The following is a 72089-nucleotide window of genomic DNA, read 5'->3' on the forward strand; positions in this document are numbered from 1 at the left end:
CAGGGGGCTTGTGTGGAGGAGGCCCGTGGTCATGGCGGAAGCCAGGTGCCTGGGTGAGTGGCGCCACTCTGGCACACTCGTTGGTCTTCCCAGAAGAGAACCATACCTAGGACCTGGCCTATTTATTCATACTCCTACGCTGGAGTTGTGAACGTTGGATCAGACCACTCTGCTTCTGCTTCCAGGGGGGACAACACAGCTACATGACTGAGATCTTCCCCACTGCCTGAGGTAACGTTGTTGTGTCCACTGTGCAGTACACTACAAGTATCAATAGTATAACTCCACGTGGAGAGGTTTGTGGTTTGCATAGTGAGGTCTGTGCAGCCCATCAAATTTACACTTGGCATTGTGTGCATTATTACTGATGGGTGACTTGCTTTCTTCATATATAGTTTGTTGCCACATCTCCCAACATTCAGCTATTGTGCGGCTGAGGGGCAATGGTATTTTGGGAAGGTCATTGTCCTGTTTTGCGCTGCCTCAGTGGTAGTAGTTGGGGTGGTCTGCTGGGGAGGTTCTGGTAATGGTGGCGCTGGGTGTTGTGGTCTTGTTGGGTGTTGGAGCTGCATGATCAGTAGCTGTATCACGTGTTGGTCTTTAGATGTGGCTGTGAGTTGCATCTAATTCACGCAGTAGATAGTCGACCTCCTTACACCAGTTAAAGGTTGATGTTAATTTGTTACTGGTAAGTCGGCTTATTGTCTGCTTTTTGGATCGCATTGTAGATTTGGCTGGTTGTTTAAAATATGGGGAAGTGGTGTTTTCGTGTTTTTTTGCATGGGAACGCCTACTTTGCATATCATTAGCGTTAGTTGTGGCTCTCATTTGTGGCAATTTTGTTGGCGGAAGGTATGGATGGAAGAGTGGTGAGATTTGCAGTTTTCACCAGGTTGAGAATGGGTGATAAATAAAAAACACAGAAAAAAGATATGTTTAATGAACATTATAATTAGAAATTAGCATTTACAAAACCTTTGAAATTCACTGAAAAACGCATAGGTTTCAGGAACGTTATAGTTAGAAATTAGCATTTAAAAAACCTTTGAAATTCACTGACAAAAACATAGGTTTTACAGACGTTATAGTTAGGAATTAGCATTTAAAAAACCCTAGAAATTCACAGAAAAAAACATAGGTTTCAGGGACATTATAGGTAGTTTTACATGTCCCTCATACAAAACGATAGAAATTCCGCTGTTATAGTTGGTTGAGCTAACTATTACTCGCGCCCCCGCAATGCACTGCTGATGACAGTCATTCATACATACAGTCAGCCATCAATACAGCATTATCATATCCAGTCACATATCTATACAGACACTAAGCACAGCTTCTCATTCATAGAGTTATTTACACACCTAGTCAGTAATGGAAATAATTAATGATACTTTTATTTACTCACCTGTACAGTTATTCACATACCACCTCATTTATCTAAACATATACTAACACATTTTTTAACTCGAATACAATAACTAATACAAGCACACACTGATTAATACAGGCACTCTCACAATCACTCACTCTCACATATAGTCATTTATACAGTCCAACACTCATATATACTGCCTTTCACATATACAGTTACTCACATATGTACCACTGAGGTATCCATTCACTCACTAAGACACTCATACACACACTCATCCAGCCATACAGCCCTTCACAGTTACAGTCCTGAACACATATACCCAGTGAATTATCCCCACACCCCTCACCAACCCACAGAGACACTCAGGCACCCATACAGATACTCAGACAAGCAATCAACAGCCATATGGATCTTCATTTAGCTGCTAATCAAACCATGCAACCACTTACACACCTTCTGACAACCTACACTGTGTGAATGTCTGTATCAATCGCTAACACATGCATTAAGCAAGACACAATTAATTACTTACTTATACAGTCAGTCACGCACCTACTTAATCATCCATCCTGACTCTTATACACCCATTCATTCATCAACACACATTGGTATATATATATATATATATATATATATATATATATATATATATATATATATATATATATATATATATATATATATATATATATATATATATATATATATATATATATATTAACTTTGGAAAAAACTGACCCCCACCGAAGGGGAGTAATTGGGACTACAGCTACTAGCATGCATTACACTGGAGAGAGCATGCTGTATGAAAATAAGCTGCAGTCTGTTTCTGATTTTCCAAACCACCCACCCTATGATTAAGATGCCAGGAGGCATTGAAACGCGTCAGGGACACTTATTAATTAGGCTTTAATTGCTGCCTTATGTGAATAAAAGTTCGGTTGAACTCTTCTTCGTGGTGTGCGTCTCTAAAGCTCGGGGCTTTTTTGGATGGATAGCCCGAACTGCTGAACGGAATTACACCAAATTTTACATAAAGGTAGAGTTTGATTTGCAGATAACGCTTTTTGTTAAATGGTGTAAATCCGTTCAGTAGTTCCTTAGAAAATCAAAAGTAAAATAATAGATATATATCCGCAGTTGTAACGTACACGTACCGTCCGAGGACAGTTCACGTACCATTACGAGCACGAGCTGCATGCTAATTGGCTAAAAACTGTCTGTCAACACTCCAAACCAGGAAGTGTTGGCAGCCATCTTGTGCCTCGGTTCTACCGAGGCACAAGATGGTCGGAGTTTCCATCCAACTAGTTTAAAGAAAAGTATTCCTTACGGAGAATTACTAAGGATGAAGAGAAACTGCTCTGAAGAGAGCGAAATGGAGCACAAATTCAAAGAAACTAAAATTCGCTTCCGACAAAGAGGATATAAAACAACAGACATAACAAGAGGGGAGGCAGCGGCAAGAAACAGGAATAGACATGAATTGTTAACCTCAAATAAATAATCCCTACTTGACAAGAGAAGAAACACGAATGAACAAAACACAAATGAAATGGAAGAAACAACAATGGGGGAACAACCAAGAATGATAATCAGATACACTAAAGAGAGTTTTAAAATACAAAAAATCATGACAAAATACTGGCATGTCCTGAAGAAAGACATTGATATTGGCAATGAGATAGGGGAAAGACCTTTGATTACATACAAAAGAGCTCCCAATCTATCAGACCATCTGGTACATAGCCACTTTGAACTACGCAAAGAACAACCATGGCTAGCAACAAAACAATCAGGCTTTATCAAATGCCTAGTATGTAAGGCGTGTAAAATTGGAAAGAACTTAAAACAACTAATGGATCCCTCGAAAAATAAATTTGAAATAAAGCAGCAAATAACGTGTGAAACTCCATTTGTTGTATATCTACTCCAATGCCAGTGTGGCAAAAGATACATTGGCAGCACAACATGCCCTTTAAAAAAACGTATTTTAGAGCACACACGGGCAATACAGAAGAAAGACTTCTCTTACGCCATGGCTAAACATATGTCAAGGTATCCAGGATATACATGGACAAACATGTCGTACTCCGGTCTAGCTGCAATACCTCAACATGAACGTGGAGGGGACAGAAGATTGAAATTGAGGCGACTCGAATCTAAATTAATTATGAGATTTAGGACCATACAACCTATGGGACTGAATGCAGATGCTGAACTACATGTGCATCTCTAATTGACATGACCGGAATGTTTGTAAAAATCGAGATAATCAACTGAATGTCTGATTGATTTGATAAATACACAGCGCTAGACTTCCATAATATGTGGTAACGATTAGCGGTGGCAAGGGCACTCAGCCCAGGAAACACGGAGTCACACCCACATTGCAACACTGCACTAGTTGGTTCAAATTAGTGAATTCATTCACAGGACAACACTGCACATAGAAATCAGCATATAGGGCACACTCTACACCGCTATACCACTACTATATTTGGAAGTAATCACTCACATAGAACATACTATAGCTATACAGACACCTCAACCATGGTAACAATGGGCACTTAGTCCACACAATGTTTAATGGTTATTACTTTGACTTTATTTTCAATATGATGTACTATACTCAGAATATGAAGTCATTTGCTACACTAATTGTTTGTGTATAATGGTTGAATGACGCTAATTCAACTACAATGCCCATAATGCATTGCGTGTCACATGTATGTATATAAAGCAAAAGTGAAAAGGGACTCACTGTTTGAATAGATACCGTGATCAAGAACGACACGTTCGAAACGCGTAGGTAATCGCAGCTGTGAAAATAAACGCTGTTGAAAAGTTTCCCGAAGTTGAGTGCTGTCATTTTCGATTTTTTCGAACTTGAGATAATATATATATATATATATACATATATATATATATATATATATATATATATATATATATATATATATATATATATATATATATATACATATATATATATATATATATATATATATATATATATATATATATATATATATTACCTACTGGCGGTCGCCAGTAGGTATATATAGTTAGGATTTTTTCTCTATGGGATTTTTGAAAATTCTATGTCTAATAACTTTGGCGTTTGTGGACGGAATTGGCTGAAATTTTCAGGAAAATGGCACATTTTGTTTCTGAGCAGCCCGTGAAAATTTGGGGGGGTTCGTCAAGGGGGGGCCGAGAAAAAAGGGGGGTCCCAAAACGTGTTTTTAACATTGAGTTTTCCATAGGGCGGTTGGCCTCACTTTTAGCCCGAACGGCTGAATGGATTTGCACGAAACTTGGCAAAATTGTAGGGACTGGTAGCCCGATGTGCCTTTTGTAGGTCTCAATATATGTGCTACAGTGGATTTTGAGAAATTAACGTTAAAAAAAAGATATATGTCTGTAACAGCGGACCGGGCAGCGCTCCAGTACGCGTACTTTTCGCGCAACGGAGCTTTGTGAAGCGAAGCTGATTGGTTCTCCGGCGTCTGTAAACATTCCAAACAGTCCGTAGCGGCCGCCATCTTGTCTCTCGGTAGGATCGAGAGACAAGAGGAGGCCAAAGCGAAGGGGCAAATGACCATAAGGGGGCATAGTAGATCCTCGCTGACCCCCTAGGTTTGATGTGGAGGTTTTAAAAGGGCCCCGCGGGGCAAAAAAATAAATAATAATAATAATCGAACGGCTGAATGGATTTGCACGAAACTTGGTAAAATATTAGGGACTGGTAGCCCGATGTGCCTTTGCTAGGTCTCAATATATGTGCTCCAGTGGATTTTGAGAAATTAACGTTCAAAAAAAGATATATATCTGTAACAGCGCTCCGCTTCGCGTAACGGAGGTTTGCGAAGCTGATTGGTTCTCCGGCGTCTGTAAACATTCCAAACAGTCCGTAGCGGCGGCCATCTTGTCTCTCGGTAGGATCGAGAGACAAGAGGAGGCCAAAGCGAAGGGGCAAATGACCATAAGGGGGCATAGTAGATCCTCCTTGACCTCTTAGGTTTGATGTGGAGGTTTTAAAAGGGCCCCGCGAGGCAAAAAAAAAAAATAATAATAATCGAACGGCTGAATGGATTTGCACGAAACTTGGCAAAATTGTAGGGACTGGTAGTCCGATGTGCCTTTGCTAGGTCTCAATATATGTGCTCCAGTGGATTTTGAGAAATTAACGTTCAAAAAAGATATATATCTGTAACAGCGGACCGGGCAGCGCTCCAGTACGCGTACTTTTCGCGCAACGGAGCTTTGTGAAGCGAAGCTGATTGGTACTCCGGCGTCTGTAAACATTCCAAACAGTCTGTAGCGGCCGCCATCTTGTCTCTCGGTAGGATCGAGAGACAAGAGGAGGCCAAAGCGAAGGGGCAAATGACCATAAGGGGGCATAGTAGATCCTCGCTGACCCCCTAGGTTTGATGTGGAGGTTTTAAAAGGGCCCCGCGGGGCAAAAAAAATGAATATTAATAATAATCGAACGGCTGAATGGATTTGCACGAAACTTGGTAAAATATTAGGGACTGGTAGCCCGATGTGCCTTTGCTAGGTCTCAATATATGTGCTCCAGTGGATTTTGAGAAATTAACGTTCAAAAAAAGATATATATCTGTAACAGCGCTCCGCTTCGCGTAACGGAGGTTTGCGAAGCTGATTGGTTCTCCGGCGTCTGTAAACATTCCAAACAGTCCGTAGCGGCCGCCATCTTGTCTCTCGGTAGGATCGAGAGACAAGAGGAGGCCAAAGCGAAGGGGCAAATGACCATAAGGGGGCATAGTAGATCCTCCTTGACCTCTTAGGTTTGATGTGGAGGTTTTAAAAGGGCCCCGCGAGGCAAAAAAAAAAATAATAATAATAATCGAACGGCTGAATGGATTTGCACGAAACTTGGCAAAATTGTAGGGACTGGTAGTCCGATGTGCCTTTGCTAGGTCTCAATATATGTGCTCCAGTGGATTTTGAGAAATTAACGTTCAAAAAAAGATATATATCTGTAACAGCGCTCCGCTTCGCGGAGATAAAATTATATCTGTATTACCTAGCTGTTGCTAACACCAGTTAGCGACGGCTAGTAGGAGATAGCGACCATCTTGGGCCCCACTTTGCATGTGAGTGATATTTATCACTAATGACATGCAAAGTGGGCATGCCAAGATGTTAGCGACTGAAAACAGTCGCTAACATCGCTATCTCCTATTATCAACTTTTGGAAATATTCGCGATAAGCGCGAATATCTCCAAAAGCTAGCACCTGCCCTGAGCAGTTCTAAGGCATGTTATCCAATGGGAGGTGCATAACATGGCTAAGAGCATTAGCTCGGTAATGCATGAATATCGCTGAGTTTTCAGCGATATTAATGCATTGCGGTCGTTTTTTATCGTATTTGCGATAAACCTTGATAATAGCAAGGTTTATCTGCGATAATTTCTGACGATGCTTAGCGGTAAAAAAATCGTTGCTAAGCATCGTTAGGGATAAATATCGCTTAACTTTGGTAATATGCCCCAACGTCTGTTAACGTTCGATTCGAAGGAAATCAGGAAGTGTTGAAAAACATTGTCTGCGCCATCTTGCCTTTTTTCAAATGCCACACTTTTGTCGTGCACGGCAGTCATTTTAGATGCCTTGACCAGACCCACTCTGTGCACGCTGTCGATCCTTAGCATGACTCTCCACCCTCGCAAGCATCTCCCCCAGGCAGTGGTCACCCCCGCTCTCTGTCTTATGCATGGGTAATAAACCACCCCCCATCTGCGCTGCTCTTCCCTGAGAATCACACCCTGTGCCCGCCCGACACCTCCCTTTCGCCCTATTCACTACCGCACCCTCTGACACTCCTTTTCCTCTGTGTCCAGGCCGGTCCTAGGGTATCAGCTAGCCCTGCAGATGTAGTTTATGGCCCCAGCTGTAAAGAATCACCCCTCTTCAAAGGAGTTATAGTAGATCAAGGCCCACACTCGATGAGATCCGTCACAGCAGACGCGTTCCTATTATCTGAAAACCATCCTGTATTGTGATTGGGGAGGGGACCGAGCCTGAAGCGGAAGATTCCAGGGATGACTCTTTGTACATCAAAGTTTTTACAATTATGTGTCACATTAAAAATATATAGCACTCCAACAAAGTAGTAAGAATATAAAACTTTAATAACTTATAAATATATACAAGAAAACAAAAACAGTAATAACATATAAACATTTTTAGGGAAAAACAACGAAGTAGCGGTCGGCTGTGCGAATAGTCCCAACGCAGCACAACGTCCAGATTTCTGGCGTGGGGCGTCGCGGGGGGTGGGTCATCAGTAGCAAACTGTTGTGCGAATAGTTCCAAGGCAGCAGAACGATGGCACCAAGGTGATGTCCAGTAAGTTGCCGCACTGGTTTTGGTATCCTACAATGCTGCTCCGAATAACGGCGTGGGGCGCCCCGGGGGAGGCGGCGTGAACGGGCCTCTCCAGGTGGAGTGTCATCTGTTGTAGTGGGGCGCCCCTTTACCGTTTCAGTTGCCATTCCGTCCGTTTTTGGTCCACTGTGTCAAAAGCCGCAATTCAGCTGAGTTGCGCCCACTCTTGCGGTGCAGCGATAGGCGGCTGTCACAGGACTCTCAAAATGGTGGCAGGCTCTTTCCTTTTTGGGCCTGGTCCACTGAAATGGCCCTGGGACACCTTGGAAATCCGACGCTTGTCTGCTAGGTCTTGGACCCCATTCTCGAAAGCGTCCCCTCCGCCTTGAGGATTTATCAAAAGTTTTGGGGGCCCCCGACTCCTGTAGGCTTCTGGTGGGGAGCGGTTGCCATGATTGCTCGCGGAATGACCACGACGGAGCTACGAGATGGTGGTGCTCTCATGCTGAAGCCAGCTTCAGTCTGAAACATCCAGAAACAAGGTGGGGCTTTCATCATTTGTGAAAAAAAAAAAGTTTTCATCCAATGAAAAGTGTTGTTTTTAGGTCATATGATCAAGCCTTCCATCATTAGGAAACCAAAAGTAAAATGAACCAATGAAAAGTTTTATAAACAAGTCACATGACCTGTTATGCGGCATAAGGTATAAAATGCGGAGAAAATACGTTGGCACGTGAGGCGGCGGCAGTAGCGGACCGATGTGCGAATAGGCCGAAGGCAATACAACGCGCCAAGATCCGGATGGCACCGAGGTGGTGTCCAGCAAGTTGCAGCACTGGTGTGGCCATCCTACAATGCTGAAAGTCGGCGTGGGGCGCCCCGTTGGCCTGTGAGTTTGCGTCAGTAGCGGACCGATGTGCGAATAGGCCGAAGGCAGCACAACGCGCCAAGATCCGGATGGCACCGAGGTGGTGTCCAGCAAGTTGTCGCACTGGTGTGGCCATCCTACAATGTTGAAAGTCGGCGTGGGGCGCCCCGTTGGCCTGTGAGATGGCGGCAGTAGCGGACCGATGTGCAAATGGGGCAAAAGGCAGCGCAACAATATTTTCGGAATAGAAGACACCACAAGGCGCTGAGATGCCAAGATCCGGATGGCACCGAGGTGGTGTCTAGCAAGTTGTGGCACTGGTGTGGCCATCCTACAATGGTAAAAGTCGGCGTGGGGCGCCCTGTTGGCCTGTGAGATGGTGTCAGTAGCGGACTGATGTGCGAATGGGGCCAAAGGCAGCGCAACAATATTTTCTGACTGACACCACAAGGCGCTGAGATGCCAAGATCCGGATGGCACCGAGGTGATGTCTAAGTTGCGGACCGATGTGCGAATGGGGTCAAAGGCAGCGCAACAATATTTTCTGTATGGAAGATACCACTAGGCGTTGAGATGCCAAGATCCGGATGGCACCGAGGTGATGTCTAGCAAGGTAGGGTGTTGAAATATCGATTACAAAAATATCGTTGACAAAAATATCGTTGGAAAAATATCGTTTACAAAAATATCGACACCCTATACCTAAACAGGTAAGTACATAAATATCGACTCAAAAATATCGTTGTAATAAATATCGTTGTAAAAAATATCGAATGTTTAAATTAATTAAAATTACATTCAATATTAAATAAATATAAGTACTATTAACAAAATAAATTACATTACTTTTATTTTTTGACTATTGAAAACAAATTAAATACACTTTTTCATTATAAACTTAATAAATGTGTACATATACATATATTTAACACATTACTTTACATAACAACAATAATACATACATATAATTAAAATATAAAATATATTATTAATTAAAACATTTGATAGTGAAGGGGTAAAAATTACTATTCCCACTCCAGAGGGTGCAACAGTAGGGAAAGCGTTGGATAGCGTAGGGGTTTAAATTACTATTCCCACTCCAGAGGGTGCAACAGTAGGGAAAGCGTTGGATAGCGTAGGGGTTTAAATTACTATTTCCACTCCAGAGGGGATGTATGACGTTACAACGCATACTTTTACCACGCCTACCATTACCACACATTTTTTACAACGCAGGATCCATGACAACGCATACCATTACCACGCATGTATTTACAACGCATATACCTTTACAACGCATACAATTACAACGTAAGTATTGGTAAGTATATAATATTTTTTAATATTTAATTTAATTAAAATTAATATAATGTAATTTAATGTAATTTAGTTTAATTAATTTAATTTAATTTAATTTAATTTAATTTAATTTAATTAATTTAATTTAATTTAATCAATTTAATGTAATGTAATTTAAATTTAATTATATTTAATTTTTACACTGTACCCTTTTCCCAAAAACCCAAAACTGACCCTGAACCCAAAAAATACCCCTTTTACCCAAAAACCCAAAACTGACCCTGAACCCTAAAAATACCCCTTTACCCAAAAACTAAAAACTGACCCTGAACCCTAAAAATACCCCTTTACCCAAAAACTGAAAACTGACCCTGAACCCTAAAAATACCCCTTTACCCAAAAACTGAAAACTGACCCTGAACCCTAAAAATACCCCTTTACCCAAAAACTGAAAACTGACCCTGAACCCTAAAAATACCCCTTTACCCAAAAACTGAAAACTGACCCTGAACCCTAAAAATACCCCTTTACCCAAAAACCCAAAACTGACCCTGAACCCAAAAAATACCCCTTTACAAAAAAAAACAAATAATATTTTTAATAAAATAATATACTTACCAATACTTACGTTGTAATGGTATGCGTTGTAAAAGTACCTGCGTTGTAAATACATGCGTGGTAATGGTATGCGTTGTAATGGATCCTGCGTTGTAAAACATGCGTGGTAATGGTAGGTCGTGGTAAAAGTTGCGTTGTAAAGGTTGTATACCCTCCAGAGGGTGCAACAGTAGGGAAAGCGTTGGATAGCGTAGGGGTTTAAATTACTATTCCCACTCCAGAGGGTGCAACAGTAGGGAAAGCGTTGGATAGCGTAGGGGTCAAAATTACTATTCCCACTCCAGAGGGTGCAACAGTAGGGAAAGCGTTGGATAGTGTAGGGGTTAAGATTACTAAATGTATTTACAATGTTTAAAAATTAACAAATCTTTATTTTTATTTAATTAATCATTAATTAAAAAATTATTCAATTAAAATGTAATTAATTCACTACTTTTTCACTTAAAAATGCAACTACACACACCTAAAATTAATTAAACAATTAACATAACTAATTTACATAATTATTAATCAATTAACAAATTGAAATTAATTAACTATTATTTATTACACTATTTATATTCAATTAACACATTCATTAATCAATTATTTTATTATATTTACAATGTTTAAAAATTAACAAATCTTTATTTTTATTTAATTAATCATTAATTAAATATTTATTCAAATAAAATGTAATTAATTCACTACTTTTTCACTTAAAAATTCAACTACACACACCTAAAATTAATTAAACAATTAACATAATTAATTTACATAATTATTAATCAATTAACTAATTGAAATTAATTAACTATTATTTATTACACTATTTATATTCAATTAACACATTAATCAATTATTTTATTATATTTAAATTACTTCCCACCCTACTCCCCTATAAACCCACAACCCGCTACGGAACTATTAACACTAAATTCAACATAAAATACGGTATTAACTAATAAAATACTACAAAAAATACTACTTTGACAACCAATCCTCATTAAAAACACTTAATTACTTATTATTATTTAAAAAACGATATTTTTGTAAACGATGTTTTTGTAAACGATATTTATTACAACTATATTAATGTTAACGATATTACTTACCTGTCTGTCGATATTCTTGTCAAACTATATTTTTGTCATCGATATTTCTTCTTGTCGATATTTCTGTGACGATATTAATGTTAGTCGATATTTTTACGACGATATTCCCGCTCTGTACCGTCTAGCAAGTTGCTGTACTGGTGTGGTCATCCTACAATGCTGAAAGTCGGCGTGGGGCGCCCCATTAGCCTGTGAGATGGCGTCAGTAGCGGACCGATGTGCGAATAGGCCGAAGGCAGCACAACGCGCCAAGATCCGGATGTCACCGTGGTGGTTTCATAGTTGAGAGGCACTTCATCTGCAGTGGGGCGCCGAGATCCGGATGGCACCGAGGTGATGTCTAGCAAGTTGCTGTACTGGTGTGGTCATCCTACAATGCTGAAAGTCGGCGTGGGGCACCCCATTAGCCTGTGAGATGGCGTCAGTAGCGGACCGATGTGCGAATGGGGCCAAAGGCAGCGCAACAATATTTTCTGAAGAGAAGACACCAAAAGGCGCTGAGATTCCAAGATCCGGATGGCACCGAGGTGGTGTCTAGCAAGCTATGCAGTTGAGTTGTGTGCGCACTTGCGGCGAATAGGTCGAAGGCAGCATAACAATGTTTTCTGAATAGAAGACACCACAAGGCGTTGAGATTCGGTTACCACCGAGGTGATGACTAGCAAGTTGCCGCACTGGTGTGGCCATCCCACAATACTGCTCCGAATAACGGCGTGGGGTGCCCGAAGGGGGGGGGGCGGCGTGAACGGGCCTTCCTAGGTGGAGGCTCGTCTGCTGTAGTGGGGCGCCCCTTTACCGTTTCAGTTGCCATTCAGCTGAGTTTCGGCTGCTCTTGATGCTACAGCGACAGGCGGCTGCAACAGGACTCTCAAAATGGCGGCCTGTTCTTTGGATTTGGGCCTGGTCCACTAAAATGGCCTTGGGACACCTTAGAACTCGGACGCTCGATTTTTTTTTTCCTTTCCTGTACATGCAAAAAAAGGTAAATGCCCGGTACGTTACACGCTTCATCTGCCACGATGAACTCTCCAGAGGAACCGAAAAAAAATATAGTTATGGTAACTATACCATGCATCGTCATATGGAGAGGTGGCACCAATTAATTATAGTGCTGCATAAAAGAGAGATTTGGAGGAGAACCCCTGACCTGCTAGTACATTTATCAAAGAAGTGGCACTGACAGCATCAGAGGCAAGGGAAACGGTCCCAAATATTTAGAAGAACTTTGGAAAGATTAAAATGACATGTTTAGATTGTGGCAAATTAATTTCATGTGGACAGATGAGTGTTACTCTAATAAATACAGCATATGAACATCATCATAGTCGATGGTTGGTAGAGACATTTTGACTATATCCTGGACCTGCCCGTCCTCGCCCAAAATGGCGCCGGAATAAATGGGACTCGTAACTCCTTGTTGTGTACTGGTTGCAGAACCTTGAAATCACGAGATACGTATGCAGTTTTGAAGCACATGGCGGGCGGGGACGAGAATTGATTGAATATTTCGACATCCCTATTGATATTAAGTTCTGATGTGTTATTGATTACTGTACTATTGAAAGTTCGAATTAACGTCACCCATGGTACTTGCCCGCAAATGTATATCTAGATAATTTTATTGTAACTGGCCCTGTCGTATTTTAATTATAAAATGTACGTCCACCGATTCCGTAACTGTTAGACACCTTAGTTCTTGCAACCTAATGGCCCGCCCGTTACGTTCCTCTACAGTGTAAATGTCTACTCATCATATACGATTACAGTTTGCTCCGTGGCCGGCCCACGTGGTTATAGGCTCGTATTTGTATAATGAAATTTTCACAATAAAGGTTTTTAAAAGAAAACATGGTAGTAGTATATACATTGGTAAAGTTTTTAATAATAGTCACTGTTTTAGAATCAGTAAAAGGCAAGTGAAATAAAGCAGACCAATTACATGAAGGGTAAAAGGTATAATTCGAAGGAACGCAGTAAAGATAAATGGTCAAGGGCTGTTGTGTTTTCTACTCCTGCAACATAAAGTGATCGATAAGAATCTCATATTCAGGCGTATCGGCGACTAAGACAGCAGGTCGACCCTCTTTTGCTCAACGGCTCCGTCATGGGACGAAGAAACGCTCTTTTTCTCGAAAAAAGAATATATTTTACTTGCAGGACAGTTGTAAATTTTCCGGGAAAGTACATTAGCCTGGAACATTATAACATATATTTAAGAAAAAATAATGTTCGGAAGTAATAAAAAGCGTAATTTTTAGGTCATATGACCAAGCCTTTCATCATTAGAATAAGAAAAGTAAAATGAACCAATGAAAAGTTTTATTAACAAGTCACATGACTTGTTATGCTTACGTTACGCGCTGCGCGCCCCGGATGACTTCCGGATGCGCTAACGCGGCGCGACATATGACGCATTACGCGACAACGCAGGTCCAGAATATAGTCAAAATGTCTCCACCAACCAGCGGTTGGAACACAACCCCTTTCAGCAGGCTAAATAGTTCTGTTAAATGACAACAGAAGGGACAGGCAACAAGAACCATCAGTCAAAGAGGGGAGGGCTAGTTCTTCTCTACCGGGTTACATTGGGGCGCTACCGGAACTGATCGAATTGGTAGTCTACAGTGTTTCTGGATATTCAGACTGAAGCTGGGGTTAGCATGAGAGCAGCACCATTTCGTAGCTCCGTCGTGGCCATTCCGCAACCAATCATGGCAGCCGCTCTTTATCGTTATTTTGGGCGGGGTGGGTGGCGGAGCCAAGCTGTTTTGCAGCCATCATTGTGTGGAGTTCAGTTCATCTCACTAGTTTTGTATTTGTCATGAGGGGTTGTTCCTAATGTTTCTATTTTAGCGAGGTCAAAAAGAGATCCCATTAGTGGCCTACTGAATTTGCCCGATTCCTTTTTTTTACACGATTTTTCGTTATCTGCGAAGACTAAACAGAGTATTGCGACTCTGTGTTTGTTTGTAAATAGAGAATGAACCAAAGAGAACCAATTCTAAAACAGTAAATACTTGGATAACAATCAATCAAATGGAGAGAGAAGCAGGCACGACGTATTACAACGGGGGCAAAGGCCTGCGTTAACTACCCTTCACTATGTGCAAAGAGAGAGTACTCCTAATAGAAATGAGGGGGGGGGCACCATTCAAAGCAGATCAGTGTGCATAAACACGAAAATGTTTTCACTTACCACGTACTTGACATTCGACAGCTTATGATATTTGCTATTAAAAAACCATTGAAATTCACTGAAAAAACCATAGGTTATAGACCATATATAGTTAGGAATTAGCATTTACAAAACCTTGAAAATTCACTGAAAAAACCATAGGTTATAGACCATATATAGTTAGGAATTAGCATTTAAAAAACCTTATTTTACTCACACAAAACCATTGAAATTCCATATATAGTTAGTTGCACTAACTATATATCGCGCACCCGCAATCCACTGCTGATGATGTCACATATTACATCATTCATGACACGTCATTTGAGATGTCATCAGTGATGTCACTGACCATGTCATGAATGATCTAATATGTGACATCATCAGCAGTGGATTGCGGGTGCGCGAAATATAGTTAGTACAACTAACTATATAGGAGCAATTTCATTGGTTTTGTATGAGTAAAATGTCCAGCTAACTATAACACCACTAAAACTTATAGTTTTTTGAGTGAATTTCAAAGGTTTTTTAAAAACTAATTCCTAACTATATAACTCCTGAAACCTATGGTTTTTTCAGTGAATATATATATATATATATATATATATATATATATATATATATATATATATATATATATATATATATATTACCTACTGGCGGTCGCCAGTAGGTAATTATAGTTAGGACCGAGCTACCATAGGAAATTCGCAACATTCTATTGGGAATAACTTTGGCGCCGGTTGAGGAATTTGCGTGTAATTACAAAATGTTGGCCAGCTCCGCTCCGCTCCTTCCTTGAAAGTTTCGGGGGGATTCGTGAAGTGGGGGCTGAGAAAAAAGGGGGGTCCCAAAACGTGTTTTCCCAATTTTAATTTCCATAGGACGGTCTGACAAGTCTACAGCCCGAATCGCTGAATGGAATTACGCCAAACTTGGCAAAATTGTAGGGACTGGTACGCAGATGTGCCTTTGCTATATTTGGTGAAAATTGCTCCAGTGTTTTTTTTTTAAATTAACATCAAAACCACATATATATCTATAGGCGCGCTCCGAGCGCTCACCGGTAGGCGTACCTTGGAGCGCACCAGGTGCGCTATGGGAGTGCGTGAGCGGAAAGCTGATTGGCTGTCGGATGTCTGTCAACATTCTAAACAGTCCGGAGAGTCCGCCATCTTCAGTCTCGGTAGAATCGAGACACAAGAGGTGAAAAAAAAGGGGGAAATAATTAAAAGGGGGCAGGGTAGACACCCCTTGACCCCCTAGGTTTTTTTGAGGGGGGACTAGAAGGACCCTGAAGGGCAAAATAACTATTTTTTATTTTTTTTTATTTTCACGGGGTAAGCGCTGGGTGCGTTCTCAGGTGCGCTCTCCGGTATGCACACCCTGAGCGCACCACGGGGAAAAATAGATCAAGAAAATAGAGTAAACAAATAATTTAGAGTGCTTACAAGTAGTGTAGCTCTGAAAAGAGCTGTTGTGTTATGTGGGTGTTTTTTGTACCTACAAGTAGGTACCAATGGAGAGTCTCATTTTCAAGAGGAAAACTCTATTCCCCTCATCTGTAAAATTAACACCATCTCTCCTATAGATGCCTTGCATGTTGTAACGCAAGTTGTTGTGGTAAATGGAACCCATGCCATAGTCTCTGAGGAAAGCAGAAACAAATGTATTTACATGTTTCCTTGCTTTCTCAATCTGTTGACAAAATTGGTTGGACCAGTTCCATTTTTGCCTTTGGCATATATTAGAAAATACCAAGGCAGGTTTTGGAAAAAGTGACATCAATTGCCTAAAGATGTCCTTTAAAAGCATTTCAGACCTACCACAGTCAAAGTGCCTAGGTAATTTCCACCACAGTTCACAATTATAAGGTCAGGGTGTGGAATATCCATAAAGGATTTTATCAATGGTATCAGTTGGTGACTTCTTAATCCTCTCTGTCCAATCCACACAATGTCCACATTTGGTAAATCAAGGTTGTAAATTCCTCTGTTGCTTGCACATTTTTCACTCCAGAAGACATAGCTATGACCCACAAACCAGACTTTAGGCATCTTGAAGGTAGATGTGCTTCTAGTCAGATGAGTTGGGGAAATGAAATGGCAGTTTGAAAGCAGGAACTTTGAAAAAAAGTGGTTGAGATTCAGTGCAATTGAAAAACAAGAAATGATTGGTGCTTTCTTAATATTCACCACTGAAAATTAGGGTGCATGCTTTTTTTTTTAAAGAAGTAATTTCAATGGTTGAGAAAAAGTAATTGAAAGAAACATTGCGCATGATTAGCTAGTACATTGAGAGGTTAAACACCCTTGCTTTATTCTTTTGCAACATAGTATGATGAACTTGTGAACTGTGTGCTGGGTTAGGAGGGAGTTACCATGGTTACATGGTGAATGGGCACTGGGGGGATGGGTGAATGTTATGTGAGTTTCAAAGTCTTGAAATGTACAACCAATTAAAATGTGCAGTTTGGTTTTGAATTTGTGTGGGAACAATTTTGATTAGTTATGTACAAGAATATGGGTCTGAAATGAGAAAGAATCTGTGCCATTATTCTGAGGCTCAAGTGAAAGAAGCATTATTCAGAGATTCTGCTTAAGTAAATCTGTTGAGTGTGACTGACACTGTTCTATATCTTCCAAAACATTTTTAAAGGTGAGTAATGATTCTTTTAAAAAAGATAGAGTGCTGTATGCACTATGGGGAAGATTAAGAAGCATATTGTGCTTCTTTATTCTTGCATTTTGTGTCATGTTTTTTTGTAATGTTGTTTAAAAATAGAAGGGTGCATATTGGAAATGTATTTTGAAAATGAGTTAGGTTTCTGCTTTGTTTCTGTAGTGGTCATTTAAATGAGCTGTGCTTTGTGTCAAAAACGATTTTGTATGGAAAATATTTTCTGGAAAAAAGTCTGCTTTTTAAATTTTGGTGAACTATCACACTGCCTTTCTGTTTCAAATAAGCGAAAACATTTTCAAATTTTTCAATAATGTCACCTGTGCCTTGTAACAGTTTGCCTCAATCAGCTTAAAGAGTATTCTTTGCTTGTGTCTCACTTTACTCTGTGCCTGTGTGTTATCTGATATATGATTCATTTAATGAAGATGCACTGCTGTATGCAGTATAGGGAAGATTAAGAAGCATATTGTACTTCTTTATTCTTGCATTGTGTGTTATGTATTTTTGTAATGCTGTTTAAAAATTGTATACTGCATATTGGAAATGTATTTTGGAAGTGAGTTAGGTTTCTGCTTTGCTTTGTAGTGGTCATTTAAAAGGGCTGTGCTTTGTGTGAAAAACAATTTACTATAGAAAATGTTTTCTGGTAAAAAGGTATGCTTAGTTGATGTCTTTAAAAATATGGAAGTACATGTTCTTTAAAGACATGGTATATTACATGTAACATCCTTCACTCTTTTCTCTTCCCTTACTCTCCTTACTCCACTTCATTAACTCCTTCTCTTTCTCCCTCTGCCCTCTTACTGCTACACTCCCCTTCCCTCATTCTCTCTCTGTTAGCCTCATTCTCTCCGTCCCTTTAGTCTCTCACTCCTCTTCTATCACGCTCACTCCCTATAACATAGCCATACTCCCACACTCACCTTCTTTCAACCCTACTCCTTTATTTTCCTTCCTGTTTCTTCCCTTCTTTTGCTCCTTCACTCTTTTCCCTTCCCTTACTCTGCTTACTCCGCTTCATTAACTCCTTCTCTTACTCCCTCTGTCCTCTTACTTCTACACTCCCCTTCCCTCATTCTCTCTCTGTTAGCCTCATTCTCTCCGTCCCCTTAGTCTCCCACTCCTCTTCCATCACGCTCACTCCGTTTAACTTAGCCATACTCCCACACTCACCTTTTTTCAAACCTTCTCCTTTACTTTCCTTCCTGTCTCTTTCCTTCTTTCGCTCCTTCACACATTTCCCTTCCCTTACTCTCTTTACTCCACTTCACTAACTCCTTTTCTTACTCCCTCTGTCCTCTTACTTCGGCACTCCCCTTCCCTCATTCTTTCTCTGTTAGCCTCATTCTCTCCGACCCCTTAGTCTGTCACTCCTCTTCTATCACGCTCACTCCCAAATAACTCAGCCACACTCCTTCACTTATGTTTCTTTTCTCCCTCACTCAGTCCTCTACTCTCACTTTTTCCTTCACTTTCTCTGTCTCTTCACTCCCTTACTCCTCTTGTCTCACACTCACTTGCCTTTATCCAGTCTGTATCACCACTCTTTCCTCAACATCACTGCTCTTTTCTTACCCTTCCACACCCCTGTTCGTTTACTACATTGTCTTCACTTATACTTATTCCCCTTGTTCACTCCCCTTCTCCTCACTCACCTCCCACACTCACCTTCTTTAAGTCCCCCTACTTCACTTCCCTTCCCCTCTCGTCCCTTTCTTTGCTTTCTCACTCATTTTCCTTTCCGCTCTCACTGCACTCCACTTCAGTTACTCCTTTTGAATTTGTTAAGAATACAGCTCTCTTTTGAGAATTGGAGGTAGTTCTAAAAATAACTTTTTTTCTTCTTTTTTAGGTTTTTTCACAACAAAAACAAAAACAGGGAATGCAAAACTGCTTAACAGGAGCTGGGGAGGGCAGCGGTGTTCTTGCCTCCTGCGTGTAATGAGCTTGATGCTCTGCTCACCATAGCAAAGCATTTCCTCGCATTGCTTGCACTTTATAGTAATGTCACTAAAAACAGGCTGAATGTTCGGAATCATCTCCAATTCCGCTGCACGTCCTCTCCCTGATGTTGTGGCTCCTCCAGTCGATGTAGAGGCACCATCCCTTGGGGGATTGCGTGCCAGGTCTCGGACACTCTCCCAGGCATAGTTCTGGGGCTGCCTCCGTTGGACATGGCGAATCATTGTGGAGTTGCCAAAACTGTACTTCCTTCTTGGGTCTCCTCAGGAAAGCACAGTTTTGCAGATTTTGCATTCCACTGTAGGAGCATTGACCTTTTTTAATCCTGCAGGTATTGAAAAAAACTTCCAAATAAAATGCTCCTTGACCTTGGGCTGAGGAGGCTCTTCCTGAATGAAGTCTTCTGACTCTTCACTGCTGCTGGCTGCTCTGGCAGCCATTCTTTACACAAAATGGTACAACAGCAAAGAACAGGTCTTGCTGTCTCCAAAGTGAAAGAAGAAGTGAAGGAAATGGGTGGGGTTTCATTAGTTGTAAAAAAAACTGTTAACAACCAATGAAAAGAGTTATTTTAAGGTCACATGACTTGACACGCTTACGCTGCGCGCACCGGAGCGCTGCCGGGGTGCTTACGCGACGCGAACGTAGGCGCTTCCGGGGGCGCTTACGCTTCTCGCCTAAATGACGTTTTGCTAGCTTTTTTTTTTACGCACGCGGAAATAGCACTCTAGCTGCACTCTCGGGTGAGCTTACCGGTGCGGGCACCCTGAGCACTCCAAGACAAAATGATTAACAAAACATGAAAAATAGTTTGTAAAAAAAAATTTGGGAAAAAAAAATAATAATAGTTATAAAAAACAGCTAATAAAAAAACAGTTTAAAAATCGTAGGCTTCAAACTCGATATATAAAGGAATTAGCTTTTAAAAAACCTTTGAAATTCACTAAAAAAACATAGGCTTCACAATCGTTATAGTTAGGAATTAGCATTTAAAAAACCTTTGAAATTCACAAAAAAACATAGGTTTCACAATCGTTATGGTTAGGAATTAGCATTTAAAAAACCTTTGAAATTCACTGAAAAAACCATAGGTTTCACACCAGTTATAGTTAGCTGAACATTTTACTCATACAAAACCATTGAAATTCCCACGTTATAGTTAGTTGGACTCACTATAACTCGCGCGCCCGCAATCCACTGCTGATGATGTCACATATTACATCATTCATGACATGGTCAGTGACATCAATGATGACATCACTGATGACATCTCAAATGACATCGCTGATGACATCACTGATGACATCTCAAATGACATCACTGATGACATCACTGATGATATCATCCATGTGATAATACAATACACTTCCTCACACTGTATTCTAACCTATGATACACCCAGTGTAAAATACAAACTACCATTCCTGAAATCATTGACACAGTAAAACCACTTACCACATACGCAATCACTGATTTCTAGGTCTACACACACATCCACTCATTCACCCATACAATCTTTCATACATACAGTCACTCATCAATACAAGACCAACATATGCACTCATACACCTATACAGAGACTCACACACTGCCACTCATCCATGGAGTTACTCACACACCTAGTCAGTCATGTAAAGAATCAATCACACTCCCATTTCCACAACTATACAGTTATACACACAAAACCTTGCTTATTTAAACATAGACTAACACATACTTACTATCTTTTACAATCACTGATACAAGTACAAATACAGTCACTTATGCAATCACAGGCTGTTATATATCGTCATTTATATATGACAACTCTCACATGCACTGTGTTTTACATATATACTTACTTGGAAATGTTGCACTGAGATATCCATTCAGTCACCAACACACCCATGCACACAGTAAACCGCCTATACAGCTGTTTCCTCATGCACTCTTGAACCCATACACCAAGTGAATCAACTGCTCACACATCTATGCAGAGTCACACACCTCCCAGTCACCTCCACTCACCCTCACATACAAATACTTGGGTTACCAATCATTAACCCATATAGCCAGTCATATAGCTACTAATCAACACATGCAGCAGCTTACACAACAACAGACATAATGATGCACACATTCAGACAGTTTAGTCACTAAGCCATGTATTTAGTAAGACACATTTTATCTCCCACTCATACAGTCAGTCACGCACCTACTAAATCCATTATCCAAACACTCATACATACACTCATTCTACAATATGTTAAACACATTTTTAATTTACAGGAACACACATTCACTGGACGATGTCATCAGTGATGTCATCAGTGATGTCATTTGAGATGTCATCAGTGATGTCATCAGTGATGTCACTGACCATGTCATGAATGATGTAATATGTGACATCATCAGCAGTGGATTGCGGGCGGGCGAATTATAGTGAGTCCAACTAACTATAACGTGGGATGTATATATTCACTGAAAAAAACATAGGTTTAACACTCGTTATAGTTAGGAATTAGCATTTAAAAAACTTTTGAAATTCACTGAAAAAACCATAGGTTTCACACTCATACAAAACCATTGAAATTCCCACGTTATAGTTAGTTGGACTCACTATAACTCGCGCGCCCGCAATCCACTGCTGATTACATCATTCATGACATGGTCAGTGACATGACTGATGACATCACTGATGACATCTCAAAGAAGGGGGACTGAAAGAAAGTGAGTGTGGGAGGGGAGGGAGGGGAAGGGGAGTAAACATGGGGAATGAGGATAAGTGAGGGAAGCGGAGTAAGAGAACGGGGCTGAGGGAGGGTGAGAGAAGAGCAATGAGGTTGAGGAAAGAGTGGTGGATAAAGGCAAGTGAGCGTGAGACAAGGGGAATGAGGGAGTGAGGAGACAGAGGGAATGAAGAAAAGAGTGAGAGAAGGGGACTGACTGAGGGAGCAAAGAAAGGTAAGTGAGGGAGTGTGGGTGAGTTAAAGGAAGAGAACGTGACGGAAGAGGAGTCAGAGAGAGAGGGGACGGAGAGAGTGAGGCTAAGAGAGAGGGAGTGAGGAAAGGGGAGTGAAGAAGTGAGAGGACAGAGGGAGTGAGAGAACGAGTGAGTGAAGTGGAGTAAGGTAAGTGAGGGAAGGGGAATAAGTGAGTGAGAGAAGGAAGGGAAAAGAGTGGAAGGGAAGTAAAGCAGGGGGACTGAAAAAAGTTGTGTGTGGGAGGGGAGTAAGGGAAAGGGGAGTAAACATGGGGAATGAGAATAAATGAGGGACGTGGAGTGTTGCCTTGACCCATCCAACTCCGCCCAATACTGCAGAGGCGATGATGAACCCTATCCCCTTTCCGGACTCTGGACGGGTGCTCCGCAATTATACACAGAGCACTACCACCCAGAACGCAGGAAGAGGGAGGGAAAAGAAAAGGGGAGGACGAATATGAGTGCTGGAACACTCAAAACACAGATCCTGTCAGCTGGAGGTGTATACCTGCAGCAAAAGACAAAAAAGAAAGAACAAAGGGCTCACTAACAACAAGTATGCTGATACAAGCTTTACCAAATCGTTCTATGGCCAAGTACAACATGCACCCCCCTGATACAATACCCCTCTTACCGAGATACAGGAACTTGAAGCAGAGTACATATATATACTTAACAAGGATTAGAGAGCAAAGGGATTTAGTCCACAAAAGTGGATGGAAGGGTACTCCCACTCCCCTGGTTAGGTAACTGTATAACAAAATTAAGGAGTATCACCAAAGATGAGGCTGACAGCCAATATTGGTGGAATGAGATATTGGTATGAAAGAAGAAGTCCTTCTTTGTTTCTAAAGAACCCCTCACTCACCGACCTGGTCGGTGACATGCTTCATCATCGGGGCCACCTTGACAGCCGAGTGCCATCAAGGTGTGCTGCAACACCTGGAATACAGTGGAGCGGGTATGTGGGTGATGAATGTAAAAAAAGGGTCAGTGAGTTAAAAATTGTCCTGGTATGACTTATCCAAACATTATTTATTCTAAGACTACTGGACAATATTAAAAACAGTGTATGTTGATACAATAAAGGCTTTAATAAGACCTAGTGTATCTGTGGTATGTGTTAGGTCTACATGTTTCAAACCAAACGGGAGTTGCCGGTTTTTCTTCAGGACCAAAAATGATGTAAAAGGAGTTGGGTGGTCAGGGTACACTAACACCCTGCCATACCTGCAACCCTTTCAGAACCCTAAATAGCAAATTGCTAGGTGGGTAAAAGAAAAGAAAATGCAATCCAAAAGTGGTTACACTCAAAAATGCAAAAACTCCTCAATGGGGAAATGCTTGCTGCACGGGCATTGAGGGGAGAGGCTACAGAGCTCAAACGTATTAGTTTCTCTGCGTGGGAATCGCCTGATAACCTAATTCGCCCCTCCGCGCACCCGTACATATAACCACAGCGGTCCCAGTATAGAATACTCCAAAACCAGGCAGGAAATGTTGAGACTGCAGGGTAGTAATAACGTCCACTCCCACGAAGATCCAGGCACTTTAAAGGGGAAAAAGTCTCATGACACAAAAACCCCCTTTATATTAAAAATTAGGGCATTGGACCACTGTGCCAACCAAAAATCAAGAAAAACGAAGTTCCCAACCCGTCCTAACTAACTAAAGATCAATCCACTCGGGTCGCCGAAACAGCGTTCGTAAAATGACCCAAAAAGGACACAAGAAAGTAAAGCGGCTACAAAACACCCCGAAAGGCGCCGCTTATCAACCAACACGCAGCCGCGTAATTGATCAGAAATCCTACTGAAGTCCTTTGCGGGGCTCCGAGAGTCCCTGTAAACAAAGCGCTTTCCGAAGGAAGTCCGGGGAAAGGCAAGAGGCACCCTCTATGGATACCAACAGGAGCCAGGGAGGAAAGACAAATTCCAATGGGGGAGACAAACATAAACCAGCAGCCGCTGATTCACAGGAAACGAAGCAGGAAATCCCACGAAGATCAGGAAACAACAAGGGTCAGATCCAGACGGGGCCAGGTCCAAACAACAGGATACTAAACCAAGCAATGACCCACAGGTAGGAAACCCTTATGCACAACATACCACTCCCTCTATCCATCAGGTGACCTGCTTGTACATGGCCATAGAAAGAAGACTACAATGCTGGTTGAATCCTAACATGGAGTAAGGGAACGGGGGTGAGGGAGGGTGAGAGAAGAGTAGTGAAGTTAAGGAAAAGAGGGAAGTGGGAGTGAGTGAGGGTGCATTCACGACAATGAGGGATGGAAGTTGAATGAGGGTGAGTGAAGGGGCATGAGAGAGTGAGGAGACAGAGGGAGTGAGGGTAACAGAGAGGGAGTGAGGGAAGAGGAGTGAGGAAGTGAGAGGACAGAGGGAGTGAGAGAAGGAGTGAGTAAAGTGGAGTAAGGTGAGTGAGAGAAGGGGAATTACTGAGGGAGCAAAGGAAGGAAAAAAGGGGAAGGGGAATGAAGCAGAGGAACTGGGAAAGGGTGACTGTAGGAGGACAGTGAGGGTAAGGGGCGTTAAGGATGGGGAATGAGGATAAGTGAGGAAAGCGGAGTAAGGGAACGGTGGTGAGGGAGGGTGAGAGAAGAGCAGTGAGGTTGAGGAAAGAGGGGTGATAGAGGGTGGATAAAGGCAAGTGAGTGTGAGATAAGGGGAGTGAGGGAGTGAGGAGACAGAGGGAGTGAAGGAAAGAGTGAGAGAAGGGGACTGAGTGAGGGAGCCTAGAAAGGTAAGTGAGAGAGTGTGGGAGAGTTAAAGGGAGTAAGCATGAGGGAAGGGGACTGAGAGAGTGAGGGGACGGATTTAGTAAGGCTAAGAGAGAGGAAGTGAAGGAAAGAGAATGAGGATGTGACAGGACAGAGGGAGTGAGAGAAGGACTGAGTGAAGTGGATTAAGGTAAGTGAGCGAAGGAAGGGAAATAGAGGGGAAGAGGACTGAAGCATAGGTACTGAGAGAAGGTGAATGGGGGATGAAAGTAAAGGGAAGGGGAGAGAAGGATGGTAAATGAGGGGTAGTGAGGGAACCGGAGTAAGGGAACGGGGTGAGGGAAGGTGAGAGAAGGGCAGAGAGCATGAGTAAAGATGGGTGAAAGAGCGTGGATAAAAGTGAGTGAGGGTAAGACAAGGGGACTGAGGGAGTGAGGACATAGAGGTAGTGAAGGAAAGAGTGACAGAAAGGGACTGAGTGAGGGAGCAAAGAAAGGTAAGTGAGGGAGTATGGATGAGTTATAAGGAGTGAGTGTGACGGAAGAGGAGTGAGAGAGTGAAGGGACAGAGAGAGTAAGGCTAAGAGAGAGGGAGTGAGGGAAGGGGAGTAAGGAAGTGAGAGGACAGAAGGAGTGACAAAAGGAGTGAGAGAATTGGAGTAAGGTGAGTAAGGGAAGGGGAATGAGTGAGGGAGCGAAGGAAGGAAAGAGAGGGGAAGGGGAGTGAAGAAGGGGGACTGAAAGAAGTTGAGTGTGGGAGGGGAGTGAGGGAAAGGGGAGTAAACATGGAGAATGAGAATAAGTGAGGGAAGTGGAGTAAGGGAACGGGGTAAGGGAGGGTGAGAGAACAGTAGTGAGGTTAAGGAAAAGAGTGATGAGAAACTAAATTTTCTTTGTCAAACTTACCTTATAAGTAATGTAAACTAAATTACATATTTTTACAAAATTTAATATCTGTGGAAGAGGAAAAAATAAGTTATAATTTTTATAATATATATTTCAAAATACAAGAAACAAGGCAGGAGATTAAAAGTCAAAAAAGGGTACTAAGAGATAAAGTAGAAGTGAAGGACACAGAAAGGGAAACAAAGGAATGGTGAAGGACAAAGAGAGGGAACAAGAAATAGAGGGTGAGCAAATTACTAAGAGGATAATGAGGCAGATAGATTCAGTGACAGAGAGGAAGAGAGGGAGAGAGAAATGAACTGAAGGTGAGTAAGATGCTAAAGGAATGTGAGTTAGCAAAACTAAATGAGGAAAGGGGAGTAAGGGAAGGGGAATGAGTGAGAGGGAAGGGGGAGTGAGTGAGGATGCATTCACGACAATGAGGGATGGAAGGTGAGTGAGGGTGACTGAAGGGGCATGAGAGAGTGAGGAGACAGAGGTAGTGAGGGTAACACAGAGGGAGTGAGGGAAGAGGAGTGAGGAAGTGAGAGGACAGAGGGAGTGAGAGAAGGAGTGAGTAAAGTGGAGTAAGTTGAGTAAGGGAAAGAGAATGATTGAGGGAGCAAAGGAAGGAAAGAAGGGAAGGGGAGTAAAGCAGAGGGACTGTGAAAAGGTGACTGCGGGAGCAGAGTGAGAGGAAGGGCAGTTAAGGATGGGGAATGACAATAAGTGAGGGAAGTGGAGTAAGGGAACAGGGGTGAGGGAGGGTGGGAGAAGGGCAGTGAGGCTGAGGAAAGAGGAGTGATAGAGGGTGGATAAAGGCGAGTGATTGTAGGACAAGGGGACTGAGGGAGTGAGGACATACAGGTAGTGAAGGAAAGAGTGAGAGAAAAGGACTGAGTAAGGGAGCAAAGAAAAGTAAGTGAAGGAGTGTGGGTGAGTTATAGGGAGTGAGCGTTGCGGAAGAGGAGTGAGAGAGTGAGTGGACGGAGAGAGTGAGGCTAAGAGTGAGAGACTGAGAGAGTGAGGGATGAGGAGTGAGGATGTGAGAGGACAGAAGGAGTGAGAGAAGGAGTGAGTGAAGTGGAGTAAGGTGAGTAAGGGAAGGGGAATTACTGAGGGAGCAAAGAAAGGAAAGAAGGGGAAGGGTAGTGAAGTAGAGTGACTGACAGCTGGAAAGTGGTGGATGGGAGAGAGGGAAAGGGCAGTGAAGGAATGGGGAATGAGGATAAGTGAGGGAAGTGGAATAAGGGAAGGGAGGTGAGGGAGGGTGAGAGAAGGGCAGTGCGAGTGAGTTAAGAGGAGTGATAGAGGGTGGAAAAAGGTGAGTGAGCGTGAGACAAGGGGAGTATAATATATATTTCCTAATACAAAATATAATTTAACTTGTACAACATGTTATATGGTTTATTTTTGCTGTTTTCAGAACATATTGAATTTCACTTAAAACAGTGAGTTCAATACTACTCATCATATGACAGCGGGCAAAAAAAACACAATCAAAAAGATTGTGTTTAAAAAACCCATACAACGTTTCAATAAATAATGTAAAATTTCGAAAAAACATCTCTTAACTCACTTTTGATCCACATACTTCCACAAGGACAAATAGTATATGGAAAGTCTTTTCTTTGGAAATCACTCAATAGTATTCTTAAACTTCCATTTACCCGAGTTTCTGAAAGAAAAGCTCCAACATCTTTTACATCATGAAACAATTGTTATATTTCCACCTCTGGCGTACTCATGATTAACATTTCCTATAATACTCATATCACTCACTATGTGATACACTTACACTACCTCTATGACAACTCCAAGTTTTTTATTATCTTGATCACTCTCACTCACAAATTAATTTTGAACAGCAGACTAAGTTTTATTAACTGCTCCAATCTTCATAGGCCAATTACCTTTCCTACAATTTCGGTTGTAAGAACACTAGGTAAGAATTTGGTAAGTCAAAAGGCAAACGTTGTTTGTAAGTCAATTGAGTATCAATACAATTAGTCCAGCCTTTTTGACATTTTAAATAAGCTGTGTAATGTCCTGATGTTGTCGAAGGACCATCATGGAAAATAATTGCTGCAGTTGCAAAGGTACTTACTGAAATTGATAATTGAGAAGCCACAACATTTTTAATTAAAGTTGTCAATTTAGTTCCATCAGGTCCACATCGTTGGAACATTAAAATTAGATACTGTCCATATCTTTGTATAAATAATGTTGATAGCATTGCAGATTTACATTGAGTACAGACCATGTCTTGATTTGCTTCTCTAACTGGATTATTAAAAGACACTGATTTGCAGTCTGGTAAAGTCAAATATATAAATATTTCAGAGTCCATTGTAGTAGTACTTGAAAAGGAACAATTGTCGCAGTTATGCTGCCATTTATAAGAAAGGCCAAAAAGATTTTCTACATCTATACCTTCATCTTGCAATACAACAAGCATATACATTAGAAATTCCTGACAATCTTGCTGAATATTCTGTGAAAATTGATTTAGACCAGAACATATGTCTAAAACATTTCGAATTTCAGAAACACTTTCTGTTTTTGTTCTATCACTGCTACATTTCTCAAATACAGAATTCAACAAACAACAAAATCTTTGATCCCGATTTTCAACAATCTGTTCTTGTAAAGTTTGGAGAAAAAAACAACATTAACTACTACATTAGCATAGCAGTTGACACCAAAACTGTTTTCAAACTGAAATCCAACAAAATCTTTAACTGAATCCTTTTCCTTTGTGCTTACAATTACTGGTTCATCTACTTTTTTTCTTTTTGCTACAACTTCACTACAATTTTTCTCATTTCTTCTTTTTCGGCCTACCACACGCTTTTCAAATAGAAGATATTGAGGTAAATTTGGAGCATACTCTCTTCTTAACCTATTATATTCTTTTACACAATTTAGATCTGCACTAATCTTTGTCTCATCAAAATCAATCAAGTACAATCCAGATAAAGTTCTGACTTGAGATAAAGCAACATATGCCATACCCTCCTTGAACACAGAACTTCCAATATTCACCAAAGCACTATCTACACTTAAACCTTGAGATTTATGAATAGTCACCGCATATGCCAAAGAAACAGGAAACTGTTTCGGCGGACATATAAATCTTTCACAAGCAAAAATCGAGCAGAACAACGACTGATTTGTTGTACTTCTTCAATACCATCAAATGTAATTTTGATAAATTGATAACCGTTCAGAACATTCATATGCTCATATTCATATGAAATGATAACCGATCAGAACATTCATATGCTCCAATTTCTCGATGCGACAACATCTTCAGACTGTAACTGTATAATTTCTTACTTAGACTCTTTTCATGTGAAATTTCCTACCACATTTCCTTCCGTTCCGTCTTTTCTGATTTTGTGATGTAAGACGTCACATATCGAGCCACAGCAATAGAGTTGTCAGCAACATATTGAATATCCATGTTAGCATTCCACATGGACAAAATGACTGGGTTGTAGTCATTTATGTATTTCGACTCTTCATTTCTTCTTAGGTTGTATGTATTTTTCGGTGATTTTCTTGTCACAGTTTGTCGCAGAGCAGACATAACATTGTTCACTCTTCCTTTCGATGTTACTGGACGTGGAAATGCAAAACGACATTTTGTATAGAACTTGTCCTTGGATTTGTATTTTCGACTACAGTATTTTCCACAACGATGGGTTTGAAAGCGTAAAACTTGATGTCTTAAATTGTTTTCTTCTGTACTTTTTGGAACAGCACATGTAGAATACTGTTCAATGAAACTCATCACTATCTCATCCGAATCTGTTCCAAATTTGGGTGCATCTTTGATCCTTAGCAGCACATGTATGTGAGGAGCACCTCTTGCTTGATACTCCTTTCTCCAAAAGAAATACAAAACCTCTCCAAGCGGAGGATTTTTTTGTTTGTGATAAAAGACATCACAGCTTCAAACCTATGATTGAAATACCTGCATACATTAACTGGATCCAAAGAGCACAGTTCTCCAGGTGTCTTGTATTCAATATTTTCAATGTTTTTATTTGCCTTTCGTAGAAATTGAAGTAAGTCTTCCCAAGCATACTCAGCACAGCTAAGAGTGAGGAACCATGTATAAGTTCCTAAGTTTCTTAGCATACATTTCAATTCCCCATGACGACGGTACCAATACTCGTTAGTACCACGCTGACATGCCATGAGATTAATTAGCTGAGATTCCAAAACACTGTCTTGCAGTTTGACTTTATCCATAAAGTCCCTTGCCGAAACATTTTGCAGATGTACTCCACATTTCAGTATATGGTTGACTGCATAAGAAAGTCCAGACAAGTCACTCTCAAACAGTAGATGAAACAAATATGGAATTCATTGACGAAACCTTGGATTTTCTGCATATAATCTTAAAGTCCGGTATTCCGATGCAGGAATTTGAACAGGTCAGTCGTCATATCGTCCACCTTGACCTGTTGGAAATAACTGTGGAAAACAACGAGCTTCCAAACTTTCTTCCCATACACTAATGGGACTTCCTTTTGCTTCTTTCATTTGAAACAAGTCAATAGCATTCCCCATTACTTCTTTGGAATGCAATAGATGAACACTATAATGTTCATAAATGTCTTCACTTCTAGAGACATCAACTTTTTCAATTTGCCCAGCTGAGAAATCACTGTCCTCTTCTACAGTTGTTTCCTCTTCTCCAACATATACATTTTTGTAGTAGTGATTAGCTTTTTATCAAATACAACGTTGCCTTTTTGACTTTCCTAACATCCACTAATTCTTGCCAGATTTTTTTACTCTTTGTTGGAACACCATTACATAGAATAACCAGAGGTTCCTCTTCTACTTTTTCTACACCAATTGTATCAATTTTTTTCTTAAAATCTAGAGGCAAATAAACAACTCTTCCCTTTAATCCTCTCTGTAAATCTGAAGGAGGCAATTTCCCTGTCTTAGGCTCCATGCGAACAATAGCCTGAAAAGGATGCACACATTGAATCAGAATAGACTCATAGGTATTTAAATCCATCAATTCAGAAGGAATGTCTACCAACTCCAGATTATTATGAACAGCTCTAGCAGGCATTCTGTTTTCATTTAATTTATTATAACAATATTTACAAATACGTTGATCAGAACCCAAATCAAAACAATTTTCTACCAACAAATAAGTTTCAAAACCCTTCCACTCATCATTATTTTTCATTTCACTTTTTACATATAAATCAACTAATCTAGTCTGATTCTTATAATGAGTTCGTCGACAACACACACAAGAAAAATTAGGCCTTTCACTTGAATTAACCTTAAACTTTGTAATTTCATGTTCAAATTTTTCTGTACTTGAAATCTGTACATTCTCTTCCACAATACCTTCTATCACTAATTTCCTCACTTTATTATGATGCACTGCTAACATCCTAAAATGGTGAAAAACACTCTGACATACTTTTCCTGAAAGACAAGCCAGTGAATGCCCATGCAAACCTGTTTTTTCTCTCACTCGACAAGGATCTAACTCTTGCAAAATCTTCATCTTTTGTTTTAGACTTTTCTTAGTATATGTCCGTAAGAAATTGAGAAACAAATCAATTATCCTGTCACACAATACAAATACTACTACAATTCCAAGTATACACTGGAGCCTTAGGACATCTCCCTAAAACTTCATCAGCTAACAACTCTTCTGCATTTCTAGGCACATTTATTTCTTTTTCAACCGGACAACCGTCCTTCACCTCATATGCTCGACCACTGGTGTCAACTGCATGCACCAAATCATTATCCTGAAAGTAACTTTCTTCATTAAAAAATGGCTCACAACTTGAACTATGCTTCCATTCTCCAGAAAAAAACATCACACAAATTAGTCCGATTAATTACTCTTTTCCACTTACATTTTGATATGAAAACATTGATCACCTTATCTAGTGTACGAATTCTATTGATTACTTAACCATATAATTTATTTTTCACTTTAAATGTCTGATCCACAATCTTCACTATGCTTTTTCTTTCTTGTAAAAAGCACTCTTCTTTTGATACATCTTTACATTTTTTAATAAATTTGAAACTATTCTGTTATAAAACATTCGTCTACGAATGTCAATAAATTGATTTTTCCTTCTATTGCTATAGAGAATATGATCTCCTTCTACAGGTCTAACATTTTATGAGGGGCACAGTTTTTTCTTTGTATTAAGAGATGTTTTTTTTTTCTTTGAAAGAATATCTTTTTTTTTTACATTTCATTAATTTCCTTAAAAAGTCTTTTGTTTGCTTACCAGGAGAATTCTTTTTTTTCCGCTGAAGATTGTGTTTTGGATGAATCTTCTATTTGTGTTTTCTTGGACCATAAATCATGTTTATATATTTTTTGTCGTCTTTCCTTCATCGGCATATTCTTTTATCTTTCTATAGATGATTACAATCTGTGGTAAAGAAAAAATAACATATTATAGACCACTACAAACATAATACATAGCAATTACAATAAGTAAACGATATAAACACTAGTTTACAACATAAGTAAGTTTATACCACAGCAACTGTGTCACAGCAACAGTGCAGTACAGTTTCATTATTAATCTCACTCTCTGCCTGCACCATCTCACTCTGTGCCTGGGTCTCATGTCACTCTGTGCCTGTGTCTCATCTCACTCTGTATTTGTGTGTCATCTCACTCTGTGCCTGCCCCATCTCTCTCTTTGTGTGTGTCATTTGGTAAAATGTATGGCTTTAACATTTTTGACAAGGATCACACTGAGTTTCTGTATGAAATAAGGAATTATATTTTCACATTTTTCTATAATGCCACCTGTGTCTGCTCACAGTTTGCATCTCTAAGCTTAAATGGTACTCTGTGCCTGTGTCTCACCTCACTCTGTAACTGTGTATCATCTCACTCTGTGCCTAGCCCATCTCTCTCTCTTTGTGTGTATCATTTGTCTGTTTGTGTGTGTCTCATCTCACTCTGGTAAATGTTTTATAGTAAAAAGTATGGCTTTAACATTTTTGAGTAGGATCACACTGAGTGTCTTTATGAAATAAGGAATTATATTTTCACATTTTTCAATAATGTCGCCTGTGTCTGCTCACAGTTTCAATCTCTAAGCTTAAAGGGTACTCTGTGCCTGTGTCTCACCTCACTCTGTGCCTGTGTGTCATCTCACTCTGTGCCTGCCCCATCTCTCTCTCTTTGTGTGTGCCATTTGTCTGTTTGCGTGTGTCTCATCTCACTCTGGTAAATGTTTTAAGGTAAAAAGTATGGCTTTAACATTTTTGACAAGGATCACACTGAGTGTCTGTGTGAACTATGAAATTATATTTTCACATTTTTCAATATTGTCACCTGTGTCTGCTCACAGTTTGCATCTTTTAGCTTAAAGGGTACTCTGTGCCTGCCTCACACACAAAGGGAGAAATGACATACACAAAGAGAGAAATGACACACACAAAGAGAGAGATGGGGAGGTACAAAGTAACATGAGACACAGACACAGAGTACCATTTAAGCTAAGAGAGGCAAACTGTCAGCAGACACAGGTGACATTATTGAAAAATGTGAAAATATAATTCCTTATTTCACACAGACACTCAGTGTGATCCTTGACCAAAATTTTAAAGCCAGACATTTTACCAGAAAACATTTACCAGAGTGACATGAGACACAGGCACAGAGTACCCTTTAAGCTAAGAGACACAAACTGTCAGCAGACAGAGGTGACATTATTGAAAAATGTGAAAATATAATTCCTTATTTCACACAGACACTCAGTGTGATCCTTGACCAAAATTTTAAAACCAGACATTTTACCGGAAAACATTTACCAGAGTGACTTGAGACACACAGAAAGAGAGAAATGACACGCAGAAAGAGAGAGATTGGGCAGGTACAAAGTGACATGACACAGAAACAGAGTACCCTTTAAGCTAAAAGAGGCAAACTGTCAGCAGACACAGGTGACATTATTGAAAAATTTGAAAATATAATTCCTTATTTCACAGAGACACTCAGTGTGATCCTTGACCAAAATTTTAAAGCCAGAAATTTTACCAGAAAACATTTAGCAGAGTGACATGAGACACAAGCACATAGTACCCTTTAAGCTAAGAGAGGCAAACTGTCAGCAGACACAGGTGACATTTTTGAAAAATGTGAAAATATAATTCCTTATTTCACACAGACACTCAGTGTGATCCTTGACCAAAATTTTAAAACCAGACATTTTACCAGAAAACATTTACCAGAGTGACATGAGACACACAAAAAGAGAGAAATGACACACAGAAAGAGAGAGATTGGACAGGTACAAAGTGACATGACACAGACACAGAGTACCCTTTAAGCTAAAAGAGGCAAACTGTCAGCAGACACAGGTGACATTATTGAAAAATGTGAAAATATAATTCCTTATTTCACACAGACACTCAGTGTGATCCTTGACCAACATTTTAAAGCCACATATTTTACCAGAAAACATTTAGCAGAGTGACATGAGACATAGGCACAGAGTACCCTTTAAGCTAAGAGAGGCAAACTGTCAGCAGACACAGGTAACATTATTGAAAAATGTAAAAATATAATTCATTATTTCACACAGACACTCAGTGTGATCCTTGACCAACATTTTAAAACCAGACATTTTACAAGAAAACATTTATCAGAGTGACATGAGACACACACAAAGAGAGAAATGACACACAGAAAGAGAGAGATTGGGCAGGTACAAAGTGACATGACACAGACACAGAGTACCCTTTAAGCTAAAAGTGGCAAACTTTCAGCAGACACAGGTGACATTATTGAAAAATGTGAAAATATAATTCCTTATTTCACACAGACACTCAGTGTGATCCTTGACCAAAATTTTAAAGCCAGACATTTTACCAGAAAACATTTACCAGAGTGACATGAGACACACGCAAAGAGAAAAAATGACACACACAAAGAGAGAGATGGGGCAGGTACGAAGTGACATGAGACACAGGCACAGAGTACCCTGTAAGCTAAGAGAGGCAAACTGTCAGCAGACACAGGTGACATTATTGAAAAATGTGAAAATATAATTCCTTATTTCACACAGACACTCAGTGTGATCCTTGACCAAAATTTTAAAGTCAGACATTTTAGCAGAAAACATTTAGCAGAGTGACATGAGACACAGGCACAGAGTACCCTTTAAGCTAAGAGAGGCAAACTGTCAGCGGACACAGGTGACATTATTGAAAAATGTGAAAATATAATTCCTTATTTCACACAGACACTCAGTGTGATCCTTCACCAAAATTTTAAAGCCAGACATTTTACCAGAAACATTTACCAGAGTGACATGAGACACATGCAAAGAGAGAAATGACACACACAAAGAGAGAGATGGGGCAGGTACAAAGTGACATGAGACACAGGCACAGAGTACCCTTTTAGCTAAGAGAGGCACACTGTCAGCATACATAGGTGACATTATTGAAAAATGTGAAAATACAGGGCCAGATGTAGGTGGCCCAATACCGGTCGGTAACAGCCGAAATTTGGTAATTTCGTCCATTACCGACCGGTATTGGGCATTCGGGATGTAGGGGACTAAAAAGTAGCTGAATCGGTAATATCTCCAAATCAGTAAAGTTACCGAATCGGTGACTTTACTGAATCGGTAAATTTACTGAATCGGTAAATTTACAGAATTGGTAAAGTTACCGAATCGGAAAATTTACCGATTCTGTATATTTACCGAATCGGAAAAGTTACCGATTCGGAAAATTTACAGAATCGGTAAATAAGAAATGGTAAAAATGAATTCCGAGATGTAGGTCCCCTTTTAAATACCCAATTTGCATGAAATTCGGTATTTAAGAGTCGGTATTTACCATGGATTGAAAGCAGGTGATAACCAGGTGCAGGCTATAAAAAAGGACCCAAAATGCACCACTTACACCAGAATGGCGGCATTCTATGTCATTGCGAGGCGGCTATGGCTCCAGGCAGAAGGAGAGACGGTCTGGAGGAGGGAGGAGCAGGTGTATAGGCAGAGGATCACAATATTCCAGCTCACTGAGCCTGAGATCCTACAGAGGTGCAGACTGGCCCCACAAACAATCCTGGACCTCATCAGGGACCTACACCCACTTTTGGACCATCCTACCCCAAGGGCGCACGCCATCCCACCCCATGTGCAGGTGCTGTGCAGCCTACACCTGCTTGCATCTGGAAGCTACCAGAGTGTGGTTGCTGCGGTAGGTGGGGTGTCCCAGAGCTGTCTGTCCCGTTTCTTTAAAAAAATCCTCGATGCCATGTTGCAGAGAATGCAGCACTACATTAGCTTCCCTGCTACGCATTCAGAACTGCTAAGGACAAAGACAGACTTCTATCAGATGGTGCAGTTCCCTAACATCATTGGCTGCATTGATGGTACCCACATACCAATATGCCCACCTGCTGCCACAGAGTACTTTTATCTGAACCGTAAATCCACCCACACCATAAATGTACAGATGATCTATGTTGCAAAATACGTGATCACTGACATATTAGCCAAATTCCCAGGGAGTACCCATGACTCCTACATCTTCCAAAACAGTGGGATCTACGCACGCCTGACTGCGGGGGAATTCGGCGAAGGATACTTGCTAGGTGAGACACTGTGTGGAAATCACTTGAATCGTATTACCGGTGGATGTGTATGAGCATGTGATTAATGTCAATTCCTTATTACTAATAGGGGACAGTGCATATGCCCTCCGGTCCTTCATCCTCACACCCTACCTCAACCCTACAACACCAAGTCAGAAGAGATACAACAGGGCACACCAAACAACTAGAAACATTGTGGAGTGCACCGTTGGCATGTGGAAGAGTGGAGGGGCCCGCCAGTACACACCAATCACCTGCTGCAAAATTATTGCAGCCTGTGCAATGCTGCACAACCTGGCGGTCAAGAAGGGCTCAGTAGTGGAAATGTCAGATTATGAGGACCATAACGACGAGGAAGCAGTCCCTGAACCACACACATCTGGAGGAGCAACATCAACTGATGGCAGACACAGACGGGAAGAGGTCACACACAACTATTTTTAAGTAAGTAAGGAGACAAAGACAGGCGTAGTATGCTACAACACTAGTTTAATTTTGTAATGACGTTGGTTTTTTAAAGCACAAAAGTGCAACAAAAAGCATTTAACTGCAATGCTGTCAGTTCTGGTTAACTTCACCTTGAACTGTGAAAGTTATTTCCTTGCTCGCTTCCCGGTAACACTAGTAGGTTGTACAACCTGCTCACTGTCTTGCTGGCCTGTGGCCACAGCATGGCGCCTGCTCCTACTAGTTTCAGTTACAAGGGTGCTTCCAATGCTGCTCCTGCTCGTGCTCTCCTCACTTATAGGCACATCCAGAGCAGCTGTGTGTGCAGTTTGTGCATTCAACAGCGCCTCAAGAGCACTGGTCATCCTGCCCATGCCCCTAGTGACCTCATTTGTGTTTTGTGGCATGGCCTCTTGCATGTTGGAGCTTCTCCTGCATAACAGGGATGTGGCAGTGGCCAGGTGGTTGATGGCTGTACTTTGGACATGTGCACGACGCCTATCCGGGTGCCTTGCAGCAAAATCATTGTCTAGTTTGGTGCATAGTAGCTGCACCGAGTTGTTGATTCCCCACATCCCTGCTGCCATCTCCTTGTTGACCTGTACCATCTCCTTGTTGACCTGTACCATCTCACTGATGCCCTTTCCTATCTCTCCAATGTTACTATTCAGGGACCTCAGCTGTCGTTGGCATGCCTGGATGGCTCTTCCCTGCATCCTTTGTATCCGCACCATGCTTCCCTCCAGACCAAGGAACACACTGGACCCTCAACTGGTACATCTGCTGGCCTTTCTTGCACTCTGCGGCGTCTTGCAGTATTATGGCCCATCCCTGCACTGAAGTGTGTTGTGCCATGGCTAACTGCTACAGGCAAGTTCTGTTGTCCGTCACCCTCCATGTCAGCTGCTATGGACTCCAAATCGGGGAGTGGAGCCACGACATGCCTCCTGCCTGGTTGTGATGGGGGTATCACATCATGCTGTGATGCTGGCATATCTGGTGATGACAGCAGGAGGGGGGACTGAGATCTGCTAGGGGACGCCAGCAACTCTTGGGCCATTTCTGTGTCTTGGGCAGGTGGATGGCTACTTGATGCAGCTTTCTCCTGTAGTACGTTGGGGATAATTTGTCCTGCATCCTGGCTCTCCTCCCTCTCAGGTGGTGTCCCTTCAGCCTCCTGCGAGCACCTGCGAGACGTTTCACCTGTGGACATATGAGTGTACATTAGCTAAGCGCTACTGTCTCACAGTCACTACAATTAAATAATTATCACATTGGTCATGTTCTGTATGCAGTCATTATATGAACTAGTTGGTTGGTGTGCTGTATGACATGTCCTTACATTTCCTGTCTACATATTGCATCATGCATTGGCCCAGTATATTGCTAGCAGTACTGGACTTGGGTTCACTTGCCCACTAAGGGTACAGATAAGGGTGTTGCTATTGGGGGGAATGCAGTGCATTTGTCTTACCTTTTTTGCTTGCAGCTCTGGCCGAGCTGTCTACTTCTCCCAGTCCGCAGGCGCTGTCTGGCTCTAGGGTTGAGGCCACCATCTCCTCCAGGTCAGTCAGGGGGGGTGCTGGAATTTTGCCTCCGCCTGTTTTTGATGCCTGCTTGTGTTGTTCTGCCATTTTCTTTTTTGTTTGGCTCCTCAGGTCATCAAAACGTTTTTTAAGGTCCTCTATGTCCCTGGTGGTCACCCCCATGGCATTTACTTTCTCCATAATGTCCAGCCAGATTTTTCTTTTGGCTGATTCAGCCACAGTGAGGGACTGCCTGCCAAACAACTTGTGATGCACCTTGACCACCTCCTCCACAAGGACCTGCAGCTCCATGCTGCTGAATTTAAGTTTCCTCCTCCTCTCAGGCTGCTCTTTTTCTTGGCTGCTTGTCATTTTTCACTTTTAAAAGTGCTCCAAAACCTTTCTGATGCTCCTGCACTCGGCTCAGCTCCAATTGCCTTTCCAGAAGCTTCTAATTAGTTGCAGCTGCCTGTGTAGCCACTTCCTGGTAGGGAGGGGGAGGGTGGTGGCACCTGATTGGCTGCCTACTTGAGTTTCACTTTTGTTAGCTTTCCAATTCGGAATTTACCGAATCGGTATTTACCGATTCGGTAAATACCGAATCGGTATTCCCCATTCATTCCTAGGGGCCTTTTGGCCCATAGGAATAATTGGGGAATACCGATTCGGTAAATACCGATTCGGTAAAATTCCGATTGTCCGATACCGAATTTTACCGAATCGGTATTTTTTTCCGATTTTTTACCTACATCCCATTTTCCGATTCTAAAATACCGATTCGGTAAAAATCGGTATTTTAGAATCAGTAAAATCGATTTACCTACATCTGGCCCATAATTCCTTTTTTCACACAGACACTCAGTGTGATCCTTGACCAAAATTTTAAAACCAGACATTTCACCAGAAAACATTTACCAGAGTGACATGAGACACACGCAAAGAGAGAAATGACACACAGAAAGAGAGAGATTGGGCAGGTACAAAGTGATATGAGACACAGGCACAGAGTACCATTTAAGCTAAGAGAGGCAAACTGTCAGCAGACACAGGTGAAATTATTGAAAAATGAGAAAATATAATTCCTTATTTCACACAGACACTCAGAGTGATCCTTGACCAAAATTTTAAAGCCAGACATTTTACCAGAAAACACTCAGCAGAGTGACATGAGACACAGGCACAGAGTACCCTTTAAGCTAAGAGAGGCAAACTGTCAGCAGACACAGGTGACATTATTGAAAAATGTGAAAATATAATTTCTTTTTTCACACAGACACTCAGTGTGATCCTTGACCAAAATTTTAAAGCCAGACATGTTACCAGAAAACATTTACCAGAGTGACATGAGACACACGTAAAGAGAGAAATGACACACACAAAGAGAGAGATGGGGCAGGTACAAAGTGGCATGAAACACAGGCACAGAGTACCCTTTAAGCTAATAGAGGCAAACTGTCAGCAGACACAGGTGACATTATTGAAAAATGTGAAAATATAATTCCTTATTTCACACAGACACTCAGTGTGATCCTTGACCAAAATTTTAAAGCCAGACATTTTACCAGAAAACATTTACCAGAGTGACATGAGACACAGGCACAGAGCACCATTTAAGCTAAGAGAGGCAAACTGTCAGCAGACACAGGTGATATTATTGAAAAATGTGAAAATATAATTCCTTATTTCACACAGACACTCAGAGTGATCCTTGACCAAAATTTTAAAGCCAGACATTTTACAAGAACACATTTACCAGAGTGACATGAGACACACACAAGGAGAGAAATGACACACAGAAAGAGAGAGATTGGGCAGGTACAAAGTAACATGAGACACAGGCACATAGTACCCTTTAAGCTTAGAGATGCAAACTGTCAGCAGACACAGGTGACATTATTGAAAAATGTGAAAATATAATTCCTTATTTCACACAGACACTCAGTGTGATCCTTGACCAAAATTTTAAAGCCAGACATTTTACCAGAAAACATTTCCCAGATTGACATGAGACACACGCAAAGAGAGAAACGACACACACAAAGAGAGAGATGGGGCAATATGATCAATGCCAGCACTACAAAAAAACATGACACACAATGCAAGAATAAAGAAGCCCAATATGCTTCTTAATATGTGGAACTCCTTGCCACAAGTTATTCAACAGGCCCCCTCCGAACCCTGCTTTAGGAAATTACTAAAGACCTGGCTTTTCTCCCAGCCACGCTAGCTCCCATATTTTGTATGCCTAAGGTTATCAGTGATCTACTAGCGCCGGGACACCTCCTCGCGAGGTAGCTGTTCGCGCTGTATAAAATCCAGTATTATTATTATTATTATTCCCCATAGTGCATACAGCAGTCTATCTATATTAAATGAATCATAACTCACCTTTAAAAATGCTTTAGAAGATTTAGAACAGTGTCAGTCACACACACCAGATTTTCTTAAGCAGAATCTCTGAAATGCACCTCAAACACTGCAACCACAAATGGCCCTGATTCCCTGTAATTCTTCACACATATCCCTGGAGTTAACCAATAAAAATTCTTCCCACACTATTTCAAAAGCAAACTGACATTTTAATTGGTTCTACATTTCAACACTTTCAAACTCACATAATATTCACCCATCCCCCAGTGCTCATTCAGCCAGTTACCATGGTAACTCCCACCTAACTCAGCACACAGTTGAAAAGTTCATCATACTATGTTGCAAATAAATCCAGCAAGGGCGTTTGACCTCTCAATGTACTAGCAAATCATGCGCAATGTTTCTTTCAATGACTTTTTCTCAACCATTACAATTACTTCTTTCAAAAAACAAAAGCATGCATCCTAATTTTCAGTGGAGAACTTTAAAAATCCCCAATCATTTCTTCTCTTCCAAGGGCACTGCTTTTCAACCACTTTTATTTCATAACTCCTACTTTCAAACTGCCATTTCATTTCCACAACTCATCTGAATACAACCACATCTACCTTGAAGATGCCAAAAGTCTGAATTGTAGGTCATAGCTTTGTTCACTGGAGTGAAAAATATGCAGCTAACAGAGGTATTCTCAACCTTGATTTATCAAATGTGGATATTATGTGTATTGGCCAGAGAGGATTGAGATGTCACCAATTGATGCCATTGGTAAAATCCTTTATGCATCTACCACACCCTGACCTCATAATTGTGCACTGTGGTGGAAATGACCTGGGCACTTTGACTGGGGTAGGTCTGGAAATGCCTTTAAAAGACATCTTTGGGCAATTTATGTCACTTTTTCCAAAAACTGCCTTGGTATATTCTAATATATGCCAAAGGCAAAAATGGAACTGGTCCAACCAATTTTGTCCACAGATTGAGAAAGCAAGGAAACATGTGAATAAATCTGTTTCTGATTTCCTCAGAGACTATGTTATGGGTTCCATATACCACAATAACTTACGTTACAACATGCAAGGCATCTATAGGATAGATGGTGTACATTTTACAGATGAATTTTAGACTCTGCATTGGTACCTACTTGTAGGTACAAAAAACACCCACATAACACAACAGCTCTTTTCAGAGCTACCCTACCTCTAAGCACTCATAGGGGCTGATTAAGATGGAGGATTTTCCGCATCGTCCGGGCCTGCGGAAGCCAACGCCGGCCCGGGGGATGTAGAAAATCCTCTGCGGACTCACCAAAGACCCACCGCCACATTAGGATGGCTGGTGGGTCCTGGTTTCAGTCCGCCGCTTTTCCGCCGCAGTTGGCTTACAAATGCGGCGAAAAAGGCCTAATATGGTGGCGGTGTCTCTCAGACACCGCCAGACATATTAGGATGGCTGAGAAAACATGCTTTTCCACGGCAGATTGTATATCGACTTTGTAACCTACGATGTTTTTATTTTTATATTAGCAGTCTTTTACTATTGATTATATATATACAGTCATGTTGCCATTTATAAGAAAGGCCAAAAAGATTTTCTACATCTACACCTTCATCTTGCAAAACAACAAGCATATACATTAGAAATTCCTGACGGGGCGTGGCTTGGGTGCCAATGTAAACGGCAGCGAGACTCCGGGGCTCCTCCGCAACCGCCCCTCGCAAGCAACTATCCTGACCTTCGAAATCGGACCCCTGGCCCCCACCTAGTGTCGGAAGGTCTGGGGAGCGTAGGGGTGAAGACTGGGGGAGCTGGGTGCCCCCGCCGAGAGCGACTTTTGTTCCCCCCGGAGCGGTTGGCGCGCTAGGAGCGCAAAATGGCGGCGGTAGTCACAGTTCGAGCTGCCTGACGTAGGCGGGCAGCCGGCGGATGAAAGCCCCCTGAGGCGGCGGACCCCACGGCATCTGGAGCGGAGCACCCTACACACTATCAGAGGTGGGGAGAGCGGACTGACGGGCAGCTTTGCAGAGTCCTGAGAGCGGCGAATTCGCGGGCCGCCTGACCCCAAGATGGTGGCGCCCGTGTGAGTGCCCCGGGCCCCGCACGTCTGGCCGGACACGCTGGGAGGCTTGTAGATTTCCCCCCTCGTGGAAGGGGTTTCCCAGATACTAGAGTGGGGGCACCGGCTGGCCCTGTACCTGGGGGAGCACGTTGACGTGTGGGTGTGGCTGAAGGCTGCTAACGGCCGAGGGACCTGGCGCGAGAGGACGGCAGGGGGACCGGAGGGCGCCTTAACGGGAGGCCCACAAGTATCTAACACGGCCAGGTGAGCCACCCCTGGGATCTCGAGAGGACCGAGGCCGACGGTGCCTGTATTGCCTGCTTTGCTGGGTGCCCCCAGGAGGGAGACGACTCGGGGGCCCCCTCCTTCTCCTCGCTCTTGGTGAGGCCCTTGGCAGGCCTGCAGTGAGTGGACCCAGAACGCCGGGAGTCTGCCCCTTGAGCCGGAGTGCATCCCTTGCAGCCCACAAGCCGGCCTCCCCACCTTACTGCCGACTGCTGCTGCGGGCAACCGCTTTGGGCGGGCACTGAAGTCCTACCTGATATCCCTGGCTGAAACGTCCTTCCTGCGCTGACGGTGCCCCTGAACCCGCTGTCGGAGCAGTGGGGTGCTCTTTGCCCCAGGAGATGGAGGGGTGCGGTGGTGCCGAGGGCTCCCCTGTGGAGGCGACTGAGGGCTGACGGGCTTGGTGCACTGAGCCTGAGTGGGCGGCTTGGAGTGGACTCCGGAAAATTACCGCAGGATGGTCCGGGGGACCAGGAAGAAGGGATTTGAGGTATTGCGGCTTGATGAACTGGGTCACACGATGATGGGTGGCGAGGAAGCATCTGGCTCTGGGGGCTCAGCCCCGCCACGGGACCCCTCCCTGAGTGACATCATGCAGGCCATTGTGGCATCGCGGGAGGCCCTGGAGAAGCCAATGGACACCATTGGCACTGACTTGTCCCTTTTGAAGGATGACCACAGGAAGCTGAAGGAGCGAGTAACGACCACGGAGGTGAACATGAGGGACGTTCCAGGTGAGGTGGCAACCCTGAAGGCCTCATTGGCGGAAGTGGCGCAGAAAGTTCGGGTGCTGGAACTCAGGGCCGAGGACAGCGAGGGACGCTCCAGGCGTAACAACCTCCGCCTCGTGGGAGTCCCGGAGAGGGAGGAAGGCCAAGATGCAGTGGCCTTTTTGGAACACTGGTTGCGGACGGAGGTGGCGCCGGAAGGGCTCTCCCCATTCTTCGCTCTGGAGCGCGCCCACAGAGTCCCGTCGCGCCCACCTAGAGCCGGAGGACCGCCTCGCCCGATGGTGGCGCGCCTTTTACACTACCGGGATCGTGATCATATTCTCCAACCAGCTAGGGCCCTGCCGAATCTCCGTATTGGTAACAGCAAGGTCATGATTTTCCCGGACTTCACCAGGGACGTCCAGCGTCAACGATCATCCTTCCTGACGGTCAAGCGGAAACTAAGAGCTTTGCAGCTGCCCAATGCTATGTTGTTCCTGGCCCGCCTGAAGGTCATTGCTGGCGGGAACATCCATTTCTTTCTTACACCGCAGGCGGCTTGGGACTGGATAGAAACCAGGGGGGCAGCTGGTGGAGACACCTCAGCTGTGACCACACCTAGACGCGACTCTACTGATTTGACACCGACGCGGCGACCTGGCTCCCCCACTGGCTGGCAGCAGGAGAGAAACAAGGCGGTATTGGCAGTAGCGGCCATCAGCCAGGGGGAGGTCAGCCCCTCCAGTAATGGCTCGTAACCCTCGAGGAATGCTGAACTGAGTCCAGGCTCCAGTGGCGCTCATGGTCTCTCGGAGACGGAACTTCCGGTGGTTACCCCGCAGACGGAGGACGGCATCTTTGGCTGAGGCAGCTGTGAGGACATTGGACACTCTGTTACACGGTTTTGGGACAAGGGGAGGGTCCTGCCTGCTGTTGCGAGGGTGGCGGGGATCAGCTATCTTCTGTTGCTCCTATCTGTACTGTTGAGGGGGGACGAATGAGCAATCTTTTGAAAACTTGGGGGGGGCGGAGGGGGGAAGCTCCGGATCTAACTGGCATTGACATTCCATATAGCCTAGCCTACTCTTATTGATTAACGCTTGTTTTGCAGGGTTTGGATGGGGTTGCCCCGTTGGTTATCTGTCCTGGGGAGAGGGAGTTGGGTAGAACTGTTTGATAATGGGTATGCGGGGTGGGGGGGTGGACGCTGGACGTGTCAGAGGCTCCCATGGGGGATTGTATAGACTGCTATGTGTACTGCCATGGGACCTGACTTAGGATACAAATGTCTCACGTGGAATGTGAGGGGGATGCATACCATGCATAGACGCCACAAGATTCACTCATACTTAATTCGACAGGGCATACATATTGCCTTCCTCCAGGAAACGCATCTCTTGGCGCAGAAAGGGAAAACATTGCAGCGGTGATGGAGGGGACAGGTATTCCACACTGATTACTCGGCATATGCCAGAGGGGTGGTCATCTGGATAAGGGCGGGGGTACCCTTTCAATGCACACAACAGATTATTGACCCGGAGGGTAGGTATGTAGTGGTGAGGGGCAAACTAGATGGGAGGGACCTAACGTTGGGTTGCATATATGCACCGAATGTGGACCAACCTGCTTTCTTCTCCTTGATGTCCCGCACATTGGCACAGTTCCTAATGGGCCCTCTGCTCCTTAGAGGGGATTTTAATTGTGTGTCCGACACTGCCTTGGACCGCTCACATCCCCCTTTGCTAAATGCACCGGCGAGTAGACTGGCGCTTGTGCGTTCTGATTGGCAGCGGCGCTGGGGGCTAATTGACCCTTGGAGGGCTCACCACCCATTGGACAGGGACTACTCCTTCTTTTCCTCCCTTCACGAACTTCATGTCCGCATTGACGCCTTTGTGTGCTCCCTGGATGTGCATGGTGAGGTGTGCCATAGCGAATACCTCACGCGCACGATTTCCGACCATAACCCGTTTCTGGTGCACCTGCGATGGTCGCGGTGCCGCCCACGCATTCCCACCTGGAAATTTCGCCCGGAGGCGCTAGACGATCAGGTCTTCCGGGCAACGATAGCCACGGATATAGAGTCGTATTTTCAGGACAATGCGGGGACTGCGGGGTCAGCAACGATCGAGTGGGACGCCTCGGGGACGGTGCATTGCGACGGTGTCGGGGGTGAGGAGGACCTTGCTCAGTGCAGTAGACCAGGAGGAAGCGAAGCTACGATCGCTGGAGAAGGACCGACCTGAGCGGCCAGACATTCAGGAGGCACGACTTGAGTCGAGGGAGTCGGTAGCGGCAATGGTGGAGCGCCTCAGGTGCTTCGATCACAAAGCCTACCTTAGACGTGCGCATTCGGAACGGAATAAAACGGGGGCGCTCTTGGCCTGGCTAGCCAATCCGTCTCGCCGAAGTTCGGTCATTCTCGAACTCAGGGATCATGCGGGTATGGCGCGGTTCGACCAACAGGGGATAAATGACTTATTCCATGACTACTACACGGAGCTCTACCGTAGTCGGGTGCTTCCGCTGGAGGCTGACTTCCAGAGATTCCTGGAAGGGCTGGATCTTCCGGAGCTGGAGGAAGAGACCGCAAAACCGCTAGGGGGTAAAATTGATGAAAGGGAGGTGAGAGTCGCCATCAAGAGTATGGCGCGGAATAAAACACCAGGATCTGATGGTCTACCGACGGAATTTTACCACATGTACGTCGACCTCCTGGCACCCAGACTGGTGTGGCTCTACAATGAGGCTAAGCATCTGGGTAGCCTACCGAAGACCACTGGCGAGGCGCTCATTGTCCCACTATTGCAACCTGGCAAGCCGCCTTGGGACAGGTCGGCGTACCGTCCACTGTCCATGCTTAACCTGGACTACAAAATCTTGAGCAAAATCTTGGCGACCCGCCTACTTCCCCACATGGCCACCCTGATCCACGTGGACCAATCGGGCTTTATCCCGACCCGCAACACCGCGCTTCATATACGACGGCTTCTCCACGTTCTGGAGGCTGACACCTACGAGGTGGATAAGGCAGCGGTGTTTGCAGTTGACATGGAGAAGGACTTTGACAGCCTGGAATGGCCGTACCTTTTCCATGTTATGCGCGCCATGGGTTTGGGTGCGGACTTTGTGGACTGGACGGCACTCTTATACAAGAACGCTACAGCGAGAGTCAGAACGGGTGGTGTAATATCAGAGGCCTGCATAGTAGGAAGGGGCACGCGGCAGGGTTGCCCCCTCTCGCCCCTGTTGTTCGCCATAGCGATCGAACCTTTAGCGGCGCTGGCCCGATTGGGACGGGCATATCAGGGGTTGGACGTATATGGACAGGTGCATCATATCGCGTTATATGCTGATGACCTCCTGCAGTTTTTGGCGGACACTGCGGCCTCCCTGCGGGGAGCTAAAGCTTTACTGCAGGCGTTGAGCAGGGTGTCTGGCCTCAGAGTGAACTGGACGAAGTCATACCTGTTCCCGGCTCGGGCGTGCAAGACATGCCCACACTCTTCGGAAGGGGTGACCTGGAGGAGCGGAGCCTTCGATACTTGGGCACTTCGATCTACCATACTAACATAGACATTCTGGAGGGTAACATCGGATCGGCGATCCGACTCACTAAAATGAACTTTGACTTCTGGGGTACGCTTCCCCTATCCCTGGCGGGAAGGGTGGCACTCCTTAAGATGGTGACTCTACCGCGGCTACTCTATTTTTTTTTTACTCTTCCGGTCTGGATCCCGACGAGCTACTTTTGTCGTCTATGGACCATGGTGACCGGTTTTCTGTGGGGCTCGGGTAGGCGCAGGGTGGCACTGACCACACTTCTACGGCCTCGGGCTGAGGGGGGTCTAGCGGTGCTGGACTACGAACTGTACTACCTGGCGGCCCAGCTACAGTGGTTGACACAGTTGGCAGCGAGAGACACGAGGGAGGAGAACGGATCGGGCGAACCAGCGGGGCCCCGGTACAGGTGATCTCCCGGATTATACTGGGCCTGCCGATGGGGGACCTCCATCTTACTCAGGAATTTGCGACGGTTCAGAAGTGTTGGAATAGGTATCTGTGGAGGGGTCGCATTGCCGTGCCATACGCATCGGAGATCCCGCTCAACCTATGCAGGGCGCTCCCGCACGGGGGCTCATGGCACCGACTAGAGAACTGGGAGCACCAGGGACTGGCGACCATTGGAGATCTATATCAAGACGGAGCTCTACTGCCCTTCGACCACTTGCAAGATCGCTTCAGGCTGCCGAGGGGAGACTTCCTCCTTCATGCGGTACTGACTGCGGCGATCCGTTAACACTGGAAGGCGGGTTTGGTGGAGCCTCCGCTATCCACGGACTGTCAATACGTGGTAGTGGCCGCGGGGACGGTTAAGGCTATAACGTGCCTCTATAATCGCATGACCGCGGAGGCTCAGACTCCACTAGCAGCTCTGAAAGCGAAATGGGAGGCGGACTTAACAACGGAGATCCCTGAGACGGCGTGGTCTGGTATAGTGGAACGGGCCTGGAAAGGGACGCGCAATGCGAGGTTTCAGCTGGTGCATTTTTACATTCTACACAGAGCGTACCTGACCCCTGAAAAGCTCCATAGGTATTTCCTGACATATTCAGCGGCCTGCCTGCGATGTCCGGCAGCAATGGCCGATTTCCAACACATGTTCTAGTCCTGCCCGGCTCTGGGCTCCTTTTGGCAAGGGGTGGTGGAGAAATTGCGGGAGGTCACTGAGAGGGATTTGCAACCCACAATGGCACACTGCGTCCTCCACTGGTTCCCACATACATCAAAAAACAAAATCACTAGTAAATTCCTAGACCTGGGTCTGCTACTAGCGAAGCGAGCCATAACGTCCCAATGGAAAGCAAATAGGGGGCCCACAGTGGAGAGATGGTGGGCGGAGCTCACTAAATGGGCCAGCTGTGAGGGGGAGGTACGCCTGCAACTAGCACTTAGGGCAGGCACTGATACTGCTCTGGAGCGGGCCCGGGCCTGGGAGCGGCTGATACTAGAGCTTACGTTGCCGTCCTCTGACAGGGGGGGCTCCCCCGCACTTAGCCCTGGTCCTTAGGCACCCTGGCTTAGGTGGGTGCTAACCCATTTCTTTCCTGGGATCGCCCCGCGCCCCACGTGTTGACTGCACTTTCCTACTGGTTAATCCTGATTGTCGGTCTCGGACCTGCTGTGCCCGCAAGGGGATCGGACTTGCTCTTGTGGACCTCTGACGCGCCTGGGGGGAGGGATGGGGGTAGGGTGGTGGGATGGGGGAAAGGGGTTGCGGGCTGGAGGGGGTTAAGGGGGGCATTGGGAGTGGGGAGGAAAGATGGTTGTTATTGTTCAGTGTTCACTGGACCAGGTGGGGGGGAACCTGTTGATTAGAAACGCAGCGTATGCACTACCTGGTAAACAGTTATATGTGAATACCCTGGCAGCTTTTAGCGAATGACACTCTCCTGTCTACTGCCGCTCGACCTCCGGTGTGTGAGCTAAATGGCCGTGTTAGACTAAGTATTACAATTCAGAACTTTTATACCACGAATGCAAGTCTCTGACATTGTTGACGACATGAGTATGCACGTATTACTGCTGCAATAAAAATTTTGTTAAATAAAAATTAGAAATTCCTGACAATCTCGCTGAATATTCTGTGTAAATTGATTTAGACCAGAACATATGTCTAAAACCTTTCGAATTTCAGAAACACTTTGTATTTTTGTTCTATCACTGCTACATTTCTCTAATACAGAATTTAATAAACAACAAAGTGTTTGATCACGATTTTCAGCAATCTGTCCTTTTACAGTTTGGAGAAAAAAAAACATTAATCACTACATTAGCATAGCAGTTGACACCAGAACTATTTTCAAACTGAAATCCAACAACATCTTTAACTGAATCCATTTCGTTTCTGCTTACAATTACTGTTTCATCTACTTTTTTTCTTTTTGCTACAACTTCACTACAATTTTTCTCATTTCTTCTTTTTCGGCCTACCACACGCTTTTCAAACAGAGGATATTGAGGTAAATTTGGAGCATACTCTCTTCTTAACCTATTATATTCTTTTACACAATTTAGATCTGCATTAATCTTTGTCCCATCAAAATCAATCATGTACAATCCAGATAAAGTTCTGACTCGAGATAAAGCAACATATGCCATACCCTCCTTGAACACAGAATTTCCAATATTCACCAAAGCACTATCAACACTTAAACCTTGAGATTTATGAATAGTTACTGCATATGCCAAAGTAACAGGAAACTGTTTTCTGCGGACATATAAATCTTTCACTAGCAAAAAACGAGCAGAACAATGATTGATTTGTTGTACTTCTTCAATACCATCAAATTTAATTTTTATAATTTCAATTCCATCTCTATTTCGGTAATTCACAAAATCCACAACATGACCCATTGCTCCATTTACTAAACCTCTTTCCACATGTAAATTACGTCGTAAAATTATACGACAATTTAAAGATGCATACAGAGTCTTTTCCATACCAGCCGTTTTAGATATTGTCTTCTCTAAAGAATCTAATTTTGATTTCAACTTTTCTGACAAAATAATAGTTGCTCCCTCATGTTCTATTTTATCAATAGTTTCCAGGTTCACAATCTCTTGATTTTCCAACTTTAACATTTTGGTGTTGAAAATTGAACATTCTTGCAGAGTTGGCATCAAGCATATGACAGATTTGTTTTCAGGAATTTTCTTAAAAATATTCTCTGGGAGAATATTTTCCTTTGGAAACAAATTTGAAATTAATCGTCCATGTAAAGCTTCTTTGCCATGCTCAGTTAGTTTCCCAATTCTTACATCTTGTAGAATATTTTTATAATCTTCATCCTTTGCCTGTCGCATATTTTGAAGTACTTCTGCATATTTGAAATTTAACCATATGATAGCACTTCCTGGTATCTTCATGCATAAGCATTTGAAACACTGGCTGTCCTTTCACTGGAGTTAGTTGCAGTAGATCTCCAAAAACAATGATGTGTTTGCCTCCAAATAATACATCATAGTCTGTTTTAAGAATTTCTTGCATTCTTAAATGCACAAAAGCAAGCATTACATTTGATACCATGCTTACTTCATCAATGATAAGAAGTTTCATTTTCTTTAGGACTCTTCAAACTTCACAACAAGCTTCTCCAGATAGCTTGTGGTATTGTAATTTGTTTTCATGCTCCACTGGCAGCATCAATAATCGATGTAAAGTAATCCCTTTAATGTTGTGTGCTGCCAACCCAGTTGGAGCAGTAACAACACAAGAGAGCGATGACTCCGTTGTTTTCTGCAAATATGTTGCAATCGCTTTAATCAGGAAACTTTTCCCAGTTCCTGCTTCTCCACTCACATGCAGTCGGATAGGTACAAATGATGTACATGAGCACTCTTTTTTCTCATGAGATAAACCATGCTCAATTTGTTCTGTGACTTGGTCATATATTTGTCTCTCCTCAACGTTTAGTTCTTTTTCCAAATCTTCTAAGTCAACTCCATCCTCCTGAGCTTTTTCCATGGCTCTTTCAACTTCATCCATGGCAGTGGCAGCTTCATTTTGTATAATTGGTCCTCTTAGTGGATCCTGACTCAATGAAGCAGAACTCTGACTATCTTGAGAACTGTCTCTAGCAATCTCTGCTGCAATTGTAGCTTCTTGCTGTATTTCCTCATTCAACATTTGCAGATAATTTGAAAAAACAGGACATTCTTTCGTATACTTGGTTGCATAGAACGAATCTTCATAAGTAAGAAAATCTCCAAGTAGTTCCTGTTCTCTACGCCAAGGCTTAAAGAGTTGTAAAAGAGCTAAGTAATAAAATTCCCTTTTGTCTGGAGAATCACAACTCAGTTTTCGATGAATAATCAAATGGCCTTTTCTTTGTTTTACTAGACAGCCTTCACATCCAATTACAGCATATACACCTTTATTGACGTCTTCTGGGACGTTCTTTTTAAAAATGTAGGTTTGCAGAACTTCATAGAGACAAGCGTTCTCAAGGTGAGTACTTCTATTTGGATAGTATGTATCCAACATGTTTGTCTTCAAAATATCTGTACTGTCTGGTTCTTTCTCCGCAAAATACTCTATTTCTTATACAGATTTCAAAACTCGGTTTCGTGTTGCAGCAAGACCTAGACTCACCCAAATGATGGTTCTAGATTTGGCATATAGACTTGCTGATGGAAATTTCTCGATGCGACAACATTTTCAGACTGTAACTGTATAATTTCTTGCTTACACTCTTTTCATGTGAAATTTCTTCCCACATTTCCTTCAGTTCCATTTTTTCTGATTTTGTGATGTAAGACGTCACATATCGAGCCACAGCAATAGAGTTGTCAGCCACATATTGAATATCCATGTTAGCATTCCACATGGAGAAAATAACTGGATTGTAGTCATTTATAAATTTGGATTCCTCATTTCTTCTTAGGTTGTATGTATTTTTGGGTAATTTCCTTGTCACAGTATGTCGCAGAGAAGACATAAAATTGTTGACTCTTCCTTTAAATGTTACTGGACGTGGAAATGCAAAACGACATTTCGTGTAGAATTTGTCCTTGGATTTGTATTTTCGACGACAGTATTTCCCACAACGATGACTTTGAAAGTGTAAAACTTGGTGTCTTAAATTGTTTTCTTCTGTACTTTTCGGAACAGCACATGTAGAATACTGCTCAATGAAACTCATTACTTTCTCATCCGAATCTGTTCCAAATTTAGGTGCATCTTTAATCCATAGCAGCATATGTATATGAGGAGCACCTCTTGCTTGATACTCCTTTCTCCAAAAGAAATCCAACACCTCTCCAAGTGGAGGATTTTTTTTGTTTGTAATAAAAGACATCATAGCTTCAAACCTATGATTGAAATACCTGCATACATTAACTGGATCCAAACAACACAGTTCTCCAGGTGTCTTGTATTCAATATTTTCAATATTTTTATTTGCCTCTCGTAGAAATTCAAGTAAGTCTTCCCAAGCATACTCAGCACAGCTAAGAGTGAGGAACCATGTAGGAGTTCCTAAGTTTCTTAGCATACATTTCAATTCCCCATGACGACGGTACCAATACTCGTTAGTACCACGCTGACATGCCATGAGATTAATTAGCTGAGATTCCAAAACACTGTCTTGCAGTTTCACTTTATCCATAAAATCCCTTGCCGAAACATTTTGTAGATGTGCTCCACTTTTCAGTATATGGTTTACTGCATAGGAAAGTCCAGACAAGTCACTCTCAAACAGTAGATGGAACAAATATGGAATGCATTGACAAAACCTTGGATCTTCTGCATATAATCTTGAAGTCCGGCATTCAGATGCAGGAATTTGAACAGGTCGGTCGTCATATCGTCCACCTTCACCTGTTGGAAATAACTGTGGAAAACAACGAGCTTCCAAACTTTCTTCCCATACACTAATGGGACTTCCTTCGGCTTTTTTCATCTGAAACAAGTCAATAGCATTCCCCATTACTTCTTTGGAATGCAATGGATGAACTCTATAATGTTCGTAAATTTCTTCACTTCTAGAGACATCAACTTTTTCTATTTGCCAAGCAGAGACATCAGTGTCATCTTGTACAGTTGTTTCCTCTTCTCCCACAGACACATTTTTAAAGTACTGATTATTTTTTACCAAATACAACGTTGCCTTTTTGACTTTCCTAACATCCACTAATTCTTGCCAGATTTTCTTACTTTTTGTCGGAACACCATTAACTAGAATAACCAGAGGTTCCTCTTCTAATTTTTAAACACCAATTGTATCAATATTTTTCTTAAAATCTAGAGGCAAATAAACAACTCTTCCCTTTAATCCTCTCTGTAAATCTGAAGGAGGCAATTTCCCTGTCTTAGGCTCCATGCAAACAATAGCCTGAAAAGGATGCACATATTGAATCAGAATAGACTTATAGGTATTTAAATCCATCAATTCAGAAGGAATGTCTACCAACTCCATATTATTATGAACAGCTCTAGCAGGCATTTTGTTTTCATTTAATTTATTATAGCAATATGTACAAATACGTTGATCAGAGCCCAAATCAAAATGTTTTGATATCTTTATTTCGACCAGTTAGATCATAAAAGATATACAGACAATCAAAGTCATTGTAATTTAGACAATTCAATAAAACACTAATTATAAAAATTGGACTACAAAGTATGAGTCAATTCATCCTCAAAAGTGCTTAAAACCATTAATAAACTGAAATCATTAAAAGTCCACCTCCGCCTTCAGAAGGCGGGTGTGTGCGTGCCACATTGCTGTTAAATTCTTTGCCACTGCGAACACTATTGGGGGTGACACATCAGTCTTTAGGATTCTATACGCAGGGAGGAACTGTCTGAAGCCCAGATTTTTGAGAAGGGGGACAAGCCAGTGTTTCCTGATTTTTTAGTAGGCGTTACAGAAGAGTGCCACATGTAAGTCATATTCTTGGAAATGCGTGCATTTCAACCAACAAATAAGTTGCAAAATCCTTCCACTCATTATTATTTATCTTTTCGCTTTTTACATATACATCAACTAATCTAGTCTGATGCTTATAATGAGTTCGTCGACAATAAACACAAGAAAAATTAGGCCTTTCACTTGAATTGACTTTAAACTTTATAATTTCATTTTCAAATTATTCTGTACTTAAAATCTCTACATTCTCTTCTACATTACCTTCTATTACTGATTCAAATTTCTGCACTGACCTCTTTTGCACCAAAGTAACAAAACTCAATTTCATCACAAATGTTTTTGACATCTAATTCAGTTCCATGCAAAAGAGCACTGTTTAACTGTTTTAGTGTAAATGCTGGACTTTTTGCATAGTACAACCTTCTCACTAATTTCCTCACTTTATTATGATGCACTGCTAACATCCTAAAATGGTGAAAAACACTCTGACATACTTTTCTTGAAAGACAAGCCAGTGAATGCCCTTGCAAACCTGTATTTTCTCTCACTCCACAAGGATCTAACTCTTGTAAAATTTTCATTTTTTGTTTCACACTTTTCTTAGTATATGTCCGTAAGAAAGTGCGAAACAAATCAATTGAATCCTGTCGGACACTACAAATACTACTACAATTCCATGTATACACTGGAGCCTTAGGACATCTCCCTAAAACTTCATCTGGTAACACCTCTTCTGTATTTCTAGGCACAATCTCTTCTCTTTCAACCGGACAACCGTCCTTCACCTCATATGCTCGACCACTGGTGTCAACTGCATGCACCAAATCATTATCCTGAAAGTAACTTTCTTCATTAAAAATTGGCTCAGAACTTGAACTATGCTTCCATTCTCCAGAAAAAACATCACAGAAATTAGTTCGATTAATTACTCTCCTCCACTTACATTTTGTTTTGAACACATTGATTACCTTATCAAGTGTACGAATTCTATTCATTACTAAACTAAACAATTTATTTTTCACTTTAAATGCTTCATCCACAATGTTAACTATGTTTTTTCTCTTGTAAAAAGCGGTATTTGTTTTATACCTCTTTAAATTTTTTAGTAAATTTGATACTATTCTGTTGTAAAACTTTTGTCTACGTATTTCAGAAAATTGCTTGCTTCTTCTTTTGGTATGCTAAATATCATCTCCTTGTACAGGTCTAACATTTTTAGAAGGACATCCTGTTTTCTTTGAAATTACAGGTGTTTCATTGTTCTTTCTAAAAAAAATTTAGTTTGCTTACCAGGAGCATTTTTCTTTTTCTCTGAAGATTTTATTTTGGTTGGTTGTTAATTTTCTTTTTCCTTAGTCCTTAATTTTCTTTTATACATTTTTTCTCTTCTTGCTTTAGAAGGCATCTTTTAGTTTGTTTGTATACATGATTATAATCTGTAGTAAAGAAAAAATAACATATTATAGACCACTACAAACATATTACACATCAATTACAATAAGTAAACAATATAAACACTAGTATACAACAAAAGGCTCATTTACATTACATGTGCTTTGCTTTCTGTCAAAAACGATTTACTAATTAATGTTATGTCTTGTTTATATATAGGTGGTCTGTTTTTGGCCTGTAGATACAGTGAAATAATATGAGCAGAGACACACATACTGCTTGCAGAGAAAGAGATGGTAGATTACATGTAATATGGTGGACATGTGCCTAAGATCACACCAAATCTATTGCATGTTCAATGCTTGTTTAGTTGGTTCCATGAAGAAGGCATTCAGATGTGTCACACATTTGCCATAAATTCTGAATGTTAGCACTCTAGTTGCTCATTATATCAAGCTTCACTCACAGTGTGATCTTAGGCAGATTAATAGGATTTTAGATATAATGTATCAAGTCTGTCCCTGCCAACAGTATATGTGACTCTGCCTAAGATCACAGTAATGAGTGAATCAAGCTTCAGTCACAGTGTGATCTTAGGCACATGATCAGAATGTTAGATATAATGTGCCATGTCTGTCTCTGCCAACAGTATGTGTGACTCTCCCTAAGATTACAATGATGGGTGAATCAAGCTTCACTTACAGTGTGATCTTAGGCAGATTAATAGGATTTTAGATATAATGTACCATGTCTGTCTCTGCCAACAGTATGTGTGACACCGAGGGCGAGATCTATTGCATTTTCAATGCTTGTTTACTTTGGTTCTGGGCTACTGAAAATATGTGAGGTACTGTCTAGCGTCTCATGCTGCTAAGCTGAGCTGCTGCTGGACTCGGGGATGAAAGCGTGCGCCCAAACTGTGTTTCATATGCTGTGAAGTCATGTGCTCTGGCTGCTGTGCCATATCTGTCCAAGTAGTGTCAGCATGTTGTTATACCTACTCGGAGGAACTTTTGTTTCGAACATTGTAACTTGTGCATGGTGCTTAGGGGGTGTTATATAGGGAGTGCGAAGGTAAATTCGCGAGTATCAAATGAATTTGGTATTTGTAAAGTGGTAAGCACTGACTCCTATGGGTCTGATGGCGCTGGGGACGTAACCTGATGTGCTGCTGGAGTTGTGGATAAAGCTGATGAACTACTGACCCCTATTGTGAACTTTTAACCTGCACATGCCGTTAAATTTTTGATTAAATGTTACAACATTTTATCGTTAGGTTAAAAAAAATGGATGAACTTTTAATCTGAAGGTGTCGTAGAATTTTCCAGAAAGTGTGGTGATAAAATAGGTTGAACTTCTGACCTGTATGTGGCGTGGAATATTAAGTAGCTTTTCGTATGGAAAATTAAAAATTGCCCAATGGAGATAAGTTTTTTAATGTCGTTGAAGGAATGAGGTATTCTGATTTATTCTTTACATGTATTGATGCGTGGAGTGACAGAGAAATTGTGCCATTACTGGTTCCATTCTTGATGAAAGTGGTGCTTTACATGCAGTATGTGACAAAGAAAGAATTTAATGTGTGTGTGATATTTGTAATCTGTATACCAACTACAAAGGTGAGGTAGAAATGAACAAGATGTGTTATGTGTTCTGTAGTAGTGATTAAGTATTTGAGATGATGTTTTTAAGTTTGAAAGTATTTTTCATTTCAAAATGATATAGTGTTAGTAAAGTGTGGTGTTTCATATTGGCTATAAAATATGCATAAAGTTTGACCTGTTATTAAGTAAGTACTTTATATATGTTTAGGAATGTTTCACAAAGAAGAAGTGTGGTTTGTCATCTTTAAAGGACTGTATGGTTTTGAAAATGAAGATTTGGGTTTGCTAATGTATTCAGGTGAGATAAACAAAATGTCCCGCATTTGCAAATTATACTTTTTGTTGAAATAGTGCGTTGGGGGGGTGGGAGATGAATGTGTTATTAAGTTAAAAGCTGTAAAACAAAACCCAGAAATGTTATGTGGGCAGGTTGTGGTCTCATTTTTGACACTGAGAGGTAGATTTGAATGTAAGTCGAGGTAGGTTGTTGTACTGTGAGGCCATCTACAGTGTTTGGAGATTACATGGAGAGGAGGTGGAGAAAGTAAAAGTGATACGTTCCTTTTATATATACGCATAGTTTGAATCATTTGATCATAGGTTGAGATATAATATGAACATGGTTTCTGGTTTGCATTTGGGTATAGTTAATAGTTTTAGTGTTTCTGACTAGTGAATATTAAAAAGATAGATATACTAAAATATATGGTAGAAAACGTATTAATGATTGTCTGTTCTTATGAAATAAAAGTGTTCGGGGAATACTTCTTTCGAAAAGATGTTTTATAAATGTGTGAGACATGAAAAAGAAATGAAAATGTGCGGTATATTTTCTGTATGACTTTGTTGACATTAGTAAAGTACATGTGACTATAAGTGATACTATTTGTCAGGCTGTGTCGCTGTGCTGGATATACGTAGGTGTTGAACTGGTTCGAGTTTTACCGGTGCTCAGCTTCACTATCCCTTTTGAGACACTCGTCAATTTTTTCATTCCATTTAATGTGTATAATATAGATACAGTAAAGGGACGGTATATCAAAAGTTTGGGAATTACAACTTTGTTTACTCTCCCCATCCCCTGCTATACACTCTACAGAGTGTTTAAACGACTTTAGTAACATATAGATGTCCAGCTAGTAAAGGTGGGCCCATTTATAAACTGTGCTATGAGATGGTTTATGTTTTAACCGCCAATTTGCATGTTTGATTACTTTTTGCTGATAAGTGTTCCGGCAGACACCTGTTAAAATTAACCCCGTCTATGGGTATAGTGGCGCTACTGGGAATGGTGGGTGTTTCTGTTTGATTTCGTACTGTTAAGCAAGGGCGGGGGTGGGTGTGGGGGAGGTGGGTATGTTGGTGATTAACACACAGAATTTAGTAACGGACAGATGTCGAGCTATTAACAGTGATGTAGTACCACTGGGAGCATTTATAAAGCGCCCTATGGAAAGGTATATGTTTTACCCGCAAATTTGCATGTTTTAATAAGTTTTGCTGATGAGCATTTTGGGAGACATCTGTTGAAATTAAGGGGGTCATTAGTTTGGCGGGCGGATACCCCCGGGAAATGGGACCGCCCACTGAGGGTGCGGCAGTCCCGCACTCCCAATTAGGATGCGACCGCCACACTGGCGTTCGCATGGCGCATTTGTAACAATGTGGTGTGCGGTGCGCAAAGCACCGCCTGCCGCAATGCCACAAAGGCAGGTTGTGCATTTCAATGCACAACGTTGCCACGTTGTAAATTGAAATGCAGGGGGTAAGATAGATACCCCCATGTGCACCCCCCCCCCAGAGTCCCTGGGACCTGCAACGTGCCCCCGCAAGCAAACTTAGCATGCCTTTGGAAAAGCATGTTTCTTCCCACATTGCAATATGGTCTAACAGACACCGCCACTATATTGAACCCTTTTCCGCCCGGTCGACTTGTTGACCGGGCAGAAAAATGGCGGACGGTCTTTCCGTCCTCCGCGAACCCCCCAGCCATCGTAATATGGTGGGGGGGGGTCTTTCCTGCAAGGATGGCGGGTGGCTCGCCCCCGCCGGGCCAGCGGTGACAACTGCTGGCCCAATGGGGGCGATCCGCCCGCCATCCAAATGAGACCCTAAGTCTCTGTATGGCTATAGTGGTGCTTCTATGTTTGCTGGGGCTCATTTTTTATTACGTAAAGTAAAGCAAGGGTAGGTGTGGAGGTGGTATAGTGGTACTGTGACTATTTATAAACTGTCTTATGGTATGGTGTATTTTTTAGTTGCAAAATTTCAGGTATTAATAACTTTTACTGATGAGCATTCCGGCAGACACCTCTTGACATTAAGTCTATGTATGGCTATGGTGGCTGTAACAGGAGTGCTGGGTCTCGTTGTTTGATTTTGTAAGGTTAAACAAGGGCAGGGGTGGGGTGGGGGAGGTGGGTATGATGCTGATTATAACACATACATTTGTAACGTGGACATGTGTAGCTAGTAAAGGTAATGTAGTGCCACTGGACCCATTTATAAACCGTGCTATGGTATGGGTTATGTTTTACCCGCCAATTTGCATGTTTGAATACTTTTTGGTGATAAGTGTCCTGGCAGACACCTGTTAAAATTGACCCTGTGTATGGGTATAGTGGCGCTACTTAGAATGGGGGGGATTTCTGTCTGATTTTGTATGGTTAACCAAGGGCGGGAGTGGGTGTGGGGGAGGTGGGTATGTTGGTGATTAAAACACAGAATTTAGTAACGTGCAGATGTCGAGCTACTAAAGGTGATGTAGTACCACTGCAACTATTTATAAAATGCCCTATGGCATGGTATTTGTTTTACCTGCAAATTTGAATGCTTTAATATGTTTTGCTGATTAGCGTTTCGGGAGACATCTGTTGAAATTAAGCCTCTGTATGGCTATAGTGGCGCTTCTATGTTTAATGGGGCTCTTTCTTTTATTGCGTAAAGTTAAGCAAGGGCGGGTGTGGAGGTGGTGTAGTGGTACTGCGACTAATTGTAAACCATCTTATGGTATGGTGTATATTTTAGTTGCAAAATTGCAAGCTTTAATAGCTTTCGCTGATGAGTGTTCCGGGAGACACCTATTGACATTAAGTCTATGTATGGCTATAGTGGCAGTAACGGGAGTGCTGGGGCTCTTTGTTTGATTTCGTAAGGTTAAGAAAGGGCAGAGGTGGGGGTGGGGGAGGTGGCTATGATGCTGATTATAACACCGACATTTGTAACGTGGACATGTGTAGCTAGTAAAGGTAATGTAGTGCCACTGGGCCCATTTATAAACTGTGCTATGGGATGGTTTATGTTTTACCCGCCAATTTCATGTTTGAATATTTTTTCGTGATAAGTGTTCCGGCAGACACCTGTTAAAATGTACCCTGTGTATTGGTAGAGTAGCGCTACTATGAATGGTGGGGGTTTCTGTTTGATTTCGTACGGTCAAAAAAGGGCGGGATGGGGGTGGGGGAGGTGGGTATGTTGGTGATTAAAAGACAGAATTTAGTAACGTGCAGATGTTGGTGTATTAAAGGTGATGTAGTACCACTGAGAGCACTTATAAAGCGTCCTATGACATGGTATATGTTTTACTTGCAAATTTGCATGTTTTAATATGGTTTGCTGATGAGGCTTCCGGCAGACAGTTGTTGAAATTAATTTCCTGTAATGCTATAGTGGCTCTGCTAGGTTTGCTGGGGCTCTTTCTTTGATTTTGTAAGGTTAAGATAGGATGGGAAGAAGGTGGTGTAGTGTCAGTGGGCCCATTTATGGATCGCTTTATAGTATGGTAGATGTTTTTTCAGGCAAATTCCCATGTTTTAATACCTTTTGGTGATGAGTGTTCCAGCAGACAGCTACACAAATCCCACAAAATTTCTGTGGATAACAAATCTTTGTGCTGATAGACACTCTTGCACTGTGGTAGAAAGCTGACAGCATTGATGGCAAATTATGAAACTTGGTGCCCTTGTAGATTTTAATGGAAGCTTGGACTATTTCTTTGTTACTATGGTGTAATCAGGGTTTTAAGTGGGAAATAATAAACTGGGGGTGCTCTAAAAGGGGGGCAACTCTCGTAAAGGGGTTTGGACTACACAAGTAAGGGTGTGGTCTAAATCAAGATAAGTAGCATTGTGTGCTTTAGAGAATCCCCTCCAATTATCTGACATTCGGAAAAACATTTGTTAAAGGATTACCCTTCCTTCTACAACGTGGTTCACCTAGCATGATGTCTCCAGTTCTCAGTAGTGAGCAAAATTAGCATGCGTGCATCGATGTGCATGCTGTCACTGCAGTGTAATAAAAATTACTATCTTAGGGAGAGCCAAAAATAGAGCCTGATAGAGACCCGTTTGGAGGCTCCCTTAAAATAACTGCCGGTCCTCAGTCCCGGCCCAATTAAAGCCCAGCATCCATCCATCCTAAGCACTGCGCCATCCAACCATCTTTTAATTGATGCATACATTCCTACTTATATACATACAGACATCTGATCCTGCACTTATCTTAAGGATCTATCAGCCCAGTCGCCTATGTTAAGCACTGTGCCATCCATGCAGCCATAAGCCTATATATCCATAGATATATCTGTCCCAGAACCAATCCTAAGCATCTATCAGCCCACCCGTCTATCCTAAGTACTGGTCCATGCATTCATTTATCCTTCCATCCATATATTGATACATTTATCCATCTACCTATCCATTCATCCATCTGGCCATGCATCCACTCGCCCTTTGTTCAACTATTCGTCCTTATTTCTGTGCACCCTCTGCCCTGATCCTAAATACGGCGTATTATACGCATCCACCCAGCCTCTTAAGGGGTCAAAAAGGCTGGCAATAAGCATTGAGAGGCAGATGCTTCTTATAAAGAACAACAAAGCTTTGAGTTGCTCTTTGTGGAGCATAGTTCACCACCCTTCTCTGGTGGTGTTTTAAATGAAGGTTCATCTTGCTAAAGAAATGTGAAGGAGCTTTTCAGTGTAAGACGTTAATTTAGAAACATAATATTTAGTCCATTTGTATATAGGAACACTGCTTTAAAGTACCCTTGACTAACGGATACTGAATACCTGTACTTCTTACATTTGAGAGAGTATACCAGAGAGCTAATATGGGGTGGTGAGAACCTGCAGTTCTATATTTCCATGTGAAGCGTAGTGTAGGAATATAAAAAGAATTGCAAAGCTTTTATTTTCATATTAAAGAGGGGGTGTGAGAACTAAGTGAACCAGGCAAAGCTAGTGTTTTTGTAGCACTAAAACAAGACACTGTGTAAGGTCAGAGCAGGGTCGTGCTGAAGTTGCATGCTTGTGGTCGTCAACCAGACCAAAATTTCGAGGAGCCTAATTCTTTCAGCAATAGGCAGAGTGTGGATGTAGGGGCTGGAGGGGCTGTAAAAAGGGGTGAAAAAAAACAGAGTCTCATTTACAAAAAATGGTCTTTTTAAGATCTGTGAAGTACTCGGGAAGTACTCGGGAGCGGCTCTCTGTGTGTGCTCGGGAAGCTGTCTCAGAGAGTCCGAGGCAATGGCCGTTGCGCGCCTGGTGGTCTGTCTGCTAATCACTCTACGATGATGTTGCTCCTGCGTTACAAAAAGAGAAGGAAAATCCTGAGAGAAAAGAATTTACCTTCTACTACAATGTGACTCACCTGGCATGATGTCTGCACTTCTCAGTAATGAGCAATGTGCATGCTCTCACAGTCTCACTGCAGTGCAATAAAAAAAAAATGGACTTCCTTTGCGAGGCCCGAAAATAGAGCCCCATAAAGACCCATTTTGAAGGCCCCCAAAAATAAAGTGCTGGTGCTGAGACCCCCACAGACCCCCCGCCCAAATTAAAGCCCTCGGTGCAGTGTTATCTTTGCGAAGTTGTATATAAAATTGTTAGGCTAATAATGGTAATTTTTGTGTGTGCTGTTTGGTTGACAATATCATCCTAAGTACATAGATTACAATTTCTCAAAATACTATCTATAAAGGTGTCTGCGGTGGTTACAGAGAGAGTGCTGTGGGGTGGTGGCGTGCGGCAGGGAGGTGAAAAGTATGAGGTAGTGCGTTACATATAAATTGTAAAGGTGTATGTAAATAATTAAATAAATACTTGCTGCATGTTCTATGGCACTACTTGTCATCCTATTGCTCCCCTGTTGTGCTCCATTAGTTTGCAGACCTGGGTCTGGAAGTCGTTAGTAGACGTTTTGTAATTGTATGTTATTATTTTAACAAAGTGAACAGATGTAAAAAAATAATTGAATCTATTTTTTGTTTTTCAGAAAATTATTTCATTTGGAATAAAATGCCTAGAAGAAGTGAAAAAAAAGAAAAGAGAAGAAACACATGTATTTGATCAAAAGGAAAGATCTTCAATTAGAGAAAAATGAGAGCCGTACAGAAACAGTTTGTTCTAGTAAAAGAACTAGACAATTTGTGAAAAAAATATTATGAACATTTAGGGGTCGATTCCGATTCGGGAAAAAAAACATCCATACGATTTGTATCCGGAGCCCTCTCCGTACGAATCGTACCCGTCCGTCCGAGTCGCGTAGTACAATCCGTATTCCGTGAATCCGTCCGAATCGTCGCGATCCGTACGTATTGCAAGGCTGAAACCGTGAACCGTATGACTCGCACACATGCCGTACGACTCGTACACATGCCGTACGACCCGCCGAGTACGATCTGGACCGGGGTATGAGGACGCGATTCGTACGGTCCATGTCAGGTAAGGGCGAGTCGTACGGAAAAGCACACAAACACATACACACCGTACGGTCCGTACACCCCATGATTGCAGGGGTACGGTGCGTAACCCTGCAATCATGTTGTGTACGAGCCGTACCCCATGTACGATGGGTGTAAGAGCCATACCCCATGTATGATGGGTGTACGAGCCGTACCCCATGTCCGATGGGTATACGAGCCGTACCCCATGTACGATGGGTGTACGAGCCGTACCCCAGGTACACCCATCGTACATGGGGTACGGCTCGTACAGCCATCGTACATGGGGTACGGTGCATACCCATGCGATCATGGGATACGGTGCGTACCCCTGCGATCATGGGGGGTACGCACCGTACCCGGGGGGCCTTTCCGTACCTGTTTCGGCACTAACTCTGCTTTTATGGCTGTTTCCAGCTCCCATAGAAAAAGGGCCGTACGGTGCGTACCCGACACGTATCGTACTTGCTGGGTCATAAAAACCAGCTGCGAACCGTACAGATGTCGCGTACAGCGGGTTCCGAGGGAGAATCGTACGGAGATTAGAGTCGTACGGTCTCTGTACGACTAATACGGAGTAGGGCTCCTGGTGCGAATCGTACTTCGTCGTACGTACGGGGGACGTTGCAGGGTACGATTCGTACGGGAAAAACGCCCCGAACGGCTATTCGGAGCGGTTTTTCCCGAATCGAAATCGGCCCCTAAATGAAAAAAACATCACACTAAGGAAAAAGAAGATTTTCGTAAGTAAGATGAAGCAGACTTCAATTTCAAATACAAGGAAAAGGAAATGTGATAAAAACCAAACAGTATCTGTTACACGGAGACAAAGGCAATTTCAAGAAATTGGTCACAGACTTTTTCGATCTGGAGTGATTCCGAATGTATTGAAAACATGCTGCACATATAAAAGGAAAGTGTTGCAATTCAAAGAGAAGCTGCGTATTGAAAGTATAGTGGACACTGCTTTCAATTTAAAACAGAAGTTATTCATTCTGATTTTGAAGAAAATCAAACTGTTAAATAAAATATTCAATGTGTTGAAAGACAAAAGTAGAAAAAAGAGACTTGTGAATAAAACCAACTTTTGCAAAATCTTTAGTGGACATTGGAAACATACTTCTACTAGTGAGCCCTTTTTTAATGAGGGAAGTTACTTCCAGGAAAATAGTTTACCATTTGCAGTTTATACTAGAGGTCGTCGCTACGAAGTTCAGGATGGTTGTCCTCTTCCAAAGGAGGAAATGGTTGGTAAAAGTGCAGAAGAGTTAAGTGGGATTGTAGTAGTATTTGTAGTATTCGACAGGAATCTATTAATATAATGCGAAATTTGCTATAAGAATATACACAGAAAAGTATTAAACAGAAGATTAAGTTGTTACAAGGACTAGATCCATGTAATGTAAGAAAATATACTGAGAAGTATGGGCATTCTCTGGCTTGTCTTTCAAGAAAAGTTTGTAAAAGTGTTTTACATCACTTGAGGATGTTAGAAGTACACCATTCAGAAATGCGGAAGTTTGTAAGGAAATTGTACTATGTAAACAGTCCTACATTATGTTTAAGTGAAGTGAATACATGTCTTTTATATGGTTCTTTATCAGATGTTCAAAAAAAGTGTGATGATATTGAAATGCTATATTTTGCTTCAGAAGAGCAGTCCATAGAAGGTGAAAGTTTGACAATTATAGATGTTGAAAGAGATGGGAAAGTGATTAGTGCTGATCATTTTGAAGAAGAAATTGGAAAGTTTAATGTATTGTGCTCAGAAATACCAAACTATGTTTGTGTTTGTTGTCAACGTACTCATTATAAAAGTCAAAGTAAGAATGTTGATTTGTATTTGAAAAGTGAAACGGAGAACAATGGTAAGTAGGAAGAATTTGCAACTTATTTGTTTGTGAAAGGTCAATTTGAGTTAGGTAGTTATCAATGTATATGTAAATATTGTTACAACAAATTAGAAGAGAACAAAATGCCTGTTAGAGCAGTACATAATAACTAAGAATTAGTAGCTATTCCAGAGGAACTGGCCAAATTGAATACATATGAGTCTGTTCTAATTCAATCTGTTCATCCTTTTCAAACTATAATTTGGCTGGAGCCTAAAACAGGTAAACTGCCACCAACAGACTTGCAAAGAGGGCTGAAAGGAAGAGTGGTGTACTTACCTTTGGATTTTAAGAGAAATATTGAAACTATTGCTGGAGAGAAAGAGGAACATGAGGCAGTAGTTTTTTTAGTAAATTGTGTACCAAAAAAGAGTCGGAATATATGGCAAGAATTTGTGGATGTTAATAAAGTTGAAAAGGCTACCTTATATCTTACAGAGAACAATATTTATTACAAAAATGTAAATGTGGATGAACAGGTAATAAGTTTAGAAGATGAATCTGAAATTTCAAGTGGTCAAATAGAGAAAGTGGACAAGTCAAGGACTAAAGAGATTCATGAACATTACACAATATGTCCTTTGCATTCAAAATAAGTAATAGGAAACAGCATTGACTTATTTCAAATGAAAAAAAGCACAGGGAACTCCAATGAGTGTATGGGAGAATAGCTTGGAAACTCGTTGTTTTCCACAGCTGTTTCCTACTGGAGAAGGTGGACGATATGATGACCGACCTGTAGGGATACAATAACAGAATTGGATAAATGCACAGCAATTTGTTTTATCTCAAAGTTCAACGGTTAGTCATTTTTATGGTGCACCGTAAGGTGGCGTCGAGGGTCCTACGACGTCAAGCTACATAACACAGATGTGGCACTAGAGAATCTCTAGTGTCATCCCTTCACGGGCACACAAATGTTTGTCTTCCCACACAAAGAAGACTTTCAATCCAATGTTTCAATTGTTCATAGGATTTATTTTATGCTTGTAGAGGAATTTATCATCATTATTTCATATTGTTCATTCGATATCATTCATGCGTTTGTAGATCAGACATTGTCATAATAAAGCATCCAATGCATTTCGGGCATTATGTAGCATGCCCTTCATCAGGGAAATAGACACTGTAAAGCAAGAGATAATAAAATCATATCATCAAAAATTGTGTGAGTCTTATTTACATCAATCATGACATTAATTGCACAGAATCTGCATAATGTGTGCATATGACTATGTGTGAACTGTATGTGAACTACAAGGGTTCAGTGATTCACATGCTGTGGTTAGTACAAGTGAAGAAATAGAGAGAATTTCTCAAAAGAAAAAAGCTATCACTCACATGGCTGGATCTCTAGCAATGCGTGTTATTCTGCAAATTAAAGATAAAACGATGTTACAAGAGCAGCCTCAACTGGTGGGGCAGTCCATAAGGCAGAGGTCATTCTATCAAAAAGACGGGTGGTCTGTATAGTCCCTCAAAACTAACCTTGCTCGGGAATAGGCGCGCGATTACGTCCTTCTCTCCTCGTACTCCGCGATGGCACAATGAAATGCCGATCGCGTTCACCTATTTAACCTGGATTCCAGTCATGTGACGAATCACATGGCATGGCCATAAAAGAAAGACTGTTTTCCGAGGGTGGCGGACCGCCAACTACTATCTAAGTAGCGCCCCTGTCATTTAGAGTAGTTTTAGAACCTAATTATCTAATACGAGATATGCAGAGCCGGTTGCGAAAAAAGGTTGAGAAATAGGTTGACGAAAATGCATGAATTAACATAAGAAAGAAAAATAAATGTGAATGGAAAGAAATGTCGGGAATAGAACTTCTCGCTATTGGGATGTTGGATGAGCTGTTCTATGATTCGAGCTATTGTAGAATGTGCAAGATGGAAAAGAATATTAGAAATGTAAGGTGTAAGTGTCAAATATATGTATGAACTCACATAGTATACACAAGGAACAGTCAGGGGAGCAATTAATTATAGGTAACATGCAAGTTCAATTCTTTCATTTAACCCCAGAGGTTTCTGGCAGGATAAATTTTGTATCCAATAGTTCTCTCTCTGCAACAGGTATTTAGAATTGTCTCTGCCTTCTATTTTCTGGACCATTTCAAGGATGATGAATTTGATCTGGGAGATGTTATGATGTTCCTCAACAAAATGAGAGGATAATGCAGATTTCATATTTTTCAAACGAATGTTCGACTTGTGTTCAGTTAGACGTACTTTAATCCGACGTTCGGTCTTCCCTACATACATTTTGCCGCAAGGACATCTGATCCCATAGATGACATTGCTCGATTCACAGGTGGCATTTACCTTTAGTTTGATAGGGTAACCTTTTGAAGGATGACAGAATATGTTGCCTCGGATTACATTGTTACAACTTCCACAGTTAAGGCAAGGTTTCGTACCAGAGAATTTAGTTGTAGATGTTGAGGTTGTGGATGTTTTATGTTGAAGAATTTCTCCAAGATTCTTTGATCTAGTGTAAGCAAAGATGGGAGGTTGATTAAATGACTGTTTGAAATCAGGTTCAAGATTCAGTATGGACCAATGTTTTAAAATGGTTTGTTTGTATTTCCTGCTGGATGTTGAATATCTAGATACCACCACTGTACGTGTTTGTTCAGATTTTGTTTTGGTGGTTAGGAGTTTCTCTCTATCCAATGTATCAACCTTTTTCTTTGATTCATCTAGTAAAGGTTCAGGGTAACCTCTATCCAAAAATTTCTTTTTGACTTCACTTAACTTAACACCTAGTGCATTTTCATCTGAGGTGATTCTCTTGACTCTTGTCATTTGTGAAAACGGCAAATTGTTAATCAAGTTGGGTTGATGAAAACTCGAATATAACAACATGTTGTTCCTATCCGTTGGTTTAGTGTAAACATCTGTTTTAAAGCCTTCTGGAGTTCTGGTAACTTTTACATCCAAGAAATTTACTGCAATTTCTGATGTGGTCCATGTCAGTTGGATTCGTGCATCCAAATTGTTGAATTTGGTGAGTTCCGTTATTAGTTTCTCCTCTGTGTTAGACCAAAGAATGAAAAGGTCATCTATGTATCTGATCATTGTTTTGAGATTGCGAGACCATTCTGTGTTCAAAAAGATATGTTGATTTTCGTACCACTGCATGAATATGTTCGCATACGTGGGTGCCGCCGAATTGCCCATAGCCATGCCTGTTAGTTGTTGGTACCAGTCTTCATTAACCTTAAAATAGCTGTGGTATAGAATAAAACACATCAGCTCCATGAGGAAAGTTTGAAATTGTTGATCAAGATCTGTGTTTAAAAGAGCAGACTCTATTGCCTCTAAGCCCATGTCATGGGGTATGCTGGTGTATAAACTACAAACATCTGCAGTACACATAATTAGTTTTTCAGATGGATCCAACTTAATTTGTTGAAGTATTTGCAAAAACTGGGATGTATCTCTGACATAAGTTTGCATCGATTGTACTGTCGGCTGTAGATACCTGTCAATAAGTTGGCCAATCGGTTCATGTAGACTCCCTCTCGTCGATACTATGGGTCGCATCGGCGGGTCATAGGTATTCTTGTGTATTTTTGGTGTCATCCGCAATGTGGGACTCTTAGGATTGAGTGTAACCAAGAAGTTCTTTGTCCGATCTGAAATGGTACCTTGTTTGTATGCGCCATCTATGATGTGTTTTAAAACTTTGGAGTACTCCAGTGTGGGATTGTGATCCAGTTTACAGTGCGTGTTTGTATCATTAATGTGTTCTGTCACTTTATTGTTATACATATCCATGTTCATAATGACGATCGCGCCGCCTTTATCAGCTTTTGTGAATATGATTTTATCATTTAAAGCCAATTTCTGCAAGGTATCGAGATCCTTTTGTGTGGTGTTTCTTCTTTTAGGTTTGTAGTGTTTAATCTTGCGGAGGTCTTGTTTCACCAAATTTTCAAATAAGTCTAGCGTCTTGTGGCTAGTTGGAGCTTGAAAGGTACTGTGAGGTCGTAGGCCTAACAGTTGATCTTTCTCAATGCTCGGTCGGTCCGGTATCGTGTTATCGAAAAAATGCCTGAGTCTAAGTTTCCGCATCAGTTTAAAAAAACTGACTTCAAGAATGACCTCTGCCTTATGGACTGCCCCACCAGTTGAGGCTGCTCTTGTAACATCGTTTTATCTTTAATTTGCAGAATAACACGCATTGCTAGAGATCCAGCCATGTGAGTGATAGCTTTTTTCTTTTGAGAAATTCTCTCTATTTCTTCACTTGTACTAACCACAGCATGTGAATCACTGAACCCTTGTAGTTCACATACAGTTCACACATAGTCATATGCACACATTATGCAGATTCTGTGCAATTAATGTCATGATTGATGTAAATAAGACTCACACAATTTTTGATGATATGATTTTATTATCTCTTGCTTTACAGTGTCTATTTCCCTGATGAAGGGCATGCTACATAATGCCCGAAATGCATTGGATGCTTTATTATGACAATGTCTGATCTACAAACGCATGAATGATATCGAATGAACAATATGAAATAATGATGATAAATTCCTCTACAAGCATAAAATAAATCCTATGAACAATTGAAACATTGGATTGAAAGTCTTCTTTGTGTGGGAAGACAAACATTTGTGTGCCCGTGAAGGGATGACACTAGAGATTCTCTAGTGCCACATCTGCGACCTGTAGGGATGCCAGCTTCAGAAAATCGTTCAACAAGATTATATTCTGAAGATCCTAGATTTCGACAGTGCATTCCATACATATTTCACCTTTTGTTTAAAAGTTCATCAATCACTTCTTTCTACGAAAGAATTTGTGGAGAAAGTTCAAGAAACAGATGAAAATTTAGAAGCACAGTTAATCAATTTGATGGCATGTCAACATGGAACAAATGAGTATTGGTATCGTTGTCATGGAGAACTCAAGTGTATGTTACGGAACTTAGGTACTCCAACATGGTTTGTCACACTTAGCTGTGCAGAGTATGCATGGGAAGATTTGCGAGAGTTTCTAAGAGAAGCAAATACCAATATAAAAAATGTTGAAATAAAGACTCCTGGTGAACTGTGTTCATTGGATCCTGTAAATGTGTGCAGATATTTTAATCATTGGCTTCAAGGTATGATGTCTTTTATCTGCAATAAAACGAATCCGCCTCTTGGAGAAGTTGCCGATTTTTTGGGGAGAAAGGAGTATCAAGCAAGAAGTGCACCTCATATACATATGCTACTATGGATCAAGGATGCACCTAAATTTGGAACTGATTCTGATGAAATAGTATTGTCTTTCATCGAACACTATGTGACATAAGAGATTCCAAGAAAAGAAGGAGATAGAAGCTTGAGACAGCAAGTTCTATGTTTCCAAAGTCATCATTGTGAAAAGTATTGCAGAAGAAAATACAAGTCTAAAGGAAAATTTTACACCAAATGTCGGTTTGGTTTTCCCCGTCCAGTCATTTCTAAAGGAAGAGTAAATACTATATTTTTTTCTGTAAGGCATACAATAATTCGGAAATCTCCAAAGAAGACCTTCAACTTAAAAAGAACAGAAGTGTCAAAATATATCAATGACTACTATTCAGCCATTTTTAAAATGTGGAATGCAAACATGTACATCCAGTATGTTGCAGATAACTCATTGGCTGTTGCACGTTATGTTACATTGTCCATGAAACAATCATAAAAAATAGAGATGAAACAAATGTGGGAAGATATTGTACAAGAGAAAAGCCTTAGCAAACAATTGTACAGCTTTGCTTTGAAAATGCTTTCCCACCAAGAAATTGGATCCTATGAATGTTCAGACCACTTGTGCTCTTCAAGTTTATATTCAAAGTCACGAGGAATCACTTGGGTAAGTTTAGGTCTTGCCTGCAAATGAAATAGAGTGTTGAAATCATTGGAAGAAATTAAACAATTAGCAGCAAATGAACCAGACAGTACAGACATTCTTAAAACTAATATGTTGGACACATACTATCCAAAAAG

Source organism: Lissotriton helveticus, chromosome 6, assembly GCF_964261635.1.
Source record: "Lissotriton helveticus chromosome 6, aLisHel1.1, whole genome shotgun sequence".
In the NCBI taxonomy this organism is placed as follows: Eukaryota; Metazoa; Chordata; class Amphibia; order Caudata; family Salamandridae; genus Lissotriton; species Lissotriton helveticus.